We start from the raw sequence: 71050 nt of genomic DNA, 5'->3' as shown, positions 1-71050 counted from the left end.
TGGTGCATTTGGAGCTGAGCCCTGGAACCTCAAGGCCTGAGAGGAGATTGCACAAACCTTTCCAGGAGTCAAAGTCAGAGGAAAAACCCAAAATGTCTCAAAGCATTAATGGGTGCCACTGAGGTCCATCCCAAACACAGGCTCCTCATGGACTCCTTGGAGGAGAGAACTGGAGGCCAGGATGGTAAAAAAAAAAGTCTCAGAAACTCAGTGTGGAAAGGAAAATCCAAAGTACCTTAAACTCCTTGAGTATCTCAAAACATCAATGAGCCCCACTGAGTGTCAGTACAAAGCTCTCAAGGGACACGTTAAAGCAGATAATTGGGGCCATGATTGCACAAACCTCTCACAGAGTCTGGATCAAAAGGGAAACACCAAGTACCTTAAAAGAACTGAAGTACCTTGAAGCATTAATGAGCCCCACTGAGTGTTGTTCCTGACAAAGCCTCTCCAGGGACTAATTACAGCAGATAATTGGAGGCCATGATTGCACAAAGCTCTCAGAGACTCCAAGGCAAAAGCCAAAGCCAAAGTGCTTTGAAAAACCTGCAGTCCCTGGGAGCATGAAGGAGCCCCCAGGGCCATTCCTGAGCAAGGCTCCCCAGGGACTCCTTCCAGCAGATCCTTGAGGCCACTGGGATGTGGGCTAGGGGGGGATGCTGAGGGCAGGAAAAGGGGGTGACAGTGCCCAGCCTGGCTGGGGCTGTGCCAGGAGGCCCCAGCCTCAGGACAAGGTGTCTCTTCACGGCCCTTGGTGGCACGGCCCTTGGTGGCACAGATGCTGCTGTGCCCCAGGGCACCAACACTTGGCTTCTCTTTGTCCCCACCTGTCATCAGTGCCTCCAGTTCTCTGCTCTGCCTGGGGCCTGGGGACACTTTCTCAGTCGTGTCCCTCAGTGGAACCCATTAAAAGTCAAAGAAACTTTGGAGTTGGATTCTGTCTTGGAGTTCTGGAGAGGTTTCTGCAGCTCCCTCTCAGGGCCTGATGTTCAGGGCCTGAGCACAAAGCCCCAGAGGGTCATTAAAGTCCTTGTGCTGTGTCTGTGCTGCTGAGCTGGGCCGGGCTCCTGGCACAGAGGGTGATCCTGGTAACCAAGGAGAGCTTCAAAAGCACATTTCTCTGGATGAGCAGCTCTGCTCCCAGCCCAGCAGGGCTGGGGCACTGCCTGCAGCCAGCCCGGGCACAGCACAGAGGCACAGAGAGCTTCCATCAGTCAGGGCTGGGAAGGTGCTGAGAAGTGCCTGGGGCAGAATCAGTGCCAGCCCTTGGCACAGGAACCTCTGGCTGCAGGACAATGCAGCTGCAGCTCCTGGAGTGATCTCCTACAGCTGGAACATCCCAATGCCCACAGACCCTGTGAGTACATTCTCTGATCATCTCTTATGCAGAGCAGCCAGGGGTGCCCAGGGCTGTCCTGCAAAGCAGGGTCCTGCAGCTCAGGGCGCTGTGCTGGGCCAGGGACTCTGCTGCCTGCCAGGGACAGCTCTCAGCCGGCCCGGGGAGCTGCTCCCAGCGCTGGGGGACAAAATGTGGGTGGAAGGAGACAGCTGGAAAGGCTGGAAAGTGTTCTTCTTGTGTGGTGAGGATTCTGTATTGCTCAGGATTGCTCCCAGCATGACATTTACCTCCAGAACATTTCCAAGCATATTAAACAGGGAGCACAGCCAGTCATGGGCTACAAAATGGGAAAATCCTGCATTTTTAGTGTACTGATCTGTGTTGCCTGTATGGGAAATTGCACATAGATATTCATTTCTCAGTTCACCATGAGAAATATAAAAAAAATTGTCTCAGATCTGAATAAACCAGGCAGTGACAGAAACGAGCACAGGGCCCCTTAGAGGCAGCATCAGTGTTGCTTTTCCAGCCTCCTCAGGGTTGCTCTGACATTGCCATCAGAGCCTGCAGAGCCAGAGCTGCCCCTGGGCAGTGCCTGAGCTGGGAGGGGTCTGCAGGGCAGAGCTGAGCCCCCAGGGCTGGGCTGGGCTCTGGCAGCACTGGCAGGGCCCAGCCCTGGGCACAGGGGAGCAGCTGCTGGCAGGGCCAGCTCCAGGCAGCAGAGCCCTGGGCAGGCAGTGGGGGGAAGTGCCCCCAAGCTGTGCTGGGATATTTAAAGTCCTCTCCAAACCCAACTATTCCATGATTACTTTTATTACAGAACCCCATGTGCAGCCACAGCCAATGTCCAACAGCAGCTCCAACAGCCACTTCCTCCTGCTGGCACTGGCAGACGCGCGGCAGCTGCAGCTCCTGCATTTCTGCCTCTTCCTGGGCCTCTCCCTGGCTGCCCTCCTGGGCAACGGCCTCATCATCAGCGCCGTAGCCTGCGGCCACCACCTGCACTCGCCCATGTTCTTCTTCCTGCTCAACCTGGCCCTCAGCGACCTGGGCTCCATCTGCACCACTGTCCCCAAAGCCATGCACAATTCCCTCTGGGACACCAGCACCATCTCCTACATGGCATGTGCTGCACAGCTTTTTCTGATTATCTTCTTCCTTGGGACAGAGTTTTCCCTCCTGACCATCATGTGCTATGACCACTATGTGTCCATCTGCAAACTCCTGCACTACGGGACCCTCCTGGGCAGCAGAGCTTGTGCCCACATGGCAGCAGCTGCCTGGGCCAGTGCCTTTCTCAATTCGCTGCTGCACACAGCCAATACATTTTCCCTGCCCCTGTGCCATGGCACTGCCCAGGTCTTCTGTGAAATCCCCCAGATCCTCAAGCTCTCCTGCTCCAAATCCTTCTTCAGGGAACTTTGGCTCATTGTGGTTAGTGGCTGTTTAGCTTTTGGCTGTTTTGTGTTCATTGTTTTCTCCTATGTGCAGATCTTAAGGGCCGTGCTGAGGATCCCCTCTGAGCAGGGACGGCACAAAGCTTTTTCCACCTGCCTCCCTCACCTGGCTGTGGTCTCCCTGTTCCTCACGACTGCCACATTTGCTCACCTGAAGCCCCCCTCCATCTCCTCACCATCCCTAGATCTGGCCTTGTCAGTTCTGTACTCGGTGGTGCCTCCAGCCCTGAACCCCCTCATCTACAGCCTGAGGAACCAGGAGCTCAAGTTTGCAGTGAGGAGACTGATGACTGGATGCTTTCAGGAACATTAAACTGCTGGCCAATTTCTGCAAATCACTTGTAATAAAAGTTATCTTTGATGCTTCTTGTTGGTTTCATTTTGGAGGTTCTTTTTCTTTGTTTTACATTTTAATGTTGTCCACAAAGAAATGTCCTTGTTTGTGCCATTTCTCATTTTGTTTCTCTCCACCTTCCCTGTGGCCACAGACTGTGTCAATGAGGGGCTGTGCTCTTGGTGGATTTAAAGGAACTAAAGGGTCTGCCAGCAGAGTTTTCAGCAGAGATGCCCTTTTGTTGCCTTCTCTGGAGCTGCAGCAGCAATGTCTGTGTGCAGAGCGGGGGACAGAGTGGCTGGACAGCAGCCAGGCAGAAAGGGACCTGCAGGGACTGATGAACAGCAGGCTGGACATGAGCCAGCAGCGTGCCCAGGTGGCCAAGAAGGCCATTGGCTCCTGGCCTGGATCAGGAACGGTGTGGCCAGCAGGACCAGGGCAGTGATTCTTCCCCTGTGCTCGGCACTCGTTGGGCAGCATCTCGAGTGCCGTGTCCTGGCACTTGGACTTGTTAAACCTCACCTTGCTGGATTTGGGCCCTGGATCCAGCCTGTCCAGGTCCTCGTGCAGAGCCCTCCTCCCCTCCAGCAGATCAACACTCACAGGCAGCTTGTCATCTGCAAATTTCCTGATGGTGGACTCAGTCCCCTCATCCAGATCATGAATGCAGACATTTAAATCCAAGCTGGCTGGCTCTGACCCCTCGGCCATCCTGTGGGTGCCCTGTGATGGCACTCAGGGTGATCTGTTCCATAACCTTGCCAGGCACCAAGGTCAGGCTGACAGGCCTGGAGTTCCCCAGATCCTCCTTCCAGCTTTTCTTGGGGATGGGCTCACACTGGCTCCTCCAGTACTCTGGGACCTCCCTGCTGAGCCAGGACTGATGGTAAATGATGGAGAGCAGCTTGGCGAGTTCATCCACCAGCTCCCTCATCCCCCTAGGATGGATCCCATCTGATCCCATACACCTGTGAGCATCTGAGTGTCTCAGCAGGTCCCCAACTGCTCCCTCCTGGACTACAGGGGGCTGTTCTGCTCCCTGTGCCTATCTACCAGCTCAGGAGATTTCTTGTCCTGAGGACAACCTATCCTAATATTGAAAATTGATACAAACAAGGTGTTAAGTTACTCAGTCTTTTCTTTGTCTTTACTTACTATATTCTCCACTGCATCCAATAAAGATGTTCTCCTTATCCCAGATTTTGCTATTAATTTATTTACAGAAACCTTTTCAATTTTTTTTCACAGAAGTGGCCAACTTAAGCAGTAGTTGAGTTTCACCTCTCAACTTTTCTTTCTCCATGACCTAATAACATCCTTTAACACTTCCAAAGTTGCCTGACATTCTGTCCAAAGTTAATGCACCCTCTATTTTTCCTTTGAGTTCCCACAGAAGCTCCATGGGCAGTCAGGGCAGTCATTTTCCTCACCAGCTCATCTTTTGCTACACTGGCACAGGCTGCTCCTTCCCCTGTAAGATTACTTCCTTGAAATGTGTCCATCCTCCCAGGACGCCTTTGTTTTAAAGGGCTGTTTCCCTTAAAAAAATCAGTACCTTATTCGGTACTCCCCAAATCTGCATCCTAAATAGGCCAAAGTCTGCCCTTCCTAATTTCAATGTGGAAGTTTTGTTGCTACCCCTCCTTCTTTCACAAAACATTGAAATCTTGATTATTTCATGGTCACTGTGCCCCAGGCAGCCTCCGACCCCCACATCTGCCACCAGCGCTTCTCTGTTTGTGAGCAGCAGGAGACAGAGCTTTCCTTGGGAGTGGAGTGTTTCCAAAAATTCAGTAAAACAGAAAACTCCTTAACCCCAATGCAGCATTAAGAAGCAGCATTCTTTATTCAGCCGGATGCACGGGGGATAGCTCCTCCCAAAGCCGAGCGTGCTGAGTACAGGAAAGTTTCTGTTCATATTCTGTATTTTGCACACATATTCATTGATTGTCCTGGACTAAACACACATCTGATAATCATTCCCCCAGAATCATTAACGTATTTCCCCTCCCCTTTTGCATGCTCTATTCTGTTCTGGGGGTCTCTCTGGTGGTCCCTGGTGGTCGTGGACCCCAGTGTTCCAGTGGGCCTGGCTGAGCTGGCAGGACACTGAGGCTGGTGAACTTCCAGTTCCCCTTCTGACACAATGAGCATTGTGTGGTTTCCATAGGCCTGGGGTTTTGGAGAACAAGCTCCGGTGTTAACTCACCTGGTGTAGATAATTTATCATCTGGTAACATGAGGTCACAGAGTTATGTGAGGTCATCGAGCAGCTACAGCATCATAGACTGCCTCTGTGACATCCCAGAGCCTGCTGTGACATCATAGGGCAGAGGTCTGATATCCCAGAGCAGGCTGTGACATCACAGAGGGGCTGTGTGACATCCCAGGAGGGCTCTGTGACGTCACTGGGGTGGTCACTCTGCCCCAGCTCCCCCTCACAGTTTCTCCCAACAAGTCCAATGCTGTTCATGCCCAGCGGGGTCCCTTATCCCCTGGTATCCCCCCGGTCCACCTGGAGCCACAGCCCCCACCAAAGGACATTCCACAGGATCCCCCCCAGAGCCTGACATGGGGAAAAGGGGCCAGGGCTGTGTGACCAGGACATCAAGGATGTGGATTATCCAGGTCCCTGTGGCCTGGGTTGGGTTCCCCAGGGCAGGAAAGATGTCTGGCAGCTGGAGCAGGGTTAGGGAAGGGCCTCCAAGGTGGGGCTAGAGCCCTTGGGCTGTGAGCAGAGGCTGAGGGAGCTGGGCTTGTCCAGCCCAGAGCAGGGAAGGCTGAGGGGCTCCTCATCCCAGCCTGGCAGCGCCAGCAAGGAGGGGATGGAGAACACAGAGCCAGGCTCTTCACCCTAAGACAGCTTTGTGGCTGCCCCGGCTTTGGGATGGGCCCTGGGCCTGGAGCAGGAGCAGCTCTGGAGGGCCCCAAGGCCGGGGCTCTTGTGCTGGCCTGGGCAGATGGGATGGCAGCAGGGGCTGCAGAGCTCTCAGCACCTCAGCCCGAGGGGAGCAGGGCACCCAGGGAGCCTCCTTTGGCCTTGGCCAAGCCCCTTCCCCCATGGCTGGGGCTGAGTCCTGGCTGAGCTGCAGCTGCTGCTGTGCCCTGGCCAGGGGCTGAGGCCGTGGGGCCAGTGGCCAGAGCAGCCTGGGCTGAGCAGAGCTGTGGGGCCAGAGCCGGCTGGGCTGTGCTGGGGAGAGGCCCTTGGTGCTGCACAGAGCTCAGGGCAGCTGGCAGAGCTTGCAGGGAGCTGGGCTGGGCTCAGAGAGCCTGGCACAGGAACCATCAGTGTCCATCCCAGCCTGGCTGAGCGTGCAGGGCAGGACTCAGCCCAGGCCTTGTGGGGCAGGGCCAGCGCCTGTGCAAGGCATGGAAAACAGGCAAGTGTCTGAGAGAGGAGGCTGCTCTGTGCCCTTGGGGGCATGGACACAGCAGGGAGGGGGCCCAGGACATTTGTCTCCGCCCGCCTCTGTCCCCAGCCCTTGGCAGCCCTGGCTGCTGAGCCCAGCTTTGCCCTGGGCTGAGTTTGGCTGTGGCCCAGCTCCATCCTCCTGCGGGGCTCAGGGCCTGTTCCCGGCCATGGCCAGCCCTGGCCGGCCTCTCTGCTGGCCCAGAGGCCGGCAGAGCCCGGGGCAGGGCTGTCTGTGCAGCCCCACAGGTGCCACGGGCTCTGCAGGAGCTGGCAGAGGCTGCCCAGCAGGGAGGCCATGGGGCACAGAGCCCCAAGGCTGCCGTGGGCACCACGGCACAGGGGCCGTTCCCAGCCGCAATGCTCCTGTCCTGGGCTGGGCCTGCACAGGGGCTGTGGCACCATGGCCGGGCCAGCACAGGGTCACAAAGGGGCCACGCAGCCGCTGCCGGGGCTGGCAGCAAGGCCGGGCACAGACAAGGAATTGCTGAGCATGGCCTGCGCTGGCCAGGGCTGACTGTGCCAAAGGCAGAGCTCAGCTGCCCTTGGTGGCTGCAGGAACACTCAGGAGCCCAAAGAGCCTCCATGGCTGTGCTGGAGACCAAGGCTGGAGTAGGGAAATGCAGGGCTGCTGCGCCATGGGGAGGGCATTGAATTCCAGCACACACCTCAGCTCTCTGATGATCCCGGCACCATGCTGGGCCCTGTTTCAGACTGGAGCAGAGCAGATGTTGATGGCACAGGAGCCCTGCGGGGCTGGCAGGGACCTGCAGCTTGCAAGGTGCTCTGCTCTCCCTCAGCTCCACTCTGAGAGATCCAATCCCAGTTTGGCACCTCAGGGCACAAGTGGCACTGCCTGTCCATGGGCACACAGCTGATATCTGCCTGGAAAGGGGCACAGGTTTAAATTCTTGTACATTTCATAATATACAAGGACATTTTTATTATCTGGGTCACTTGAGTACTTTTAAGAAATACCAAAGTCTTCCCTCCAGGAACAGGAATTTCCTGGAAGTGTATTGATGGGAGAAGGAGAAGAAATACTGATCTTCCCCTTTACTTGAGTCACCAATATTGTTTATTACATCATCTCTCTCTTCCTTCAGGTATTTCCACCTCTTCTGTTGAAATGGCCATGTCTAAGGACATCTCTTCACTAGACCAGCTGGATCTATGTCCTTCCTGTTACTCCCAGATTTCCTCCTCCAGATGCTCTCTGGTCACACAAGGGCCTCTCAACTGACTGGTTACATGCTTTGAGCTTCAGGGAGTTGCCCAGTCTTTAAGAAGTTCAAAAATAAATATCACATTAATCAACACCTTACTTATATTAATATCTGTCACAGTATTGCCTTTTCTTATGTCTCTGTCTAAAACTGTTCCTGTATGGAAATCCCTTGGGGATGGGGGACATGTCAGATGCTGCTGGGACATCACAGAGCTGAGGGAAGAGCTGTGATGGTTATTAAACTGTTCAAATGTTCAACTTGTGTTTGTTGGCAAGAAACCTTTCTGTGCTTCTGAGTGTCACCAGTCCCTGAGCCCAAAGGACACAAACCTGATGAGTTGTGGTTCCCTGCAGGGGCCCTTGGACCTTGGCTCTGCCCAGGAGAGCTCTTCATCCACTTTCCCGCTTTTCCTCCCTCTGGGCATGGAAGGAGCTCGTGCCTTCAGTGTGTGACTCGTGTGTGCAAAGAGCAAATCTGGGCAGAATTGGGGCAGGGAGGGTTTGGGGGGACCTTGGGACCTGTGCTGGGCACAGAAGGTGTTTTCCATTGCTCTGAGACTGTCTGCTGTGCAAAGTGGATTTAATATCCAGCAGAGGAATGAGTTTTGCATTTGATGGAGCTGTGCCTTCCCTTGGCTTTGCTGACTGACAAGAAATGAACATCCCTCTAGGTCTGGGGCAGCTCCTTCTCCAAGGAAAGCAGGTGGGAGTTGGAGCCAAGGAGCTGAAACTTTGGCAAAAGGTTTAATAAGACATTCAATGAACACAAAACACTTCTCAAAGCTGTATATTGGTCCATTCAACTTCACAAACTCTAAGCCATCTGAGTTTTAAGTTGCTCAACATTTTCAAGAAGTCAGAAATAAAAGAACGAGAGACAGAAATAGAGAATGATGAAAAAGATTTGGAGAAGCACACACAGAGCTACCAACTCCTGGATTCCAGCACTGTTCAGATCGGAATTCCAAGAGGAGGTAGGGTCAAGATGTGTGCTCGCCTTGTGCTCAGCCTTAAATATCCCTTGTTCTTCCTGGGCCCTTCCCCCAGGTGGGACTTGGGGTCATTTGGTCACTCAGGAGCTGGGCTGGGGGCTCCAGAGGTGGCTGTGGAGCATTGCCTGTGCTGTGCCAGGGACTGGCAGACACTGCTGGGCTGGGATAGAAGCCCTGGGGGGATTGGGGTTCCAGGGCAGGGCAGGGCTGGGGTTCCAGGGCAGGGCAAGGCTGGACCTGCCCCTTCCTCCCCCACACACAAAATGTTTCCAGCCCACAATCTCCTCCAGTCTGTCACAACAGGCAGTGTTGGAGGTGAAATCCCAGTTGTGGCCACGGGCATCTGCAGGAAGAAGGACAGTTCTTTTCCATAGGAATGAAAGCCCCAGTTCTCAGTTTATTTCTGATTTAATTGCCTGGATTCTGTTTGGTTTTGTTGTTGCTTTGTTTCCTGTTCTGTGCCTGAAGTGTCCAGTCAAGAGCAGAGTGACTCTTGCCAAGGAACTTTGTGGTGCTGTTGCTCAATATTAAATCTGGTTTTTACTGCTCCCTTGCTGGGGATTTTTTCAGCGCTCTCAAGCCCTCGTTGGCAACAGGGTGAAGGAGCCCTGGGCCAGGCTCTGGCCCTGGGGGACACGGGGACGCTGCCGGGGGGTCCCTGTCCCCTGTCCCGCCCCCCATGGCCCTGTGTCAGGCTCGGGGGTCAATTTCGTGGAACATCCTCTGGGGGAGGCTGAGGCGCCGGGGGCGGGGGGACCCGGGGGGACAGGGGACCCCGCTGTGCACGAGCAGCGTTGGACTTCTCTGGGGGAACTGGGAGGGGGGGCTGGGGCAGAGTCACCTCCCCAGTGACCTCACACAGCCCCTGTGATGTCACACAGCCCCTGTGGTGTCACAACCCACCCTTGGATGCCACATAGCTCCCTTGTGATGTCATAGGCCCAACTCTGCGATGTCACTCTGTGATGTCACAAAGCTGTGCTGTTACAGAAGATTCTGTGATGTCAGAAATTCACCCTGTACTATGACGTCACAAAGTCATCCAGTGACATCACAGTCTGTTCCATGATGTCATAGCCTGCTCTATGATGTCACACAGCCAACTCGGTGATGTCACAACCCACACTCTGATGTCACAGAGCCACTCTCTACATGACGGCAGAGTCTGCCCTATGGCCTCACACTATGATGTCACACCCTGCTGTGTGATGTCACAAGCCCCTCAGTGATGTCACAAAACCCTCCCTGTGATGTCATACTGCCACTCAGTGATGTCACAGCACACACTTTGACCTCACTGCCCGCTCTATGATGTCATACAGCCATGCCATGATGTCACAGCCTGCTCTCTGATGTCACACTGTCCCCTCTATCATGCCATAGCTGCTTGATGACCTCACACAACACGCTCTGTGATGTCATAGCCCAGTCTGTGACCTCACACAACCCACGCTGTGCTGTCACACAGCCCCCCTCTGACATCACAGCTGCTCTGTGCCTCCGTGACACAGCCACAGAGGCGCTGCTGTGACACAGCCCCCTCTGGGACACCCCACAGCCCCTGCCAGTGCTGAGCCCCTGTGAGCTCTGACTGTGCCCTGCTCGTGTCCCTGCGATGCCCTGGCAGTGCCCCAGCCCTGCTGGGCTGTGCACAGGAGCTGCTCCTGGCCACAGCTGTCTCTCTGCAGCGCTGCCCTTGCCAGGAGCTGCCTCTGGGCCAGGAGCCCGGCCCAGCTCAGCAGCACAGACACAGCACCAGGACGTTAATGACCCTCTGGGGCTTTGGTGCTCTTTGCATCGGACCCAGACCTCAGAGTGTGCTCAAAGAACTTCTCAAGAACTCAAAGTCAGATTCAAAGCCCAGACTTTCTTTAACTTTTAATGGGTCCCACTGAGGGACACAACTCATGTGAAAGTGTCCCTGGGTTCCAGTTAGAGCAGAACACTGGAGGCAGTGATGACAGCTGGGGACAAACAAGGCAAAGGTGTCTCTGGTGCTGAGCAAACCTGGATATCACCATGGTGTCCTTGGACCTGCATTGTCACACTGACCCACGGTTCCATGAGGTTCCCCAGTGTCACCATGGTCACTGTCAGAGGCTGGATGAGATCAGTGTCCCGAGACACCTTGGGTTGAGCTGTCAATCAGTCCCACAGCTGGGACAGCGCTAACCCGGCTCTGAACGCCCGAGCAATCACAAATCCCAGCTGAGGGGAGGCCCACGAAGGCCCAGGGGCTTAAAACCAAGGAGCACAAGGTCAGCCCCTGCTATGGACTCTGCCTTCTCCTGGGGCTTGTGTCTCACCCACACTGGAACCCCAGGAGCTGGGAGCCACATGTGTATCTTTCTGTGGAGCTTCTGTCTCTCTGTCTCTCTGTCTCTTTCCTCTCCTTCTAATGCTCTTTCTATGGAACATTTTTGGGTCCCTGAACAACTGAAGTGTTTAAGGCTGAGAGGTCCAGCTTGTTCTGGTGCTTTCCATGAACTGATTGAACTCTTGATTTATGAACCAATGCACTAGATGTGGAATCCTCTACACTGAACTCAGAAACAAACGCCCTCTGTCAGAGCATTTTCATCTTCTAGATCACTTCCAAGATGCCCATGGCGATGTTGCAATGATTATCACACAGCTCTCCATTTCTGGATGCAGGCTCTGCAGATTCTTTCTCTGCATTCAGTCAGGCTTGGATTCCCTGACAATTCCTGGTAGCCCGTCATGGTTTCTTAGGGCAGAACAGTAACAATGAAAACCTTACCAATGGCACAACTGCCCAGCCCACAAGGAAAAGAAAGAACAAGCTGTCAAGTTCTTCAAACATTTGTCCTGCTGTGCTGCAAGAGTTGAGCTGCACACAAGGTGTGGAAAGCCTAGAGAAGCTGCAGTTGGTGCCACATCTTGTGACAGAAGCTGCACCTCGTTCTCCAGGAAAGGTTCCTGGAAAGAGCAAACAGGAGTGTGGAGAAGATTCTGGGAAAACTGAAACAGCTTTTAAGAAATGAAATTAAAATGGAAAGAAACAACTGAAGATGTTTTTCTCTGTTTATTTTTATGCTCCTCTTTTCCATCTTGCACTACTGCTCCATCCCCTTAATCCAAATAGATCTCATCTCTAAGATCCATGACTTGGCGAATTTTAGACACTCTAAAATACCATGAGCTACACACAGTTTGCCTTCCCCGTTTGTTTTTTTGGGGTTTTTTTTGTGTTGTTTTTTTTTTTTTTTTTTAACCATTGCTGGAGATGTAAATGCAGTGCCTGGGTCAGATACAAATTCTGCATTCAGGGAATGTGCCCCGATAGGGTTTGATCCTCAGCGGGGACAATGCATGGCAGCGACCGAGGGGATTCCTGTTCCCCTGTGTAGGAGTCCAGACTCTGAGTCTGGGCTGAACAGGGCAAAGTTCCCGTGTTTGGACAGGCTCAGGGGCTGCCCCCGGGGAGCGGGGGGCTGGGCGCGGGGGCGAGCAGGCAACGGAAAAACGGACACGGGGACAAACGGCCCCGGAGCTTCAGTTGCAGCGGCAGCAGCGGCGGCGGCAGTCGCAGCAGCGGCAGCAGCAGCGAAAGCAGCAGCGAAAGCAGCAAAACCAGTCACTTTGAGGACTCCCTCGCCCGCTGTCCCGCACCCTCTCCCGCTCTCCCTTTCCCGGTGTCCCCTCCTCTCCCAGTCCCCCTCTCCCCTTGCCGGGCCATGTCCCCAGCCCGCCCCCGGCCCCGGGCGGGGCGGCCCCGTCCCCGGCCCCGGACCCGGCCCCGGCCCCGCCCCGGTTCCCGGCCCCGTCCCCGTCCCCGTCCCGGTTCCCGGCCCCGGCCCCGTCCACGTCCCCGTCCCGGTTCCCGGCCCCGGCCCCGTCCCCGTCCCCGCCCCGGTTCCCGTCCCCGTCCCCGGCCCCGGCCCTGTCCCCGTCCCGGTTCCCGGCCCCGGCCCCGTCCCCGTCCCCGGCCGTCCCGCCGGGGTCTCGCCTCCGCCCGGCTCTGGTCGTGCTGGCGGTGGCGCTGCTGGGCGGGCATCAGTGCCTGGAGCTCGGGCGGCACCGCCGCCCTCTGGCTCCGCCTGGCCCGAGCCCGGCCCCGGCCCCGACGTGGGCTCCAGTCCCGGCCCCGGCCCCGGCTCCTCCCGGGCCCCGCGGAGGACACACGCGGTGCGGCCGCTCCCGCCGCCCCCGCTGCGGCTTCCCCGGCCCGAGCTCCGCCGCTCGGCAGCGCGGCCGTCGGCCCCGAGCCGCCGCTGTCCCGTTCCAGGGACAGAACGCCTGGGGAGGGCCGGCCCGGGGCGCTCGGGGAGCGCTCGGGGGCCGCTCCTGGCCCCGGGCCGAGCGCTGACAGCCCCGTCCCGCCCGCAGGGAAGGCGCAGGAGGAGGCCCTGCAGGAGCGGTACCGGCTGGGTTCGCTGCTGGGCAGCGGCGGCTTCGGCAGCGTCTTCGCAGCCACGCGGCTCTCGGACGGCGCCCCGGTGAGCGGCGGGGCCGGCGGCGGGCGCAGGAGGAGGGGGCGGAGGTGGAGGAGGAGGAGGAGGAGGTGGAGGAGGAGGAGGGGGATGGGGCTGCGCAGGGCAGGCGGGCGAGCTCAACTCGCTGCTCTCCCTTGCTCGCAGGTGGCCATCAAAAGGGTGCCACGGAACCGCGTCCGGCACTGGGGCGAGCTGGTGAGTGAGCGGGGCCAGCGGCAGAAGCTGGGCAGGGATGAGCCGAGGCCCGGCAGGGTGGAAGCCACCAGGACACCTCGAGGGAGAGCGGGCGTAGGGCCAGCGCAGGGCGCAGAGCATCCCGGGCTGGGTGAGGGGTTCCCGACCCCCGGCACGGCATCAGCCCCACTGATGGCATCGCGCTCCTCCCGCAGCCCGACGGCACCAGCGCACCCCTGGAGGTCGTGCTGCTGGACAAGGTCTCCACTGGCTTTCCCGGTGTCGTCCAGCTGCTGGAATGGCTTGAGCTCCCCAACGACATCGTGATGGTGCTGGAACGCCCAGAGCACTCTCAGGACCTGCACCATTTCATTCGGGAACGGGTGGTCCTGTCCGAGGAGTTGGCGCGGGATCTGTTCCGCCAGGTGCTGGAGGCCGTGCGGCACTGCACCAGCTGCGGGGTCCTGCACAGGGACATCAAGCCCAAGAACATCCTGGTTGACCTGGCCACCGGGCAGGCCAAATTGATTGACTTTGGCTGTGGCACCTACCTGCAGGACACAGCCTACACTCGCTTTGCAGGTGAGCCCACACAGGGGTGTGCTCTCAATCCCGTCATCTCATGGCCCAACACCTCACAGCCCAAGCTGGGTGTGGCAGCGGGGATTCTCCCTTTTGCTGCCCTTCATGGCACTGAGATTTCAGCTGAGCTGCTTTTGAGCAGGGCTGGGTGGGGAGCCAGCTTCCAGCCCTGCTGGCAGCCTTTGCCCACCACTCTGGGCAGGACTGAGGCTAGGGCTGGGCAGCCAGCCCAACAAAAACACCCCTGGGTGGGGTAGCAGAGAGGGGTGGCCAGAACCTGTGTCCCAGCCGGTTTGGGGTGCAGGTGAGAAAGGGCTTGGACTGCTCCACTCACCTGGTTTCTTTTGGCTTCATAATGGTTTTTGGGGCAGTGCAGGCAGGGAGGATGAGGGCATGGTTTTCCCAAGCACTGAGTGGGATTTTCCTCCTCATGGTCGGGCCTTGCCAGGGCTTCCACTGCTCTCTTCCAACCCCAGTGGCTTCTTTTCCATCCCCGAGTCTGTACACAAGTCCCAGGTGCTGGCGAGAGGGCAGCGGTCACCCCGTGTGCCACTGGGGCGGCCCCCACACACCCAGGGATGCTGGAGCCAGGCTCAGGGAGCAGCAGCGTCCCCCTGATGAACCCCATCTGTATTCCATAGGAACACGGTCATACAGCCCCCCGGAATGGACCCAGTTTGGCTGGTACTACGGCAAGCCAGCTACCATCTGGTCCCTGGGCATCCTGCTGCACCAGATGGTCTGCGGGGAGCACCCTTTCAGGAGGGGCTGGAACATCAGCTGTGACCATGAGCTCTCGCTGCCAGGACGGCTCTCTCAAGGTGGATCCTCATCTCTGGCCACGGGGGCAATACCAGTGCTGGGAGACAGCAGCAGCTCGTGAGCATCCCTCTCTGGCAGCTGCTGAGGAGGTGGCACATGTCCTGCTCTCCTGCTCTCCTCCAAAACAGGGAATTGATGGGGAAGTTTAGGCCCAGCTCTGAGCACATCCAGCATGGCCTGGGCACGGGAATAGTGGGGCAAAGCCAACAGGAGCCTTCTCCAACTGACCGGTGGTTTCTGGTTTCTCTGTCCAGAGTGCCAAGATCTGATCAGGAGGTGTTTATCCATGCTGCACTCGGACAGGCCCTCATTAGAAGAGCTGTTCCGTGATCCCTGGCTGCAGGATATTGATCTGCCCTAGAAGAAGGGAGAGAGCCACAGGCACACTTTGATGCAAGGCCCTGGTAAGTTACAGCTCCACACATGCCTTGGCAATCAGAAGCAAAGGAACGCAGACATTTTGTCCTGCCTGTGCCACTGCCCAGGGGTCATCAGATGGGAACACGCAGCCCTTGTGCTGGAGCTGAGCTGCTCTGCCCAGCACTGCTGGCCACCATCCGAACTGGTTTTGCTTGTCCTGGTTCCCTGACAGCTGGGGCCCTGGGCAGAACCCTGACAGCCTGGGCTCACCCCAGGGAAGGAGAAGAAGCCCCTGGAGAAGCTGTACCAGGTGGGGCTGTTGCTGCTGGGGACAGTGAGGACGACATCAAGGATGACAACCTCTTCCTCCACCTGGTCACCGGCAGCTGAGGATGATGGACTTTGATTCTGACACCTTCTCCAAAGCCAGGCTCCACAGGGAATTTGCAGGTGAGTCCACACGCAGGGGGATGCTCCCAGATTTGGGCATTGCACAGCCTGGCCGGGAACCAAAGGTTCCCCCATTGCTGGGGCGGATGCAGCTGATCCTTCAGTCAGCTGCCAGGCTGCTTTTGGCAGGGCTGGGGGGATGGGCTGGGGTGCTGATGAAATGGGAGTGGGCTCCTGGCCCTGCCAACAGCCCCAGCACCCACCGTGCCCCGGGCTGGGGCTGGGGCTGGGGCAGCCAGCCCGACACAAAGAAACCCCCATGGTGGGAGCAGAGGTGGGACTCCAGAACCTGTGCAGGGGCTGCTTTGCTTTGCAGGCAAGGAAGGGCTTGGGCTGCTCCACTGCCCCTCTTTGCTTTGGGATCACCGTTATTTTGGGGGGCAGTGCAGGGGGGAAGGGAGACAGCCTGGGCTTCCCTCACCTGTGGGTGGGTTTTTCCCTGGCCTGCAGGGGTTGGGCCTTCCTTAGCCCCTGACAGAGATAAGATTTTTGACCTTTTTTCTTGTTCCCCTTTTTGTCTGTAATCTATTTTCAATAATTTGTTGTGTGTTTTTCTAGAGGAAGCGTTCCAGGTGGGGTCCAGTCTGGATGGGGAAGTGCTTGGGAGCAGCTGTGGTGTGGATGGGCCGTGCCCTGGGAGAAGGATGAGGACATCGTTTGGGACCAGCTTTTCTTCCAGCGAGGGATGGCGTGAGGTGGGTCCTGTCTGCTTGGCATGGTGGGATCAGAGCTTTGGGGAGATGGCAGCGAGCACAGGAGCATCCTGCTCTGGGCAGCTGCTGAGGGCTGGATGTGCCGTGGCCGGCTGCAGGCTGGGCACATGTCCTGCCCTCCTGCTCTGCTCCCACAGGCAGCAGGGATGGGCAGCTCTGGGCACAGCTCTGGGCACGGCCAGCATGGCCTGGGCACTGCGGGCGGCTGGGACAAGGGGACAGGAGCCTTCAGCTGACGGGCGCTTTCTGGTTTCTCTCCTTGCAGCCAGGCTCTGCGCGTGCTGAGGCTGCTCTGGGCTCTGCCAGGGCTCTGCTGGAGCTCAGCACCGGGCTGCAATCAGCCAAAGAAGAAATGGGGTGACCTGCAGCACAGACCTGCTTGAGCATTTCAGCATCACAGCTCAAGTTTGCAGAGTGTACACCTCCAAGGGCAAACATGACACCACCCAAAAATTAAACTTGTTCAATAGCTTCTGAAATGAAATCAATCTGGGATGACCCCAAATGATATTTTGCAACTTGCTCAAGCTGTAGCTCAGCCCTTCTCTGAACTGTTCTCTCCCCCACCTGCCTTTTACTTCCCAACTGCTCCCTCTTGTCCCCCAGTGAGTTCCCAGCCCATGGCAGTCTCCATCACACTGTTGCCTTCCTTGGTGCCCCTCACCATGAGGAAGGCCGAGCCCCAGGCTTGGGGACTCATCCTGTCACTGGATGAGGAGCAGCAATGTCTCAGAGGTCCAGTGGGATTTTAGTGTCATTCAGAGCTGCTTTCCAGCCCTCAGCTGTCCTCACTGCTGAGTTCCCACTCCCTTTTCCTCGTCCTTGCAGCAGGATGAGCTCTGTGAATCCCCTTGAGCCTCCCCACTCTGCCCAGCCCACGCACCCACCTCAGTTATGCTGAAGCTGCAGCTTCTCTGTCTCCTGTGGCACACCAGTCCAGTCCCCTGTGCGGGGAGCCCCAGCCCCAGAGCACAGCACTCAGCTGTGCACTCCGGGCTGGAGCAGCTCCCTCCCAGCCCCAGCCCAGGGACTCCTCTGGCCCCGGGGCTTGGGGCACTGTCAGCACCCGCTGCTCCAGCCACCGCTTCTGCTGGTCCTGACAGCAGCACCCAAAGTGGGGCTGATCCCGAGGGAGCAGCAGCAGGGCCTGGATCTGATCCCTGACTCTGGGGCAGGGCTGGACAAATGACACCCAGCAGCAGCAGCAGCACATGGAGCTGACTCTCAGCACAGCCCCTGCCACTCTTGCCTCCCGTGTGCAGCGGTGTCACAGCAGCCTGAGGCACCTGGGAGCACCCTGAGCCATGCCAGGGTCAGTGCCAGGAGCATCCCCTGGCGCTGTTTAAAACCGGCTCAGCAGGAACTGGGGATGCAAACAGGATGAACCTGAGCATCTCCCACCAGCAGATACCTCAGAGCTTACACAGTAACACGGCCGTGACTCTCCCAAACTGGATTTAGGAATGGCACACCTACTGCAGCCATTGGATCATGAGCTGCCCAGATCCCTTTGGGACTCCTGCTTTTGGTGTCTCTGCTTCCTCTCCCTGCCCCAAGGAGGCTCCTCTCTTCCTCTCCCTGCCCTGACAAGACAGTCACACAAATAAAGACATGGGATTACCAGGTGCTGAGGAGCTGTAGAAGGAGCCTTCTCTAGGTCTGGCCTGTTTCCAAAACCCGCACAGTCTCCCTCAGCAAGGAACCTCCTTGTCCACCCTCTCCAAGGGTGTCAAGCTCAGGAAGGGATTCCTGACACCCTGTCCAGCTGGGAGAGCTCCCGTGTCTCCATACCAGGGGATAAAACCAAACCCAGGAACCCTGGGGGGACTGAGATTGTGGCATGGGGACATCTGTATTTATTTCCCAGTGGCAAACAAAAATGTGGAATGGTGCCAGAGCTTGTTTTGATCTACATCAGCTTTTGATAATTGTCCCTCCTCCTGACAGCGACTCCTCTGCAGCTGCACTGGGAGATCTCTGGGGCTGAGTCCACTAAGAGGAGATTTCAGTGGGGCTGAGGTGCTCGAGGGGGCCCATTTCAATGCTCTGCTGAAGTCCAAGGACATTGTGTTTCCCCGAGGAGCAACGCTCCTTTCTGGCACTCACTGCCCCGTGAGGGACATTATTCAGTTGCTGCCATTGGGTGAGTTCCAGCCACAGGGAGAGGGAGGAGGAGATGATCCCACCCATGGCTGCTGCTGGGTCCAGACTCTGGGTGAGATAAAGCCGAGACAGAGCTTCAGCATCTCCCCCAAAATCACAGAATCACAGAAGGGCTTGGCTTGGAAAAGACCTTCAAGTTCATCTCCTTCCATGCCCCCTTCCACTATCCCAGGCTGGTCAAAGCCCTGTCCAACCTGGCCTTGGACACTGCCAGGGATCCAGGGGCAGCCACAGCTTCTGTGGGCAAGCTCTGATCTCTGCCCAGGTGAGCAGGGACAAGACCCAAGGGAACGGCTGGAGCTGGGCCAGGGCAGGGCTGGGCTGGAGATCAGCAAAAGCTTCTTCCCCCAGAGGGGGCTCAGGCACTGCCCAGACTCCACAAGGAATGGGCATAGCCCAGAGGCTGTTGGAGTTCCAGGAGCCATTGGACCCCGCTCCCGGGGCTGCACAGGCTGCGATTGTTGGGGTGTCTGTGCAGGGCTGGGGGCTGGACTTGATGATCCCAATGGGTCCCTCCCAGCTCAGCCCCTTCTTAAATTCTCACCCTTTGGATCAGCCTTTGTGTCCCTTCGAGGCGCTGGCAGAGCTGCTGGGGACAGGGCAGGAGCGGGGCAGCCCCAGCGTTCCCCTGTCTGTGACACCCAGAAGTGACAGCCCCAGCGCTCCCCTGTCTGTGACACCCCAGAGTGACAGCCCCAGCGCTCCCCTGCCTGTGACACCCCAGCGGTGACAGCCCCAGCGTCCCCTGCCTGTGACACCCCAGCGGTGACAGCCCCAGCGTTCCCCTGTCTGTGATACCCCAGAGTGACAGCCCCAGTGTTCCCCTGTCTGTGACACCCCAGGGTGACAGCCCCAGCGTTCCCTTGTCTGTGGCACCCCAGTGGTGACAGCCCCAGCGTTCCCTCCCTGGAGTCGCTCCAAGGGAAGCGTCCAGAGCCGCGTCCAGTCAATGGAACTGTCCGGCCACTGACCAGCCCAGCCTGGGCTGATGTGGATTGCTCTGCAGACAGCTCGGGGAAGGTGTAAGAGGCCGTCTGAAGCCCCCACATTTGCCTACCGGTTGCCACAAGCAAAAACCCCTTCCCCCATTACAGTACCGGCTTGGAGAGAGCGGCAGTGCAGGTGCAGTTGCTGTACCGTTACGTTAGCTGTTCTGAACAAGGCCTGGCAAGGAGTTGGCAAGGAATTGGCAAGGACTTGGCATGAAGCCACCAAGGAACGGCCTACTGCATATTTGCCCACTCTCCTCCTGAATCTGAATGAACTTTTAGGGTGACCCTAATCATCTCTCACTGAAGACCTCTCATCTGCCCCGTGACCACTGTGACAGACGGACGGAGATGGAAAACCCTCCTCCCAAGGACTGAGACTGAGACCCCTCCCACAGGGAGAGGGGAAACCACTAATGACACGACCTGTTCTTCTTCAGTAATTCCAACGGACTTATTCTTCATTGTGTTCGTCCTGCCTTGGTGGTTTCAGTGGACTCACCTGTTCCCCCACAGCAATCACAAGAGACTCTCATTGTCCAGCATGTTCCCCCCTCTTTCCTCTGTGGACTATAACTGTGAGGATCTCGCCTGTGTTGGTAGCTATTCCTATCCCCCTCTTTTCTCTCTCTCTCTCTCTCTATCCTTTTATCTCCTTTCTGATCCCCACTATCGCATTTACTGTTTTGGCCCTTAATAAAGGCGCATTTGTTGTGATTAACTGATAGTCTCTTGCTGTTTGCCGTTTTGCACTTTTGGGATTGGTGAAAAGAACCATCACGACACCCCGCACAAGCAGATCGTGACAGATGGCCAGGGTGTCAGACCCAGCCAGCAGGAGTTTAGGAGGGCTAGGTCGTGTTTGACCAACCTGGTCTCCTTTCATGACCAGGTGACCCTCCTGGTGGATGCAGGACAGGCTGTGGATGTGTCTGTTTGGACTCCAGCAAGGCCTTTGGCACTGTCCCCCACAGCACACTCCTGGAAAAGCTGCAGCCCACGGCTGGGCCAGGAGCACTCTGTGCTGGGTTCAGAACTGGCTGGATGGCCGGCCCAGAGAGTGGTGGTGAGCAGTGCTGCATCCAGCTGGGGACAGTCACCAGTGGTGTCCCTCAGGGCTCTGTGCTGGGCCAGCTCTGTTCAATATTTTTATTGACCACATGGATGAGGGCATTGAGGTTTTCATTGGTAAATCTGCAGATGACACTAAGCTGGGAGCACGTGTCCATCTGTTGGAAGGCAGGAGGGCTCTGCAGGGACACCTGGAACAGTTGGATGGATGGGTAGAATCCAATAGGATGAAGTTTAATAAATCCAAGTGCCCAGTCCTGCATTTTGGCCACAATAACCCCCTGCACTGCTCTAGGCTGGGGTCGGCGTGGCTGGACAGTGCCCAGGCAGAAAGGGACCTGGGGCCACTGGTCGACAGCAGGCTGAACACGAGCCAGCAGTGTGCCCTGGTGGCCAAGAAGGCCAATGGCTCCTGGCCTGGATCAGGAATGGTGTGGCCAGCAGGAGCAGAGAGGTCATTCTTCCCCTGTACTTGGCACTGCTGTGCTTGGCATTCCTCCCCTGTACTGGCACCCTACCTCGAGTGCCGTGTCCAGTTCTGGGCTCCCCAATTTGGGAAGGACATGGAGGGGCTGGAGCGTGTCCAAAGAAGGACAACAAGGCTGGTGAGGGGTCTGGAACACAAGTCCTGTGAGGAATGCCTGAGGGAGCTGGGGTTGTTTAGCTTGGAGAAGACTCAGAGGTGACCTTATCACTCTCTACACTCTCTGAAAGGTGGTTGCAGTCAGGTGGGGGTCGGTCTCTTTCTCCTCACAGCAACTGACTGAACAAGAGGACACAGTCTTAAGCTGCACCAAGGGAAATTTAGGTCAGCTATTAGGAAAAAAGTTTTTTTATGGAAAGGGTGATAAATTACTGGACTTGTTTGTCCAGGGAGGTGGTGGAGTCACCATCATGGGATGTGTTTAAAAAAAGACTGGATGTGGCACTCGGTGCCATGGTTTAGCTGAGGTGGTGTTAGGGCATGGGTTGGACTTGATGACCTTAAAGGTCTCTTCCAACCCAGCAATTCTGTGATTCTGTCATTGTGTGACATCACAGACCAGGTTGTGGCATCATATAGTTGGCTGTGACATCTCTGGTTTATTATGCGACATCACAGAGCAGGCTGTGACATCAGAGCATGCCTGTATGACATCACAGAGCAGAGCAAGCTGTGAGGTCAAAGAGTGTGCTGTGACATTATAGAGTGGCTGTGTTCCATCACTGAAGGTGTTGTGACATCACACAGTGGGTCTGTGTGACCACAGAGGTGCTGTGTGACATGTTAAGTGAGTTCTGCCATCACAGAGCAGGCTGTGACATCACAGAGCAGGCTGTGACATCACAGAGGAGGTTGTGATGTCACAAAGTTGGCTGTGACATTACAGGCTGGCTGTGTGACATCACAGAATGGGCTGTGAGGCCACAGAGAAGACTCTGCCATCATAGAAAAGGGCTCTGTGACATCACAGAGCAGCGGTGTGATGCCACAGAGAAGGCTGAGACAATAGAGAGTGGGTTGTGACATCACAGAGCTGACTGTGAAATCACAGGGCAGGCTGTGACATCACAGCGAGGCTGCATAACATCACAAAGGTAGCTGTGCCATCATAGAGCTGGCTGTGACATCACAGGGTGGCTGTGACATCACAGCCTGGGCTGTGACATCACAGGGCAGATGTTGTGACATCACAGAGCACACTGGGACCTCAAAGAGCAGGCTGTGACATCACAGGGCACCTGTATGAAATCACAGGTGGCCTGTTACATCTCCGAGTGGGCTGTGTGACATTACAGGGCAGCTGTGTGACATCACAGGGGCTGTGTGACATCAGAGGTGGCTGTGTGACATCACAGGAGGTTGTATGACACCACAGGGGCTGTGTGGCATGGGGTTCCAGGGCAGGGCAAGGCTGGACCTGCCCCTTCCTCCCCCACACACAAAAAGTTTCCAGCCCACAATCTCCTCCAGTCTGTCACAACAGGCAGTGTGGGAGGTGAAATCCCAGCTGTGGCCATGGGCACCTGCAGGAAGAAGGACAGCTCTTTTCCAGAGGAATGAAAGCCCCAGTTCTCGGTTTATTTCTGATTTAATTGCCTGGAATTTATTTGGTTTTGTTGTTGCTTTGTTTCCTGTTCTGTGCCTGAAGTGTCCAGTCAGGAGCAGAGTGACGCTTGCCAAGGAACTTTGTGGTGCTGTTGCTCAATATTAAATCTGGTTTTTGCTGCTCCCTTGCTGGGGATTTTTTCAGCGCTCTCAAGCCCTTGTTGGCAACAGGGTGAAGGAGCCCTGGGCCAGGCTCTGGCCCTGAGGGACACGGGGACGCTGCCGGGGGGTCCCTGTCCCCTGTCCCGCCCCCCATGGCCCTGTGTCAGGCTCGGGGGTCGATCTCGTGGAACATCCTCTGGGGGAGGCTGCGGCGCCGGGGGCGGGGGTACCCGGGGGGACAGGGGACCCCGCTGTGCACGAGCAGCGTTGGACTTCTCTGGGGGAAATGGGAGGGGGGGCTGGGGCAGAGTCACCTCCCCAGTGACCTCACACAGCCCCTGTGATGTCACACAGCCCCTGTGGTGTCACAACCCACTCCTGGATGCCACATAGCTCCCTTGTGATGTCATAGGCCCAACTCTGCGATGTCACTCTGTGATGTCACAAAGCTGTGCTGTTACAGAAGATTCTGTGATGTCAGAAATTCACCCTGTACTATGACGTCACAAAGTCATCCAGTGACATCACAGTCTGTTCCATGATGTCATAGCCTGCTCTATGATGTCACACAGCCAACTCGGTGATGTCACAACCCACACTCTGATGTCACAGAGCCACTCTCTACATGACGGCAGAGTCTGCCCTATGGCCTCACACTATGATGTCACACCCTGCTGTGTGATGTCACAAGCCCCTCAGTGATGTCACAAAACCCTCCCTGTGATGTCATACTGCCACTCTGTAATGTCACAGCACACACTTTGACCTCACTGCCCGCTCTATGATGTCATACAGCCATGCCATGATGTCACAGCCTGCTCTCTGATGTCACACTGTCCCCTCTATCATGCCATAGCTGCTTGATGACCTCACACAACACGCTCTGTGATGTCATAGCCCAGTCTGTGACCTCACACAACCCACGCTGTGCTGTCACACAGCCCCTCTCTGACATCACAGCTGCTCTGTGCCTCCGTGACACAGCCACAGAGGCGCTGCTGTGACACAGCCCCCTCTGGGACACCCCACAGCCCCTGCCAGTGCTGAGCCCCTGTGAGCTCTGTCTGCGCCCTGCTCGTGTCCCTGCGATGCCCTGGCAGTGCCCCAGCCCTGCTGGGCTGTGCACAGGAGCTGCTCCTGGCCACAGCTGTCTCTCTGCAGCGCTGCCCTTGCCAGGAGCTGCCTCTGGGCCAGGAGCCTGGCCCAGCTCAGCAGCACAGACACAGCACCAGGACGTTAATGACCCTCTGGGGCTTTGGTGCTCTTTGCATCGGACCCAGACCTCAGAGTGTGCTCAAAGAACTTCTCAAGAACTCAAAGTCAGATTCAAAGCCCAGACTTTCTTTAACTTTTAATGGGTCCCACTGAGGGACACAATTCATGTGAAAGTGTCCCTGGGTTCCAGTTAGAGCAGAACACTGGAGGCAGTGATGACAGCTGGGGACAAACAAGGCAAAGGTGTCTCTGGTGCTGAGCAAACCTGGATATCACCATGGTGTCCTTGGACCTGCATTGTCACACTGACCCACGGTTCCATGAGGTTCCCCAGTGTCACCATGGTCACTGTCAGAGGCTGGATGAGATCAGTGTCCCGAGACACCTTGGGTTGAGCTGTCAATCAGTCCCACAGCTGGGACAGCGCTAACCCGGCTCTGAACGCCCGAGCAATCACAAGACCCAGCTGGGGGGAGGCCCACGAAGGCCCAGGGGCTTAAAACCAAGGAGCACAAGGTCAGCCCCTGCTATGGACTCTGCCTTCTTCTAGGGTTTGTGTCTCACCCACACTGGAACCCCAGGAGCTGGGAGCCACACGTGTGTCTTTCTGTGGAGCTTCTGTCTTTCTGTCTCTCTGTCTCTTTCCTCTCCTTCTAATGCTCTTTCTATGGAACATTTTTGGGTCCCTGAACAACTGAAGTGTTTAAGGCTGAGAGGTCCAGCTTGTTCTGGTGCTTTCCATGAACTGATTGAACTCTTGATTTATGAACCAATGCACTAGATGTGGAATCCTCTACACTGAACTCAGAAACAAACGCCCTCTGTCAGAGCATTTTCATCTTCTAGATCACTTCCAAGATGCCCATGGCGATGTTGCAATGATTATCACACAGCTCTCCATTTCTGGATGCAGGCTCTGCAGATTCTTTCTCTGCATTCAGTCAGGCTTGCATTCCCTGACAATTCCTGGTAGCCCGTCATGGTTTCTTAGGGCAGAACAGTAACAATGAAAACCTTACCAATGGCACAACTGCCCAGCCCACAAGGAAAAGAAAGAACAAGCTGTCAAGTTCTTCAAACATTTGTCCTCCTGTGCTGCAAGAGTTGAGCTGCACACAAGGTGTGGAAAGCCTAGAGAAGCTGCAGTTGGTGCCACATCTTGTGACAGAAGCTGCACCTCGTTCTCCAGGAAAGGTTCTTGGAAAGAGCAAACAGGAGTGTGGAGAAGATTCTGGGAAAACTGAAACAGCTTTTAGGAAATGAAATGAAAATGGAAAGAAACAATCCAAGATGTTTTTCTCTGTTTATTTTTATGCTCCCCTTTTCCATGTTGCACTGCTTCTCCATCCCCTTAATCCAAATAGATCTCAGCTCTAAGATCCATGACATGGCAAGTTTTAGACACTGTAAAATACCATGAGCTACACACAGTTTTTGCCTTCCCCTGGTTTACTTGGAAAGCAGTGATGGAGACTAAGTGCAGCCCTTGGGTCAGGTACAAATTCAGCATTCAGGGAATGTGCTCCCCTAGGGTTTGATCCTCAGCGGGGACAATGCACAGCAGCGCTCAAGGGGATTCCTGTTCCGCTGTGCAGGAGTCCAGACTCTGAGTCTGGGCTGAACAGGGCAAAGTTCCCGTGTTTGGACAGGCTCAGGGGCTGCCCCTGGGGAGCGGGGGGCTGGGCGCGGGGGCGAGCGGGCAACGGAAAAACGGACACGGGGACAAACGGCCCCGGAGCTTCATTTGCAGCGGCGGCTGCAGCAGCGAAAGCAGACAAAGCAGTGATTTTGTCGCATTCCTCTTGATTCTCCTCTCCCTTTCCCGCTGTCCCCTCCTCTCCCAATCTCTCTCTCCCCATTCCCGGCCGGGCCATGTCCTCAGCCCGCCCCCAGCCCCGGGCGGGTCTGCCCCGGCCCCGTCCCCGTCCCCGGCCGTCCCGCCGGGGTCTCGTCTCCGCCCGGCTCTGGTCGTGCTGGCGGTGGCGCTGCTGGGCGGGTATCAGTGCCTGGGGCTGGGGCGGCACCGCCGCCCTCTGGCTCCGCCTGGCCCGAGCCCGGCCCCGGCCCCGACGTGGGCTCCAGTCCCGGCCCCGGCCCCGGCTCCTCCCGGGCCCCGCGGAGGACACACGCGGCGCGGCCGCTCCCGCCGCCCCCGCTGCGGCTTCCCCGGCCCGAGCTCCGCCGCTGTCCCGTTCCAGGGACAGAACGCCTGGGGAGGGCCGGCCCGGGGCGCTCGGGGGGCGCTCGGGGGCCGCTCCTGGCCCCGGGCCGAGCGCTGACAGCCCCGTCCCGCCCGCAGGGAAGGCGCAGGAGGAGGCCCTGCAGGAGCGGTACCGGCTGGGTTCGCTGCTGGGCAGCGGCGGCTTCGGCAGCGTCTTCGCAGCCACGCGGCTCTCGGACGGCGCCCCGGTGAGCGGCGGGGCCGGCGGCGGGCGTAGGAGAAGGGGGCGGAGGAGGAGGAGGAGGAGGAGGAGGAGGAGGAGGGGGAAGGAGGAGGAGGTGGAGGGGGCGGAGGAGGAGGAGGATGGGGCCCGGCGGGGCGGGCGGCGCGCTCAACCCACTGCTCTCTCTTGCTCGCAGGTGGCCATCAAAAGGGTGCCACGGAACCGCGTCCGGCACTGGGGCGAGCTGGTGAGTGAGCGGGGCCAGCGGCAGAAGCCGGGCCGTGCCGGGTGGCGAGGAGCCGGGGCCCGGCAGGGTGGGAGCCGCCGGGAGCCCTGCAGGGAGAGCGGGCATGGGCTGAGCGGGGCATGCAGAGCATCCCGGGCTGGCTGAGGGGTTCCCCAACCCTGGCACGGCCTCAGCCCCACTGACGGCATTGCGCTCCTCCCGCAGCCCGACGGCACCAGCGCACCCCTGGAGGTCGTGCTGCTGGACAAGGTGTCCTCTGGCTGCACTGGTGTCATTCAGCTCCTGGAGTGGCTTGAGCTCCCTGACAGCGTCGTGCTGGTGCTGGAGCGTCCGGAGCGGTGCCAGGAGCTGTCGGGTTTCCTGGCGGAGCGGAGGTTCCTGCCGGAGGAGGAGGCGCGGGGGCTGTTCCGCCAGGTGCTGGAGGCTGTGCGGCACTGCACCAGCTGCGGGGTCCTGCACAGGGACATCAAGCCTGAGAACATCCTGCTCGACCTGGCCACCGGGCAGCTGAAACTGATTGACTTTGGCTGTGGCGCCTTCCTCCAAGACACAGCCTACACCCAGTTTGCAGGTGAGCTCTGCCGGGGGATGCTCCTGGGCATCTCATGGCCCAGCCGGGGTGCAGCCCCAGGGCTCCCCCTATTGCAGCCAGGATGGGATTAATGCTGGAGCCAAGCTGATTTGGGTGGGGGTGTGAGGGGGACCAGCTCCAGCCCTGCCGACAGCCTTCAGCACCCACTGTGGCCTGGGCTAAGGCTGGAGCTGGGGCAGCCAGCCTGACAAAAACCCCAGTGGGGGTAGCAGAGAGGGGCGTCTGACCCTGTGCCCTGGATGGTTTGGTGTGCAGGCGAGAAGGGCTTGGACTGCTCTGCTCCCATTGTTTGCCTTGACTGGTTAACATTTTTGGGGGGCCGTGCAGGCGGGGAGTAGAGCGGGCTTTCTCCACCACTGGATGAGTTTTGCTTTTGTGTGTCATGGTTGGGCCTTCCCAGGATTTCTGCTGCCCTCTTCCAACACCAGTGGCTTCTTTTCCAGCCCCAAGTCTGTACACATGTCCCAGGTGCTGGTGAGAGGGCAGCAGTCACCCTGTGTGCCACTGGGGCAGCCCCCACATGCCATGGGGTGCTGGGGTCAGGCTCTGGGAGCAGCAGCGTCCCCCTGATGAACTCTGTCTGTGTTCCACAGGAACCCTGTCCTACAGCCCACCAGAGTGGATCCACCACCAATGCTACCACGGCGAGGCAGCGACGATCTGGTCCCTGGGCCTCCTGCTGTACCACCTGGTCATGGGGAAGCACCCGTTCAGGAGGGGCCAGGAGATCATCTGGGGGCGGATCTTGTTCCCACGACGGCTCTCTCAAGGTGGGTCCTCATCTCTGGCCATGGGGGCAATACCAGTGCTGGGAGACAGCAGCAGCTCATGAGCATCCTGCTCTGGCAGCTGCTGAGGAGGTGGCACATGTCCTGCTCTCCTGCTCTCCTCCAAACACAGAATCCATGGGGAAGTTTAGGCCCAGCTCTGGGCACACCCAGCATGGCCTGGGCATGGGAACAGGGGGGCAACTTCTCCAACTGACTGGTGATTTCTGGTTTGTTTCCCCAGAGTGCCAGGATCTCATTAAGAGGTGTTTGTCCATGCAGCCCTTGGACAGGCCATCCTTAGAAGAGCTTTTCCGTGATCCATGGGTGCAGGGTGGTCTTCTGCCCTAGAAGATGGGAGAGATCCACGTGCACAGTTGGATCCAGGGGCCTGGCAGGTAACAGCTCCACACATGTCCTGGCAATCAGTGGCAAAGCCAACCAGACTGGTTTTGTCCTGCCTGTGTCACTGCCCAGGGGGCATCAGATGGGAACACGCAGCCCTTGTGCTGGAGCTGAGCTGCTCTGCCCAGCACTGGTGGCCACCATCTGAGCTGGTTTTGCTTGTCCTGGTTCCCTGACAGCTGGGGCCCTGGGCAGAACCCTGACAGCCTGGGCTCACCCCAGGGAAGGAGAAGAAGCCCCTGGAGAAGCTGTACCAGGTGGGGCTGCTGCTGCTGGGGACAGTGAGGACGACATCAAAAATGACAACCTCTTCTTCCACCTGGCCACCGGCAGCTGAGGATGATGGACTTTGATTCTGACACCTTCTCCAAAGCCAGGCTCCACAGGGAATTTGCAGGTGAGTCCACACGCAGGGGGATGCTCCCAGATTTGGGCATTGCACAGCCTGGCCGGGAACCAAAGGTTCCCCCATTGCTGGGGCAGATGTAGCTGATCCTTCAGTCGGCTGCCAGGCTGCTTTTGGCAGGGCTAGGGGGATGGGCTGGGGTGCTGATGAAATGGGAGTGGGCTCCTGGCCCTGCCAACAGCCCCCGCACCCACCATGCCCCGGGCTGGGGCTGGGGCTGGGGCAGCCAGCCCGACACAAAGAAACCCCCATGGTGGGAGCAGAGGTGGGACTCCAGAACCTGTGCAGGGGCTGCTGTGCTTTGCAGGCAAGGAAGGGCTTGGGCTGCTCCACTGCCCCTGTTTGCTTTGGGATCACCGTTATTTTGGGGGGCAGTGTAGGGGGGAAGGGAGACAGCCTGGGCTTCCCTCACCTGTGGGTGGGTTTTTCCCTGGCCTGCAGGGGTTGGGCCTTCCTTAGCCCCTGACAGAGATAAGATTTTTGACCTTTTTTCTTGTTCCCCTTTTTGTCTGTAATCTATTTTCAATAATTTGTTGTGTGTTTTTCTAGAGGAAGCGTTCCAGGTGGGGTCCAGTCTGGATGGGGAAGTGCTTGGGAGCAGCTGTGGCGTGGATGGGCCGTGCCCTTGGAGAAGGATGAGGACATCGTTTGGGACCAGCTTTTCTTCCAGCGAGGGATGGCGTGAGGTGGGTCCTGTCTGCTTGGCATGGTGGGATCAGAGCTTTGGGGAGATGGCAGCGAGCACAGGAGCATCCTGCTCTGGGCAGCTGCTGAGGGCTGGATGTGCCGTGGCCGGCTGCAGGCTGGGCACATGTCCTGCCCTCCTGCTCTGCTCCCACAGGCAGCAGGGATGGGCAGCTCTGGGCACAGCTCTGGGCACGGCCAGCATGGCCTGGGCACTGCGGGTGGCTGGGACAAGGGGACAGGAGCCTTCAGCTGACGGGCGCTTTCTGGTTTCTCTCCTTGCAGCCGGGCTCTGCGGGTGCTGAGGCTGCTCTGGGCTCTGCCAGGGCTCTGCTGGAGCTCAGCACCGGGCTGCAATCAGCCAAAGAAGAAATGGGGTGACCTGCAGCACAGACCTGCTTGAGCATTTCAGCATCACAGCTCAAGTTTGCAGAGTGTACACCTCCAAGGGCAAACATGACACCACCCAAAAATTAAACTTGTTCAATAACTTCTGAAATGAAATCAATCTGGGATGACCCCAAATCACATTTTGCAGCTTGCTCAAGCTGTAGCTCAGCCCTTCTCTGAACTGTTCTCTCCCCCACCTGCCTTTTACTTCCCAACTGCTCCCTCTTGTCCCCCAGTGAGTTCCCAGCCCATGGCAGTCTCCATCACACTGTTGCCTTCCTTGGTGCCCCTCACCATGAGGAAGGCCGAGCCCCAGGCTTGGGGACTCATCCTGTCACTGGATGAGGAGCAGCAATGTCTCAGAGGTCCAGTGGGATTTTAGTGTCATTCAGAGCTGCTCTCCAGCCCTCAGCTCTCCTCACTGCTGAGTTCCCACTCCCTTTTCCTCGTCCTTGCAGAAGGATGAGCTCAGTGAATCCCCTTGAGCCTCCCCACTCTTCCCAGCCCACGCAACCACCTCAGTTAGGCTGAAGCTGCAGCTTCTCTGTCTCCTGTGGCACACCAGTCCAGTCCCCTGTGTGGGTAGCCCCAGCCCCAGAGCACAGCACTCAGCAGTGCACTCCGGGCTGGAGCAGCTCCCTGCCAGCCCCAGCCCAGGGACCCCTCCAGCCCCGGGGCTTGGGGCACCGTCAGCACCCGCTGCTCCAGCCACCGCTTCTGCTGGCCCTGACAGCAACACCCAAAGTGGGGCTGATCCCAAGGGAGCAGCAGCAGGGCCTGGATCTGATCCCTGACTCTGGGGCAGGGCTGGACAAATGACCCCCAGCAGCAGCAGCAGCACGTGGAGCTGACTTTCAGCACAGCCCCTGCCACTCTTGCCTCCCGTGTGCAGCGGTGTCACAGCAGCCTGAGGCACCTGGGAGCCCCCAGGGCCAGCAGGGACTTGAGATGGCAGCCCTGGGCTCCTGGAGCTTGTGCAAGGAGCGGGGCTGGGGACTCCCTGTCCATGGGGAGCTTCCAGATGGAAAAGGCTGCTGTGCCCAGCCAGCTCCAAGGGCAGAGAAAGGAGGGTCTCGACCACGGGATCTGTGCCAGTCCCACAGTCCTGGGCAGCAGCCACCGAGCCCTGGGGGAGCAGAGGGCACAGCAAGAGGGACAAAAGCAGGCAAGGTCAGAGACTGGAGAGAGCCAGACCCGGCAGCAGGAACAGCTGCTCCATTGCACTCTTGGAGAAAGCTCTTGGCTGCTTCAAAGCGCTGAAAGGCGTGCAGGGCAGAGAGGAGGCCACACCAAACACTGCTCCTGTTTGCACAGCCTCCCCTCTCCGTGTCCCAGAAGGAATTGGATGGACTGTGCTCTTCTCTCCGAGTGTCTCGTTCAGCACGAGCGGCTGAGCACCAGGAGCTGAAGGAGCTGAAGCCTCAGGCCTCAAGAGCTGGGCCTGAGGAGACACTGTGAGCAAATGAATGCTGCTAACATGGACCTGGCTGAATGCAGCAGATGGAATCATGGAATCACAGAATCCTTTCTGTTGGAAAAGACCTCTGAGCTCATCCAGTCCAGCCGGTCACCCAGCAGTGTCGAGCCCAGCACTAAACCACGTCCGTGAAGTGCCAAGGCCTGGACAACAGCCCTGAGTGAGGCCCTGAGCCAAAGGTGGCCTCTGGATGAACCTTCCAACCAAAGGTTATCTTTGTATCTGCTCACTAATGAAATATGCATGGTCATTAGCGCTGTGATAGATGTATCCACTCATTAGTGAAACATGGATTGACCTTTCTGTGTTTAGAAGCCAGACAAGGCCATGAAATCTGACATCTGGCCTTGTCTGGGGCTGAATGGTCAAAGTCACCTCCCTTGGTTCCTCTTGGGCCCTGGCCAGGCTTTGGGAGGAACCCAGGAGGAGGATGAAACCAGATGTTGCCGCACCAGAAGCGCTGTCAGTTTGTTCATTCAGCGCTGTCAGAGCTGGGCCCTCTCCCAGCGAGGCTGGAGCCCCACCTGTGGCTGGAGGCACCTGCAGGAATTCCCAGTGTCCAGGAGTGGCTCTGCAGCCCTTGGCTGTGACAGCTTCCCCAGCTGCTGTGTGGATCTGGGGCATGGTAAAGCCTGAGGGTAACTGGGGCTGGATCTTTCTTAATCACTGCTGCAATCTCTGGTGCTGCTGGCTGGGTGCATTGCTGAGCTGCTCCTTTTGTGATTCTTTGCTGCTTTGAGCTACAGTCAATGACACTGAGTCCTTCAGTTGGTGTCTGTGTCTTTGGTGCTGACCCTGCCCACTGGGGAAACAAAACTGGCACAGTCTGGCCAGATCACAACAAAATGTCACTTTTTAAATGTAAATGTGAGGAATCAGTCCCATCAGAAATTCCCAGATGGGAAGCCCTTCCCTGGAGTTCCCTGCCTCTGGAGTGGGCTGAGGTCAGAGCACCCTGTGAGACGTGGGGCACTCGGTTAATAGAGGCTGAACCCCTGGATGTCTTCAAATGCATCCCAAAATTGCATATGGAAGAAGGAAAAGAACTTGTGGGTTTGGGAAGATGAGGGAGAATTTTCTTAATGGCACATTGGAAACAGCACCAACAGAAGGAAGAATTGGTTTTGGAATGCTCCCACATGGAGGGACAGAGGAAGGTTTAAATCTTGGGCTCAGGTTCATTTGTGCAAGTGAAATATAACATTATTATTATTGTCATTAATAACAGTTATATAAAAAATATAACATGATTATACATTTTTTCAGATAGAATTAAAAATTGATACTGTGAAATAAAGGCTGACAATGCCAATATGTTAGTTTTGGCTGCTGAGTGTAACACTAAATACCCTACAGAAAAGGACTGGCCAAGACCCAAATGTCACAATTGAACTTTGTGAATTGTGTATCATGAAGAAAGGAGGAAGGGATGATGTGGAAACCCAGGACACCGGGAGTATTTCTCTGTCTGCCCTGTGTTAAGTATTTATTCTCTATCTATTGATATGATTGATAACATCTTCCACTTACTACCATACTGTAAAATAAGCAATTAAGGCTCGATCAGGATTTCAGTTTCTTCCCAGAAGTAACAGTGATTTTATTTTTCACAAGCCCACAAGATTTCAGGCGAGCTATGTTCAGTGTCCTAAAGAATTCTTTTCTCCAAGGGCTATCCTTGAGGTCCAGTATTTTTTCTGGCTCCCATTAAAAAATACCAGAAGCCTTCTGCCTTGTTATTTACCTTCTTGCTTTCCACAGAGCAGTGACATTGCAGTAGGAAAGCCAGCACCAGCTGTATTCATGCTTTAAAATCTTTAGGAATTAATTGCATTTATATAAGTGCCAAGAAATTTTATTCTTAAGACTGTATTTTACTACCCTTTCTGCTGGAGCCAATCTTTGCACCCCACACGCACACACACAAGCCAAAACCCAGAAATGACTGTACTCAGCAACGTGGCTACAAACCTCATCGGGAAAACCAAGTACATTATAAACATTAATTAATTTCAGCCACATGCCCTCCTCAGTGAAGTGGGTAATTACTACCCCCATTCAGCACAAGTGGGAAAACTAAAGGAGAATGATTTGACCAGGTCAAACAAGGTGCATGGCACAGAACAGAGCGCCCATAACCCTAGCCAGCAGCCATCCTTTTCATCCTATAACCCACCTAACTAAATTCTTTCAGTCCAGTAGGCAAATTACCAGAAGTCCATATGATAAAAGCAAGGCTACAGTTTCTTCCTCAAATATAACTAATATGTCCATCTCCTCACTTGCCTACTTTAAGTATTCTCATGAATATTCACAGCAGAGTTTCCCCCTCAGAATGTTCTGGAGAAAGAAAAAAAGAGGAACGACCTACTTAAAAAAATCTATATCTAATGACCTACTGCAACCTGGAATCTTTAATTGGCTGTAAGGTGATTAACTGTGTATGCACAGCCTAAAAGGCAAAAACCAAAGTTTGTGGACTGGCCTGCAGTAAGGAGGCTTGAACTGGCAACCTGACAGAAGCTTAAGAGATTCACCTAATTTACATATATATTCGGATTTTTTGCTTTTCAGGGGGGCAGAGGGAGGGACAGGGTACATCATAAATAAGCCCAGTTTCCTTACCACAGCAATAGAAGCACTTTGTTAGCTGATTTCATCAGCAGTATAAACCTGCACCTAATTGTTTCTCTCTGCACCCTGGGCTTAAAGGAAATAAGTTAGCTGATGGGTTAATTCAGGAGAATTAACTCCCATAAACACAAAGAACAGTTGGGTTGGAAGGGACTTGAAAGATCACCTGGTTTCATACCATGCTTGCCACCCTGTTCCCTTCACAGTCTCCACTTCCCTTCAGCCTGTCTCAACTCCTTCATGGGTTAAAGTGGAGGGCACTAAAATTTTTTATAGGGCTGGGTGGAATAAAAAAAGCCCACAGTGCTCTCCAGAATCACTAGAAGAAGTCAGAGCCTGCTGTGCTGACTCTGCCACCAAGCTTTTTCCATCAGCCTCAGGAGCCCCACCTCACATCCTTTTATCACTACTTTCCATTTCCTTACCTCAGCAATTGTGTCAGATGTGAGCAAGGGATATGTGGTGGTCACACTATCTCAGCTCATCAGTCCACCACTAATGCCTTCCTGTGTAAAGACATCCCTTGGTTACATAATATATCCTTGACACCATTTCTGTTTACATTAAATTAAAATTAATCAGCCAGGCACTTGCCACAGCAATCCATGTAACTCAGCTTGGCAGCTTGATATTATCAGTGGCTCAGCAACATTAGCTTTGTAGGGTTAGGATCTCCTGGGGACTCCTTCCACGAGAGGACTGCAGGTGTTGTAGTCATAAAACATTATGCTCCCTCCTAAGCATCTGTATGACAGTCTCTTCCAAGAACAGCAGAGAAAACTGCAACGGCAGCTCAAACCTGATTTATTAGCATGGGCATCACAGGTACACAAGTCCTTAAGCTATCAACTCACCCTCCAGCAAGAAATGCTACAGTTCATTAACCCTTTCAGTAGGTGTCCCAGTGCAGGTCTGCCTACTGTCAGACATCAGACTGAGTCACATCAGGGAGGCTTTAATCAAGTTGGCCTTTTCCTTACTTATTCTGCCCCCAAGATGTTCAGTTCTTCAGACTTTTGATGCAAATTATTCCCAAGTGTTTACTAGCATTTTAGTTCCTAACTACTGTAGGAGCAACCCTGCTTTGCTGTTGTCAGATCAGTTGCCCACGCTGAGCTGCTGGGTATCAGCTGGCAAGGGCAGACCACAACATCTTCTGGTGACCTGCTTATTTACTAGAAATAAATATCTGTAAACATCCCTGAACCCATGCCAGAGTATTCAGATAAACCATTTTGGGACAAAACTAAACAAAAAAGACACCAATGCATGAAAAGAAACTCTTTAGAAACTAGGTTTTCGGTCTCTGCTGCTTTCTTAAAGATTGGCATGGTCATTTCAAAGCCTGTTAAGGATAGCATCAGAACAGTCAGGACAAACAGTGACAGTCTTTGCACCCAGACAAGTAGATTGTCCCAGCCAGAGGAAAGGCTGCCTAAAGGTACAGCTTCTGCCAGAAGAGAGAGCAGCTGTTGCACTGGAAACAGAATCAACTTCAGCATTAGATTACAACCAATGTGACAGGGTTTTGTTTTCCCTTTACATTTTCTGTTAGCCAAAGAACATTGCTGTGCTTAGGTTTCATCCCATCTAAAGGCAGGCTATTAACCAGGATGGTTTCCCAGGAAAAGGGCAAAACACACATACAAACAAACAACACTTTTTTTTCAAAAAAAGAACATTTTTCCTACTACTATTTTCAGTGCAGTGAATAACCCAAGCCAACCTATACATTAATAATTTTCCTAGAGACAGATATGCTTCACTCTTGACCTGCAATTGCTAACTTGTCTAGACACTTGTGCACATGTGTACATGCATGCAAAAACATTTATATAAATCTATACTTGTGTGTGAAAAAAGACTTGTTAAATCAATGCAAACCCCACTGACATCCCTCCTTTCCATGTTCATGGAAAAAGAAATAATTTTCCCATCTGAAACAATTCATTTCCCTGCCAGCACTGCAGTGATAATTTTTTTGTAGTTTTAAAGATAAAACTTTTTTGTTTTTCTGGTGTGGAGAGATTTAGAACAATTTGTCAAAACCTTAATTAACTTGAGAAACCATGGGAGTTGCCAGACAAAAACTATTCTTTTTAGAAAAAGCCAGGAAAATATGAATACTTTCTTCCAGCTTGGAAGTCTGCTGCTTCATTCTTTAATTAGTCATATTGCTGAAGGTTGGATTACTCATGGAATTACCTAAAAGGTGTCATAAAAAAGATTTGCAATTTTACTACTGAAGTTACACATAGGTTCTAAGATTTGAAGAACCTGACATTCATATCCATATATTATGATGCTGAGGAAAACTCGAGACAATACCTGCTACCTTTAAAAGGCTCCTATACCTGAAAAAGGAGGAAAAAAGATTGTTAAATTATGCTAAACCTAGCCAAAGAAGAAGGATGTTGAAAGTGAATTTTCAGTAAGATCTGAAGATGAGAGAAAAGGGCTAAACTCTGTGCTTATGAAGAACAAGCGGTTCACAGTCATTATTAGGCAGCAAAAAAATCCAGGGATTTCACAAAGATCTGATTCAATCACATTCAGTAGAAGTGCAGTGTTTTCACTGCTGCCTTTGCCACTCTGAGTGCACAGGTGGCTACAGGGGAACAGGCTGAGGCTGCACTCTGACCTGAGATCTGTTTAAAATCTTCCCCAGTCTTGTTATTGTTACAACTGGACCCAGCCAGCGTGTTAACTGTGCTACTGAAATAAGGGTTTAGAGAAACAGAATCAAATCAAGCATGGGATATAAATCACTCTGCTTAAAAGCAAGTGCTTTTATTCTCACTGTTAGAGTCCTAGATCAATTCAGCAGATCTTTCACACCCCCAGCAGGAATGGGCACAGCCACTTTTTGTGTGGTTTCATCGTAACACGCACAGGATTTCAGTAGATCATCCGTAAACCTGAGCTGCTGAGAAAGAACCAAATGTGTCAATGCACAGTGCAGTGCCCAGGAAAGGTCAAAACGAGGGACCAAAGGCAGTGTGGACCATCAGCCATCATGAACCATGCTGAGAACACTTTTTTTGCTTCTAGAGTACCTGCACCATGTTGGTCTTTCTTAGCCACAATAAGAAGAGATCAGAGGGATGAACATTAAAGTGCCCCCTTCTTTAGGAGTTCCAGCATTCTCGCAAGTATTTTCCTACAGCAATTATCAAGACAGCATCCTCTGCTGTCATGTTTTGTTATGGCTCTAAATCTGCATTCCACAACCAAACTGCTAGTACCAACAAGATCTCTGTGTGAGTGGCTGTGGGGGCGTGAGAGTTAAGGAATGGCAACAGAATCACCCAAAAAGAAAAGCTTTCCATTCTGCAGTCCCAACCTACCCACCACTGACTGTACCTGTTAAAAGCAATATAAACCAGTAAACTCAGTACCAGCAGACCACACTCCTGTAAAATACTAAAATAGCAATGCTGCAAGTACTAAAGACTAGAAGAGGATGTGAAACTGCCAGCAAACTGCATTTAAGCTGGAAGAGAAGAGACTTGTGTTTGTCCTTATTACTGTGAGGGAGAAAAAAATAACATATTCAATGTAGCACATCCAAAGCAACTCCATTTTATCATCTCAGGCTTCATCTTTGCAGCCAAAGAAGGATTTCTGCTGATTGATTGAAAGCATTACCTAGAGTTTGTGCTATACTTTATTTATTCATTTGCAAGGAAGGAGTCTCAGCGCTCATTAGGTATTTATTCCATTGACCCGTCTTATCAAGGCTTTTGAAGTGCTATAAAACAGGCTAATCAGGTGAGCAACATTTATATTCATGGTCAGAGTGGCTACAAATGAATTGATCAGGTCCAAGGAAGCTTTCAATGGACGAGGTTTGAGGTTTTGCAGCCCAATACTCCGAGATGCTGAGGCTCTTCTAAACGTTACCTTAGGGATAATAACTGGGAACCTCCCTGTGTGAAAATGAACTGCTCAGCAAGTTTGGTTTTCCCCAGAGAGGGTGGCAAACTTTGAAGAGCGTGATTCCAGTATCATGGAACTGGTACATCTCTAACCCACGGACGGGAGGAGCAAATTTGTGTTTACAATAATGACAGGAGAGTCACTACAGCCACTGGGCACACCTGCAAGGACAAGGGTGACCAGCTTCAGACACGTTGTGGTATTTAGAAACATGTCCATAAGAACACAGTGCAACTGCAAGAGCAGGACAGAGCAAAGGCACCGTGCATGTCCAGCTGCCAGCTGGGATGGAACACGTCCAAAAAGGCATGGCAGTACTTCACTTGGTGTTTCCTTCCAGTACCCTGCAGTGTAAGGACAGCCAGCAGAATTTTTAAATTTTTATTTACAAAATAACGGCATCATTTTTTCATCCAGTGCTGAACCAAGCCATCTTGTGCTGTGCTTCAGGAATTGTTACCTTTCAGATCAGATGTAAAGCCAAGCTAATGCCCCAATCCCAAGAAGCATTAAAGATCACTCCTACTGCATTTTTTCATTAATGGTAATCCTGATGCCCTGGCCATATTCCCACCGAGATCATTGCTATTTACCTCTGCAAATTCCTCCCTTTGTTTCTACAGGGCCTAAGCAGACAAAAATCATCCCTATGTAACAGCACCAGCATGTTTATTCTGTTCTTCCCCCAGGTTCTCTGCTTGCTGTATTGGGAACATGGTGCACTCCTGTGTCTTTTAGCAGCAGCATTACCCTGTGTCATTTCAGCAGGGGATGGTGCAATGCCACATGCAGAGTGGAAAGAGGGCTTTTGTCAACACTAGACTGAATATCCTCCAGGTGCTAAGAATTTCCTGAGTAAGCTGAAGCAAACACACATTAGTCAATGTTAAGTTCGAATCTCCCCAAGCACAAGAAGGAAAAAAACCCAAGCCTGAGACCAATGTGACTTTTACCAGAGAGAGTACAGAAGACAAATCCTTGGTGAGGAGTGAGTGGCACTCGAGTGTGCAGACACCACACTGCACCATCCAGGACTCTGGCACCAAACCCCAGCTTCAAGGTTCAGGGAGATGGTACACTTGCATCTTCCCCCCTTCAGCCTCATTTTTAATTGCAATTATTTTATGTACAGGTAGGTTGTTATTCACTAAGGCGGAATTCATCTCTTGGAAATTAAGCTAAACTTCAGGAATGAAACCTGGTCATGTGGACATGACCAGGAAATTGGTGAGGCACTCCTAGAGGGAAAAGTCTATAAAGAAACATTTAAGACATTTCCTGGCTCACCGTTTGCAAGTTGCATCACCTCCTAGCAGGAGCTCAGGCACTAGTTTTTACAGTACAGACGTTTTTTCTTCCCTACTTTTAAACACAGAAGAGGTGTTTTACTTTAAAAAGGTATTTGTCCAGAGCAAGTGTAGCAGAGATTAATCTCTCCATTCTTCAGAGCTGGCAGCACAGTCCCTCCAACAAACATGAGAGATGTGGGAACTATTTAAAGGAACGCTCAGCCAGCTGCATGCAGCACACTGCATGAAACAATATTCCAATCATTAAATACACCCCATGGAACATCCTTTCCTTGACATTACTGTTTAATGGCACAAGGTAATAGCCATCAAGTTACTGTATGAAATCCCAAAATATTCAAAACAGAGGGAAGCGACAAGGGGGTAAACCTATCAACTGTGACCTGTTAATGGGGCGTTGGCTTCTGCTCAGGTTCCAGTAATCCATGGGCACAGGGGGTTCACTTTTTACCCCTTTAAGCTGGCATAGGCCAGAGAGACCATGCCCCCCTTCGTGGGTCACCAGGCTGCAGGTGCCAAATACTTTTTATTTTCTGGGCAAGCAGCAGGTCTCGAATCTGCACATGGCATACTCAAGACTGCTCAATGCATATTAAAGTACTTTCTTTTTGCAACCTCATCTCTCCTTTAGGCAAAGCATGGACAATTTTAAGGAGCAATTTTCAGATTTTTTCTCTCACTGCTGAGCTAGCACAGCCAATGGATCATCACTCCCATTTTCCTCCTTCCATCATGGCTTGTCAGTCACAATTAGAACCATTGCTCAGCTCCTGGATTGCTGCTTATGAACAAAGGCAACTTTGAAAAACAAAAAAAAGTCAACTTCAAACCATCTGATCTCTGCTTTCATCCCTAGCCAACAGCAAACAACACTAAAACACAACAAATCCAGATGTTCATGCATTCAACAGAAATGATCAGAACATGTCACTGTCCTAATCCAAGCATTAAAACTGCAACAATCAAAATGAGGTATTAACAAGGGACAAAAGGATTTAGAGAGTACCCAGTGGCGTTCCTATCATTACCCAGAAATTATTTTTACAGTTACTGTGCTTTTTGAAAGTTTTGTAACAGATCATTAATTTGACACAGAGCAGAAACTTCCCAAAAACAGTCCTAGTTTTTGAGCGGCACTAATCCAGCTGTACAATTTGTCAAAATTTTATCCAAATTTATGAAAACAAATTCTTTACTATATTCCAGAAGATGAAAAACACTCTGCAGATGGAATGCTGGATATAATTCAGTCAGTAAAGACAGTCATGTTCATCAGAAATCAAAGGTATTAAATGAGGTTCAGCTTTGCACAGGATGTGCAGAAAAACATCACCTGCCTCATGGGAATTGTGTAGCTAACGCTCCACCCAAAAACACTTATAATTTGAACACAACATGACAACTTGCTTTTCATCACTTCCCATGAGCCTTCTGGCTGATGAGACTCTCCAGGATTTGCAGCAGAGACTGATGGTAATACCTGGCCATGGCTTAAGGTTGGCATTGGAGAGACACGTTGTAGTTTAACTTCTGTTTTAGAAAGAACATCCAAAGCTGGACTAGAGCTACTAGAACCTAACTTCTTAAACCAAAGCAGGACAAAGCTCTACTCATGGTGCTCACACTGTGTCTGTGTTTCCACAGCAGGGGCATTAAATTCAGCAGTTGGTTCTGGTGGATGTTGGGTATAAGGTCACAATTAGAGATTCAGCCCGTAGGTTGCTGTTCTCCTTCCCCTTCATCCTCACCAAAACTAGTTCATCCAGGTCTTAGACATGGTCTCCCAGTTCAGAGAAAAATTTAGGAAAGAAACTGTCAGGAAAAAAATTTCCTCCTATCCCAACAAACTGGTACTAACACCTGAGGGATATAAAACCCATGACCACACATTAATGATAACCAGCACATCTACAAATTCAAGATTGCAAATATTTACTATCTCATTTCAAAATAAGGAGAGCACCCAAACAATGCCAAGGGAAAAGGGAAAGGAAACCCTTCCACAAGCTCCCTGAGAGCAATTGGTGTCACAAGGACTAAAATGTTGGGAAAACTTCTGTGTTGATGGGAAAACAACATCAGAGGTCAGAGATGCTCTGTATGCATGTCACTACCTGCAACACCATTTCAGTGCAGCTGACATGTCTACAGAAAGGATTTCCAGCTGCCGATGTTTACTGAGCTGAAAAAGGTCAAAGAAATAGAAGTGACCTTTTCATGTGAGCCTGCTGGGTAAACATGAGGCATTGCTAGGCTTGAAAATGGATTAAAGGGGGCAGAAGGGGAGAAAAGCTCTTGAAAGAGCCTCCATGGATAACATCCAGCAGTGCTTCCCTGCTCCATCTAGTGAGATCTCAGCAGTCATATGGGCTTCACTTTGTTGCATTTTCAGAGTAGGGGCTTTTGGCCAAGTGTCACATCTGACAGCATATAAAGACTGGAAAGCTCTCCTGCTCAGTCACCTAGGAAGGCAGACCCAAATGAGGCTGCAGGTGCACCCTGTGCTTTACTGCTATCACCACTTGAGAGACACAGAAACAATTGCATGAAATCTTGATTTCCCCATGGTCCTTCATCTAGGGAAAAGGCAGCACTTTGTCTCTTTAGGCCAGGGACAGAAGCTGCCTTAGCTTTGCATAGCCAGGATTTCAGCAGTGGTCTCCTCTCACACCCCAGCTCTTCAGCAGTAAGAGCTAGCCAGGCCCTGGCTCTCACTTCAACACACAGCACCACCTTATCTCTTCTGTCACTGCTACTAAGACCTCTTTAAAAAGTGTCAATAGAACAGGATTGCAAAGAGCTCTATTTACCAGACACACTGAACATGCATGATCCAACATCAGCATGCTGCTTCAGCAGCATGCACTGGAAACACTGAGCAACTCCAAAAAGCTCAAATTGCATGAAGGCAAGCTTAGTCCAACCCTCCGTATTTTCAAAAAAAAATCTCAGACCAAGAGCTGAAACCATAGTGAAATTTGTAGAAGTACAACTACTCAACTTGCTCTGGTCATATCAGCACGAAACTGCTCTTGTGAAGTCATAAATAAAAATGGACAGCAGCCAACAATATGAAAGCTTCATAATTCCTTGGTTTTTAATATAGCAAAGTATTGTCTCAAAAAGCATATTTGTCCTAACTGTAGCATTCTTCCATATCACGTTAAAATTCAACATTTTGGTGACTTAAAAGCCTGCTGAGGCAAGTGACTATCACCATGTGAAATGGACATGAAAAGAAACAAGCAGGAAAAGAAATACAGCCTGACCAGTAACACATTTAGAACAGTCCTGCCATTTGAAGAGAACGTGTCATTTCACAAGACAGAGCAGTATTTCCCTTTGTGTGCATTCTTTTTTTAATTTTACTTTTGTCCTAGAACATTCAAGTGCATCTTTAATGTATTATTCAAACAGAAGCCATGATTAATTAATCAAAACTCCGTTGTATAGGGAGAAGAAAACTGGGCTCTTGTGCAACACCCGGCCAGATGCTCCAACTTAAAGGGAATCATAAGGGAGGATGTGTCAGCAAAAGTGCTTAATTATGCAGTAAAAAACGATTGAATTTCAGAGACAGCTTTTAGGGTTTTCGCAGCATCTCTTTTCAGTGCTTCTCTTGACCATATATAAACCGTGTGCCCCTGTGCATATCCCATCTACCAGAGATACTGCAAAGAGTCTTGATCCAATCTCACGGAAACCGGCTCACACAGAACCACGAGCAGCTGGATTCAAAACTGACCAATGTCTCTAAATTATGCTGCTTTAAATGACAAGTGTCCCTTGTGAGAAGCTCAGTACTTCTTAGGTAAGGAAGATGGTCTGTGTACCAAACCAGGAATCAAATCTGCAGTTAAGAAGGCTCTTCTCTGCTTTTGGCTTTGTTGAGCTGTATAAGCCTGCTCAGTTCTTGGTGCTTCTCTTTTCTTTCCCACACTGCATCTTCTTAAAGCTGAGTATTCAGCCCGCAAAAAAAAAGGAATTTAGAATTGTTTCAAATGCTTTAAATCATCCTAATATATTATCCTAATCCCATCTAGGTCGGGTTTGAGCAGGGCTGTTTCAAAAAGGGAACAAATTTCTTTTCAGGTTTGTCATGGGCAGGAGAGGAATCAAAACCTGCAGTACCTACAAAGAAAATGCAAACTGAGTATTAAGAGAAAAGTTCCTGACAGCAATAGCAATGATGTGTGAGAACAGGTTCCTGAAATTTTCTATTCTCAGTAGGCCAGACCTTCTGAAGCATAGGCTGGATACATTTCTGTCCAAAATAGTTCAGGTTGAGTTGCTCTTGCCACAGGGAAGAAATCAGCAGTATAAGCTCTCATGATGTCTTCCAGCTCTACTTTTCTACAATTCCACATTTTTTTAATATCAGAAATTTAAAAGTTTCAAATCAGCATATCTTTATCAAAGGACTGAGCTCTTATCTGTTTCCATTCATCAAAATATTTGTATTTGTCCTAATTCAACTATACATAAGAAATAGGTTCATCTTTTTTTTTTTTTTTTTAGTGTTTTGCACAACATAACCTTTTTTCCTCTGGTTAATACACCAAATCAGAAGCTACAGGAAAACAACAGCCCAAATAACTGATTTTTTCCCCTGTCATTTAAAGCACAAAGTAAGGTTTTAAGAGATTAAAAATAATGTAACAAAAACATGGAATGAAACAACTATTCACTACTCATCAGTCCTGGAGCTCAAGGACCACCAATTTTGTTTCCAACCAGTGTTATTTCTCTTGAGAATAACTATCTGAAGCCCATAAGACAGAAAAAAAAAACAGACCAAAACAAAAAAACCCACCCAAAAAAACATAAAACAACACAAAAAAATACCCCCCAAAAAAACAAACCGAAAACAAGACCAGCTAGATGTAGATGGACGGTGCACATGCATACAAAATCTCAAGGCAGAAAATGTGTCGTTTTGAAGATTCATATTTACTCACAATTCTTTATTGTCCCCTCAACTCCATATTTCTTTCCCTCTCCTTCTGCATCCTTCTCAAGGTCACACTTTTCCACTTTCACAATCACATGCATTATCAAACTGCAATGTCGTGACATGGTAAGGATGCAGACAGCAATGGCAGCAGACTCAAGAAGAGTTATCCACGAGGAAGAGTCCACCATAGCAATTCTTCCTCAGCCACACAGTCAAACTTTCTGATTTGACTACCTAAACAGGCAATATGGGTTTTGCTTTTCCCAAGAAAACATATACCAGTATGCAGAACACAACCACCAAAAATTTAATGCCAAATTAATTACTCAAAAATATGCAATATGAGCAAAGACAAGTGCTTGCTGGATACTTCTCCTAGGTGAGAAGTAACTGGCAGATGCACCTGTCCATCCTGAATTTAAAGAAACCGCTCTGCTTAGGTCCCTTAGAACAATCAGTCTGTAAAAAAACTGAAGCCAATTACTCGTTGTTTGTTCTTTTTCTGAAAGCTGACAATTGCTAGGGGCAAAGCTCCATGATACACAGGTATCTGAACCCACTCTGCTTCAATTAGCCATTATGTCCAAATGGCCTCAGGTGAAACCAAGGGGCCTGAGGAGGCCCCTGGAAGGCAGGTAGCCCTTCTGCACAACTCTTGAGCTAATTAGCCCTTTCAAGAAACAGGAATAATTAGTGTAATTTGAGTCCCTTGCTACAAAGGGCACATTCCCTGCAGGTCCCTCTGCCTGGTGCTGCAGCAGGCAGACCTTGAAAGCTGGACAGCTGTGCTTCTGCCAGAGCTGTGTCTATAACATATTGATGCTAGCAAATCCTTCTCAAAAATTGATTCCCATGCTTACTTCTACTCCTTCTCCATTTTGTTGTTAAAGATTAATTTTTTCAGACCTATGTCCCTGGGGCTGTGGCTAGTTTCATTTTTAGCACTTACATTCACATGGATGATACAAAATGGGTTGTTAATGGGTATACTATGGTGCAAAATGGGTTAGTTACATCATCTTTCTTTGATCAGTAATAGTTAATACTAGTTATGACAAAAGATAACCTACAGGTTTCCCTATCACCTGATTTTTTTTTCATCTCACTGAATCAGAAATAACTGGGGAGCAGGTGCCAGCAAGACTGGTCCTGTCATTGGTTGGGAACACTAATGTATCTTAATCCAGCTGGCCTAAACTCTTCCATTTTTTAGAAGTTGGGCATCTCCCTTCAATATCTCCCCTGAACTCCCCTAGAGATACAAGTCCAATCAAGTGTGTGTATGATTGTGCCCTTTCTTCCAAGCATCCTCTCTGCTGCCCAAAACATTGTGCACCATTAGCATCAGAGTCCAGACAACCCTCAAACTAATAAGGACAGTCCCAAGAAGCAGCTTGAGCTGATTTCCTTTGCCCTAGTCACTATGTACAGCTCTTTTTACATTTGCTCCACCATTCTGTGAGGTGTATGACCAGGAGGTATCTGTCTCACTCCACTTTGTGAGCAGCTCAGGAAGGAAAAAAAAAACAACTCACCAACATGTTTTCCCATTTCCAATAGAGCAGAGCAGTTAAAAAGAATCAGCAATTAGCCATTATAAACCCAAGCCTTGCTTTCCACATTTGCACATCAAATGTGGTGATGAAGATGGTCAGAGTAACAAGAAGACAGAGTGGCAGTGCTACAGATGCCCTGAGGAATTCAGTCCATGTTTGGCATCCTCTAAGGGAGATGAAAAAAAATCAACTCTTGCTTTTTTCTTCACTGGCAATGGAACAAAGCTATTTAATTTTAGAACAAGAGCCATCTCATGTCTTTCTTCTAAGGACAAGCAAAGGAAGGTTGGAAAGCCACAAATCCACAGGCAAAGCCATGGCTGTGTCACTGCTCATCACCAAGGAGTGGGGACAGGTGACAGGTCTGGAGTTGAATCCACCTCCACCATGCCAGATATATCCCCAGCGTGATGGCACTCTCAGGCTTGCTCCCTTGGCCAACATGATCCTAAAACTGCCAGAACAGGCAGCCAGGGGGGAGCTTTGCTCTGGTGCACCGTTGACTTACTGCACACACATCAGTCAGTGAGGAATGACTTTGCACTTGAGTTCAGATTCCTGTTGAAACTCCTGCTTTGGACACAAACCCATGTAACTGTCTCCAGATGCAAGGGTCACAGCTGTACAGTCATGCTGCCAGATGTCTACCATGGCCAGTTACCAACCACTGATTGATTCTCTTAATTCAAGTGCCAGATCCCTCCTATTACAGCTCCTCTCCCCCTTGATGCCTTGCATCACAGCCAGCAGACTATCCTTCATCCTGAGGATCTAGGGTGCTCTTTGCCAGCTGCATCCAATCTTGCATCTATTCTTCATCTCCATTGCCACTACCAAATTACTGTGAGATAGCTCTTCATGCAGATGAAGGCTGAATGTTAATTAATAGTGTTAATATCTGCCAGTGTGTTTCCTTATCATCTCCACCAAGCTCTTTTACCAAGACATAATCAGGCTGTTTTACTTCTATCCTGGCTCTGATCCTCTGTCTGCATCTCTTGTTACCAGCCAGTCCTTCTACATCAGGTAAGTCCAAAATCTCCAATAGAACAAAACCAACATTCTTTCTCAAAAAGATCATGTTTCTCTCTTTGCATGAAATCAATCCAGCTATCTGCATCTAAAAGAGTGAAATGTTCTTTTTCTTCTAGAGTGACTTTTTAGCCAGTCCTGGATCTTAAACCACTATTAAAACCTATTATTTGGATTGTACTGCCCCAATGCACAAACCTCACCTTCTCCCACATTTCCCCCTGCCTGCTCTTTCATTTCTCTAGGCCATGTCCCAAAAACTTAGCTTTCTAACACAATCATATTATTCTTCTCCAACAGCAACTTCCATTTGCTGCCCCATCCCTGTATTTTCCAATCAACATCTCAGCACACAGTTTTCCAGCCTTATCCCCTCCCAGTTTTACTAGGTCTTCTCTCATTCTCCACATTGCCCCACAAAGAGAAAAGCTTCCTACCTGGTTAGAGCACATTTCTACCCCAGTACTGGTTCTTCAGTGGTAGAAAACATTTCAGACCACAGCAGATTTTCTTTCAATTGAGATAGCTCAACATCAGCTTCTCAAAGCTTACCAACAACCAAGGCTCAGCTTCTCTGCTGCAAGAAACTCAGCAGACTACTTAAAGCTTCACAAACTTCTGCAAAAGACCCTCAGCTCTCTACACATCCCTCATATCCTTTCCTGGTCATTAATCACTCCTTCCACCTGAGAGGGCAGGAAATTGCAGACAGATGGGTCCCTTTCAAGGGCCTCTTGACACCCTGAGAGCTTCCCTCATCTTCCTTCAAATTGCCTTCTTCTGCTTCTCCCCATACCCTAAAATCAATGCTCATCTCCTGTGTTTGTGCCCATCTGTATCTTCTTCATCCTTTTTTTTTTTTCTTCCTTTCAAAAGTTAATTGTCTAAATCACAAAAACCTTTACTTGGCTGAATGGAGTGATCGCATAATCAATGGATCTGTAAACCCCGTGTTTCTGCTGCTCCTTATCGCCTGTTCACACCTTTAAAACAGCAGCAAACATCCACCCTACCTCCTCCCTGAGCGGGGCCGCTGCAATCCCGTTATCTGACTCCTACATAAAGCACTCCAGAGCATTCCTTGAGACACCTTCTGCCTCCCAGGTCATGGCTGAAACAGTTCTTTAAACCAGGAATCAAACACTTCTCTTTAAAGCATTTCAGTGCTTGATAGAGAAACATCGTACATCGATTGCAATTAACAGGGAGGAGACATCTCCTTGCTCCACACGAAAACGTTGTCAGCCATTAACATCTTCAGGAGGCTCTGCTCGAGTGGAAATAGTGCACCTTGTGATCTCGGCTATCAATCTGCTCAGCAGGGGAAGGGGTCAGAGTGGTGAAAAAACAGCTATTTGGGCCTTCAAAACAGTTTCTCTTGCAAGTCATTCTCCCCTTGAGTTTCTGTTCTAGTTAACAAATGGTGAAGCTGCCACACTTTTGAATTTCCACAGAGCTATCCTCAGTAAAAGCTAAGACCGTTTCAGGAACAAAAAGCAGTATCTGATATTCAAGTTCCCTTCACCGTACCTTTACAGCAGCCAATGAAGATCATCTTATGGCAAAATATTGCCAAGATTAATTTTAAAACCACTTTCCTAGCTACATTCTCCATCTAAATGTGTCAGAAGCCAGCATTTCTGTTCTGAGGAATTCAGACAGGCTTGGTTTCAGTCCCAAGAGGGAAAGACAAGATCATTAAATTTCCCATGAGTATCAGTAAATATTTTTCACCTGATAGTCAATAACACTAAAGCATTTCCTCTCTATAATGTCAGAACATTAAACATTAATTTCAAACATATAGAGAGATGTCACTTTGGACACTTCAATGATTATCAGTGATAAAATCCCCATAATTGGTTCTGAAAGGAAAACATTTGTGCCTTTGAGGCACACTTGCCTCCCTGCAGCACCTTCAGTACCCCAAGAACCTCAGCAAAAATCCTACGGTAATGCCCTCCATGCAACTGAGGAGACTCAGCAAAGAGGAGAGACATGGAACCCAAATCTCTCCAGGACAGAAAAATACCACTTTGAACAGACAGGGCCCAGGAATACACAGGGCCCATTACCAGAAGTGAGGGTCAAAGAGGACAGAGGAACAAGGAACTTTTACACTTCTTGTTCTACATTTGGTATAGAATATGTGTCCACCATGTTGTCATTATCTTGGTGCCAAAGCAAGTCAGTTGGCAAGGTTTCTCATCACAGCCTTTGACACTGTCAGAATGCAGACAATTTTGGTTGATATTTTAGTGTAGAAAATGTCACTGAAAATGACATATCTCCAAGAAACTTTCTGATTTTGACTAACTGTATTTTCTAACAGAAAATTCTTCTGACAACTTTCTTCCCCCTGACAACTTTCTTTCCCCAAGTGGCTCTAATATTAGTATTTCATGACTTATGTGTCTCAGTGGTGTTTTCAGTTTACTGACGTCATCTGTCCTGTGTAAACTCAACACAGAGGGTGAATATTTATGTGTCATCCATCTTCTTCTGTCCTTATTGCACTACTGCATTCATTCCCCATCCTTCATTATACCATGTATTGCTACAATGAAATATTTTCATCTCCTAGCAGCTGCTACTGCATCATGTATTTCTGGATCATCCGAGTAGCTTGTTAGCAGGAAAATTTACTAATGAGTTAAAATTTAATTTGTCTTGTGTCATCCCAGTTCAGACATCAACTACACAATACCATATATTTAAGCAGAAACCCAAAATTACAGACATCTCTTCTCTTCTTTGAACTCTCTCCAGCAACAATCTCCACATATGTCCTTAATTTAACAAAATGATCTCTATATGAAGGATTAAATGCAGGTTTCCTGAATGACATTTTGTAATGAGATGCTGATTCTTTTGTACAATATTCTCTGCTCCTCATAAAATTTCTCAAAGGATTTCTTTCCCCTACTTGCTCATAAAGGTTTGTTTCACACCAAAATTCACCTTGCCAAATGCAGGATTTCTCAGAAATTACTCTTTCTGTCTGGCCTTTCAATACCTCAGTGTCAAAAAGGAATAGAGATGGATTCTTCTTCTGCTTGCCTCAAAGCAGTTCTTGGCTTAGATCAATACTGATTTATGTGAGTGGAAAAGGCACAGACTCCACATTTCTCCTCAACTACTTCATCCCGAGAGAGTGCCAGGTGCAATGGAGATAGGAGATATGGGAAGGATAGAGAAAGGCAGGCAATGAAATTTTCTGAACTTCCCCCCTTCTTCCATCTAAATCTCCACCTGTTTCCTCAAGCCCCTGCTCCCCCCTCACCCCATATCAGGGGCACCTCAGCACGGCTGCCCTGAGCATGTGCCCCGCATGGCAGCACAGGGGAGTCCAGAGGCAGCTCCAACAGCCAGTGTGCACTCACAAGAGAACACTCCTCCACTGAGGGACACGATGGGAGGTTAAATTAAGTTCTTACACACCCTCTGAAAGGAAGAAATTACATTTTAGGACACATCCTAAAATATCCTGCTCCTTCTGAAAGTACTTTTCTTTCATGTTCCCCAAGGAGAGAAAGTACAGTACTGAGTAAAAGTGTTATTGTGTTACCAGCACTGAGAATTAGGGATTAAGGGGTCTTACATTAACTGTTGTTTGATTTAAGATATAGCCAAAAAAAATTCCAAGTGGCTCAAAAATCATTTTACTGCATCAACTTTTATATGCATTGAAAATTCCAAAATACTTACTTTATCACCCAGTGCTGCCATTTGAATTGGAATCAAGGTCCATTTTCATTTAACACAGAAATGTCAATTAGAGCTGAGGGAGTCATTGATTTTTTTTGTTTGCTGGCCAGGTAGAAAAAAATAATTGAGGAAAAAAAGCACCTTGTGTCAGTCTTAATTTTTTTCCTCCTTGGAAATGCAAACCTGAATGCAGCTTTGCATCTGGATGAACAGGATCCAGTACACACAGCTTTTAAGATAACAGCAGTTACCTAAACAGTTTGAGATGCTGTGCAATTCCCATAAAAACAGTTTGAGATGCTGTGCAATTCCCATACCTGGACATCAGGCAGGACACGTTTCCCACAGGAGGCCCTTACTCTGTGAAGCAGCAGCCAGAAGTAATGCCATCTCAGGTGTCCAGCACACTGAATCAAGGTTTTTGTATCACGGGATCATTTTAAAATGTAGAATATAAGAATCAGAAATCCGTTCCAAAAATGTTGCCTGATTCAAAACAAAAAATGTTGCATTTAAACTTTCATGATTTGGGCTTGTTGAGGGCTATTTCTCAGGAGCCTTGGAATCAAAGGAAAATCAATATGAACCTACAAAATGCTCTGGCCAAGCTACAATAGCATTTTCCAGAGAAAGAAGTCTTTAATGGGGCAGTTTCATTCCCCTCGCTGGAGCTCTGCACAATGCGAGCGTTGTATTCACTCAACTGTGGTATGAAAGGCCCAGAGGGTGTGAGATTGTCCAAGGCCAATGCTGGCTTGCAGCCCTTCATACGTAAAGCTGTGTCACAACTCAATAGGTCTCTAACCCCTCCAGAATGAATTAAGGACTTCTGATCTCCTTGCTTCTCCCTCTGGACTGACTTCACTGTGGTTGCCACATTAGGGAAATACAGACATCTTATCTGAAGTCAGGAGGAAAGGGAGAAATCCATTTTCTATTACAAAGTACCGTATTAGGAAGATGGAAAGCTATAAACTGTCACCCTGATTTTTTAAGATTTTCTAAAGCCTTCTGAGTTTTCATCCTTGTAGAGAACTTTCTCACGCAACTTTCTGTAAACAACCTATTGTTTTACATTCTTTCATAGAGGCGGAGAAATTTGCTGTACTGGTAGTTTGTCCAGTGTCGTTGGAGAGTTGGCATGTTCTCCCTCCAATCCACTGGCACCTTTTGAGAACTATAAATGATTGGAGCCAGAGGAAATAAATTAGTCTCTTCATGGTGACCAAAGATGTGGTGCGTCATTTTTTTTCCCGGTGTCCTCTGGTGACATCTGGGAGCCGCCGGAGCGTACTACAGCTTAGATCGGGTCAGAGTGTGCTCACCCCCCCTCCTCTTTGGCGTTTTGCCTGCTGTGTTAGTGATGGAAACCTCTATGGGTTTCGGGATGGAATCTCTGATGTTGGATCTCTGGAGGGATGTCCTGGAGAGGAAACGTGATTCCGTCTCCTGGAGTGATTTTGAAAGGCTGTTCTTGTGGGCGAGGCAGCAGGGGTTCTTTTCCGACCCTAGGGAGGCGCTGTCCCGAGAGATGTGGTCTCAAGTGAGCTGAGCCCAGGGGCTGTTGGCCAAGGCCAAAGCCCAGCGAGCATTTCTCAGCTGGCAGGGCGGCCGGAGAAGGTGGAGGCAGGGGAATAATTCACGCCCTCAGTGTGCTCCCAGTCGCTCCCAGTATTTCCATGTCCGTGCCCCAAGTGCTGCTCCCAGCCCTGATCCCTGGGGATGGGAATGTCCCGCTCCCTTGCCGGGGCAGGGTCACACCTGAGCCAAGTGTGCAGGGCAGGCCCTTGCCCTGACCCCCAGCACTGTCCCAGCTGCAGGATCTGCTTCCCACCGGCCTCTTCCTCCTGCGGCCCCGAGCCCAGCTTGGTGCTGAACAAAGGGGCTGGGCTGGGGCCATCCCCCGGCGGGGGCTGCACACCCTCCTGCCCCCTCCCCAAATTCCCTCTGGGGGAGCAGGAGCTGGGGCTGGAGCCCTGTGGGGAGGGACAAGGGGGTGACAATGGGATGGGGGGTGTCACACACGCTCTGGGGGGACACACACGGCCCCGGGGACCCCCCCATATCTTCTGCAGAGCCAGGACGATGAACCCCAACATGGAGCCACTGAGCTCTGGCAGTATCTTGGGGGGTGGGGTCTGGTGGCAGCTTTGGGAGTCTGGGGGAGTCACAACCACCCAAAAACACCCTCCCAGCCCAACAGCCACTCCCAGACTCCTCCAACCACCCCACAGCTCCCAGCCAGGACCCCCCCCCCCCCCAACTACTCCCTGCAAGATAAATGACCCCAAGAACCACCAAAACCCGTTTCCATCTCCCCCAGGACCCACCCAAATTCTCTGCAAGCCACACAGCCCTGTCAGGGACCCAAATCTCCCTCATAGACCCTGCCAAGCGCCCTCCCAGCACCACAAATGCCCACAGGATTGACAGAAGCCCTTCCCAGTCCCCCCAGGAGCCCCTAAACTCCCACCTCCCATGGCACTGACCAGGAGAGGTTGGTGGACAGGAACATTTACAGCCAGGATCAGCTCGGGCACTTCAGCAGTGATTTGGGCACTTTGGGGGAACATCCCGGATAGGGAGACCCAGGCCAGGGACTGGGACAGACAATTAGAATTCTTGGAGAACAGGCGGGCTCAGGTGGACACCTTTTGCCGGCACACCTATGAGATTGTGGACATGTCCCCTGCCTTTGATAGCTTCAGAACACCCAAATCCTCCCAAATATTCTATTGAACCAACCCCAAATTCACCCCCAAATCCTGGTAAATGGTGCAGCTTTAGATCTCTTTGCTCAATTTCTTTATTTTCACCCCAGTTTTGGTTGTTTAGACAGGGTGAGGAAAGAAATTATTGAAATGGAAAAGACCTCCAAGATCATGCAGCACTGCTTGATGCCACCAGAAGAAATAACTGGACAGAGCGGGTGAGATTTTTTGGGGTGTGAAGTCAAGAGATCACTTCCTCCCAATGAATCTCCAGTTTAGATCAGAGTCCTGATGGATGTTCCTGCCCCTGTGTTCATCCAGGTGCCTATGGGGATCCAGGAGGATGTGGAGACCACCTTCCAGGTGTCTTCTCAGCAGGGATCACTGGGAATGTGGGTCACCAGGGCTCTGACCAAAGTGGGTCCTCCCATGAGGGATGGAGTTGGAGCAGGGCACAAAGCTCTTCCCACAGCTGAGGCATTTGCAGGATTTCCCTTACCGGTGCCTCCGTTGGTGTTGGGTCAAGGTAGAGCTCCTGGAGAAGCTCTTCCCACACTGGGGACACTCGTAGGGCCTCTCCCCAGTGTGGATGCGCTGGTGGGTGACGAGGTGGGACTTTTGTTTGAAGCCCTTCCCACAGTTGGGGCAGCGGAAAGGCCTCTCCTCGTTTGAATCCGCTGGTGCCTGAGGAGACTGGAGCTGGTCTGAAACCTCTTCTGACACTCGGGACACTCGTAGGGCCTCTCCCCAGTGTGTATGCCTTGGTGGGTGACGAGGGCAGAGCTGCAGCTGAAGCCCTTCCCACACTCCCCACACTCCTAGGGCCATTCCCTGGTGTGGATCATCTGGTGCTGGATCAGCTGGGAGCTCTGCCTGAAGCTCTTCCCACACTCCAAGCACTTGTAGGGCTTCTCCCCATGGTGAACCTGCTCATGGCCCACCAGCTCCGAGCTCTGGCTGAAGCTCTGTCCGCCTTCCTGGCACAGGATGCCAGGGCTTTTTGGGCTCCCAGGGTCCCTTCTCTCCTCCTTCTCTGCTTTGGGCTGCAGGGGCTCCAAGGAGTACCCCCTGCCCCTCTCCAGGCTGTTGAGGGTCCCGCCAATGACGGCGCTCCCCCCTCTCTGAGCTCCCAACTTTGGGCTCCTGGGGGACACAGGGCTCTGCTCCTCCAGGCTGCCTCTGCTGTCAGCTGCCACCGGTGTCCCCCAGTGTCCCCCCAAGGGGCCTTTTCCGCTTGGCTTTGCAGTTCTTCATTCTCCAAACATCCCCCCAAAAAACCCAACCCAGGGACCCCCCCAGGATATCTGGGCCGAGCTCCCTATCCCTGGTCACCCATGGGATGAGGGGGTGATGGTCCCAGGGGGCCTGCGAATTCAGGGAGGGCTCCACCTCATGGTTCCTTTTTCTTTCCCTGATCCTCATTTGTCCCTCCTCTTCCTCTTCGTCCCATGCCTCCTCTTCCCTCCCTCCTCCTCCTTCCCCAGGAGCAGCGACACCCTCAGTGCCCCGTTCCCGCAGCCCTGGCAGCCCGCGGCAGGAGCGGGGATGGAGCCGGGACAGGTCGGGATGGGCAGCGCGGGGCTCTCGGCTGCTCCCACCCGCTGGGGATGGGGGGAACCCGGCCCAGGCAAAAGGAGAGGCAAACTGGGAAAACTGGGGGCTGCACATCCAAACTGGGCCTTGCTGGGGACCCTGCCAGGGGACTGCCAGCCCTTGGGGCTCCTCTCGGGAGATCCGGGAGGGGGGAACGCAGAGAGGGCTGGGGGATCCCAGGAATGGCAGCACTGGGAGTGACTTTTTTATACTGGGATCATACTGGGATCATACTGGGATCATACTGAGAGCAGCTGGGCCCATGCTGGGGCAGACTGTGGTCACACCGAGGGAGACTGGGATCATATTGGGATCATACTGGGATCACACTGGGACAGAGTAGGAGCCTGCAGCGGGCAATTGAGACCATGCTGGCGCAAATAGGATACACTGGGAGTGACTGGGATCATTCTGAGTTTGACTGGGAGCAACTGTGAGCAACTGGGATCATGCTATGAGCAAGTGGGAGGAACTGGGAGTCACTGGGTGCATGCTGGGGGTGACTGGAAACAACTGGGCTTATACTGGGATCAATTGGGATCATGCTGGAGGTGACAGGGATCATATTGGCAGTGAGTGCAACTACACTGAGGCTGACTGGGAGTGGTTGTGAACAAATGGGATCATGCTGGAAGGAACTGGGAGTGACTGGGAGTATGCTGGAAGGAACACTGGGAGAGACTGGGAGAGACTGGAACAAAAGTGAGGGTGAAAGGGAGCAACTGGAACCATGTGGGGCACAACTGGTTCATACTGGCAGGGACTGGGAGCACACTGGGCTCATCTCTGGACCATACTGAAAGGACTGTACTAATACTGGGAGTGTCTGAGAGTGACTGGGAACACACCAGGCACATCATCCCCCATACTGGGTGTGATAGGGAGCAACTGGGAACACACTGGATGAAAGTGGGAGCAACAAGGACTGTGCTCGTGCAAATTGTATCATAACGGGGAATGACTGTCAGTAACTGGCTCCTGCTGGGAGCAGCCCCTGGCGGCCCCGGGAGCCCCGCACCCCTTTCCCGGCCATGCCGCCCCTCCAGCCCCAGCACCCCCCATTGCCGGGGTGCCGGCACTGCCAGGGGTCCCCCCCTCTCGGGGTCCCCGCTGGGGCTTCTGGGGCTCTTCTCTCTCTGGGCTCCCGCTCAGGGCAGCCGCGGCTCACCCGGGGCTCCCCAAAACCGGTGTCCCCCCGACAGGGCTCTGCTGCCCTCACCGCCCAACGGGACCCCCGGAAAACACCTCCCGGGGATCCACCGATGTCCCCCCGAGGGCCAGCTGCAGCTCGGCTTTGGAGCCCTACCAGCTCCAAACATCCCTCCCAAAAACCCCAAACCCAGGGAGCCCCGGGATATTTGGGCCGAGCTCCCCCTCCCCGGGCACCTGCGGGATGGGGGCGATGCTCCCGGGGTGCTGCGAGCTCAGGCAGCGCCAGGGCCACGCGATTCCTTCTCTCCTCTCCTCCGGCTGCTCCCTGCTGCCGCTGCGCCTCTTCCTCCCTCCCTCCTCCTCCTCCCCTGTTCCCGAAGCCCCCGCAGCCGTGGGAGGGGCGGGGATGGAGCCGGGACAGGTCGCAACGCAGAAAGGGCTGGGGGGGATGCCAGGAGTGGCAGTGCCTGGGCTGTACTGGGATCATACTGGGAGCGGCTCCTGGGTGACCGAGTTCTACTGGGATCATACTGGGATCGTACTGGGAGTGAGGAGGAGCAGCGCGATGGCTCCAGCGCTGGGGCTGGGGGCGCTCCTGGGGCCCCGGGGGGGCAGCGAGAGGTGAGGGGGACCCCCGGCACCGGGACTCTTTGGTCGCCCATTCCGGAGCACCGAGGGGCCCCTGAACCCCCATTCCCGGGCGCCGCCATTCCCCGCACCCCCATTCCCGGCCGCGATTCCACACCGCACCCCCTTATCCGGCACCGGCAACCCCCACACCCCTTTCCCGGCCATGCCGCCCCTCCAGCCCCCAGAGCGCACTTTTCCTTCACCCAGAGACCCGCTGGACCCCTATTCCTGCCTTTCCCGGCGCCCAGACCCTCCTTTCCTCAACACCGAGGACATCCGGGACCCCTATTCCCAGCCAGCCCAGGTTTTCCCACCTTTTGCAGGGAATGTGGACACCGGGGACCCTTAGAGTCCCCTTTCCTGACGATAGTGACACAATTAAGCTCGCCCAAATGCCTCCTGGATCTCCCCTAAGCCCCCAGTGGGCATTCCTGGGAGTTCCCCTGTGTTCCCCCTTTCCCAGGACTTTGGGGGTTCCCCCGACCTGTCCGTGCACCCCCAGATTTCTTCCACAGCCCCCTGTGATCGTGAGGGGTGGGGGCCGAGTGCTGGCGCCCCCCTGCCTGCAGCAGATCCAGCGGGGAGGGGAGTTTGGGGGGGTAGCTGAGCATTTGGGGTCCTTTGGGTTTTGGGATGACCCCCAGGCCCCCCAGGATCTCCCTGAACATGCTGACGCTGCCCGTGCGCAGTGAGAAGGTTCATACCCGGCACGGGGTCCCAGCTCATTCACCGGCATCGCCCAGGAACCCCCAAACCCTCCCGGGAACCCCCAAACCCCCCGGGACACCCCGACCTCCCCGGGACACGAAAACCATCCCTGGGCCCTCCAAAAACTCCCCAAGACCGCAAAATCCCCACACAGACACCCCCCAAACCCTCCCAGGGCATCAAAATTCCCACAAGACCTCCCAGCACGCCCCAGACCCCCCTGAGAAGGTTCATACCTGGCAGGGGGTCCCCATCTCTGTAACCGGCAGGTACCCCAAACCAGCCTTGGGTTCCCACTGGGATTGCCCAATCCCCCCCTTTGGGAATCCCTAAAACCCCCCTGGGATCCCCCCAAAAATCCACCAGGACCCAAAAAACCCTGGAGACAGACAAAACCCCCCCAGGAATTCATCATGAAATTTATACCCAGCACGGGCTCCCCATCACCATCATCGGCATCACCCGGGTACCCCCAGATCCTCTCGGGACTCCCAAACCCTCCTGGGACCCCCAAACCTTCTCAGGTACACCTAAATCCTCCCAGGACTCCCAACCCTCCCCGGGCTCCGCTGCCAGAATCAGCAGGAGTGGTGTTGGCCTCTTCAGGGGAGTTAGCGTGAAACCCGACCAGAGTGGGGGCCCTTAAACCCCAAAAATCCACCCTGGGGGGCAAAACATCCCCTACAGCGGCTTGGAGTGAGTCCCCCAGAAAAATGTCACTTTAAGCCGTCATGATCACCCCTGAAAAGGGGCTTGTGGGGCTGTGGCCCCACAAACACCTGAAAATGGGGAGGAAAAAAACACCCTTGGAGGGGTGAGGTCCCCCCAAACATCCCTAAAAAGAGAAAAACTCCTCTTCAGAGGGGCCTGAAGACCCTTCAGGGCCCTCGAGGAGGGACAAGATCCCCTCCTCTGCTGGGGCCTCTCCGAGCCGGGAGCTCTCCCGTTGGCAGCTGCCCTCGGGGGAGCCCCGAACGACGGCGTCTCCTGGGCTGAGCCCCCCTCAGCCGGGGCTGTGGAGGGAACTGGGGAGGCTGGGACGGGGCCTGGGGGTCCTGGGGTGACCTGGGGGAGCCTCAGTGGGTCCCACCTCCCCCTGTGCCCCCTCTCCCACCCCCTTCCCATTGTTCCCCCCAAATCTCCGCTCTCCCAGCTGGGTTTGGGGGTGCTGCTCCCAACACCCTGACCCACAGCGTGTCAGGTCGTGTTCTGACTCTGTCAGCAGTTTGGGTTTTTTTGTTTGTTTGTATTATTGCAGTTATCTTTTAAATTTTCCTAGCAAAGAACTGTTATACCTATTCCCATATCTTTGCCTGAGAGCCTTTTAATTTCAAAATTATAATAATTTGGAGGGAGGGGGTTTACATTTTCCATTTCCAGGAAGGCTCCTGCCTTCCTTAGCAGACACCTGTCTTTTCAAACCAAGAAAGATTTTGGTGCCCAACCTGCAGCACGAGGGCATCGAGAGGAAAAGGGAATAACAGTTCTTGAGGAACCTAATTTTTGTGTGCTGCTCTAGAAACCTCGTTAAGCGACACCATGTGGTCCAGCTTACCCTGGTTTGGGTAGCAGCACATGGTTGTGGCTGTGCCAGCTCCCCCACCGAACTCCAGCCCTGGGAACCTGGAGCAAGCGGAAACCACAACTTTGCAAATGCTACCTGTGCCTGAAGCAAATGGAAAGAGAACTGGGGTGTGAAAAATAAAGTTTGTTTCTTTTCAGAAAAACAGCAATGAAAACACAGAACACATTTACATTGTAAGAATATTTGTAACAACAACTATCTATAGAACGTATATACCTAAGAACATATGTTATGGTTTGACGCTGGCGCGATGCCAGCACTCCCATGAAAATGCACTTTTTAAAATAATTGCTGTGAGATGTGATCAGGAACAGAGCAGAGCAGGCTCAAGCTTAATAACAAAGAAAAGAACTTTATTAAACTACTACTACTATAAAAACACAGACACTCAATCCTGGACGAAGACCTTCCAAAACACTCTTCCTCCTCCCAACTAATTCCCACCTAATTTCCAAATGGAACCACAGTGAGACACCACCCGGGATCCTGATCAAGTTGCCACCCTTCAGATATTCAAATACTCAGTCTTTCAAGGGAGACAGGAGTCTCTCCTGTGCCACAGACCCCCCAGGAAACACAATTGCCACCCTTGTGTTTCCATGTCACACATGGCAACTGCCCAGAGAAAATCTGCCGTGGTGAAACTCTCCTCTCCATGTCACAGTGCTCTCACCACCGTGCATGGACAGACTGCTCATAGGGCTCCTTTAAGAATGCTTTGCCATGGACCAAAAGAGACAACAGTTCAGTTTCTCATCTTGGGACTACAGTCCCCCCCATTTTCCCCTGGGGCTGAGGGTCCAAGAACAGAGGTCTTCTTCTCCTCTTCTTCTTCCTTGAAGATAGAAGGCGTCTCCACACTTTCTCCTCCAAATCTCCTCTGTTCTCTCTAATCCTCTGCTGGTAATCACTAATACAATCTCTTGGCTCACCAAACCACCCCCCCTAAGTGCAGCTTCTGTCAGGAGAATTTGGTTCAGTCTATGGCTAACAAGAAAAGTCCAGCCACAAGCCACTCCATCATCTCCTTCCAACTCAAGAATTTCTTCTTCCATCATCTCGGATCCCAGACTGTCTCTCTTCTACTTCAAATCAAGGAGGACTAATATTTTACAAAGCCTTCATTTCTCAGGAAAGGGTTAAAAGCTCAGACTCCCTGGACGGCTGATATCTCTGCCCAGCAGCCGATTCCCAAGGCCAAGGCTGGGCACCTTCCCCCACCCCTCCTTCTCCGCGCCGACAAAGTTACAGGTGCCGTCTGGACTCTCTGTCTCTTCCCTCTTGGCGGGGGGAACGACAAAGGCATCTCTGCTTCTCTCCACCCTTCTGTCCACAGGAGCTGGCTCGGTTCCAGTCCTTCTACCCCTCAGCTCACCTCGACCAGGCCACATGGCTTCCCCTCCCCCACCCAGCCCCATGGCTGGGCAGGGGAGATCTGCACTGCACCCTGACCGGAACCAAAGAGAGCGAGCTCTTGGGAGTTCCTGCTTTTAACCCCCTGTCTTCTCAGAGGCGTATCCACACCTTTAGTGGCCACTTTAGGTGCCAATATCCAAACTTGACTACTGATTGGTTTGACCCAACTTCCTGAAAGAATTCACTTCCATGTCAAACCACAACAGCATATCCAACAAAAGTCAATGAAACATATTTACAGAAGACAAAAAGAAGCCCTGAAACCTATGGCCTAAAGACAACAACAAACTCTACAACGTATGTACAAAAGGGTGGCGTCTCTGTCCGGGATCTCCATCGGTCCTTGAGGAAAAGCAAGAGGCACAGTCACTCCAATCAGGCAGAGAGGGCTCTTCCATGTGCCCCCAGGCTGGCCCAGCAAGCGCAGCACAGGCTGGGGATGGCCACCAGAACCCAATGCACCGGGTCCCACATCCCTGAGCAGGGACCACCCAGCCCAGTCCCAGCCTGGCAGCAGGGGACCCGCTCTGCCTGTGGGGACCACATGCCTGTCCTGCTGCTGGTATTGCTCTTCATCCCAAGATCATGGCCTCTTCCTCATCTTTCTCATCAATGTCCATGTCCTCAAGGTACTCTTCCATTTCCACGTCCATCTCCTCTTCCACATCTACCTCCATCTCTTCCTCTCCAGTCTCTTCTTCATCCACTTCCATATCCTCCTCCGTATCCATCTGCATGTCCACCTCCATCTCTTCCTCTCCACTCTCTTCTCCATCCACTTCCATCTCCTCCTCTGTATCCATCTGCATGTCCACCTCCATCTCTTCCTCTCCACTCTCTTCTCCATCCACTTCCATCTCCTCCTCTGTATCAGCCTGCATGTCCACCTCCATCTCGTCCTCTCTCTCGGTGACAGCCTGCAGAGGTAGCAACACCTCAGAGTGGGGTCCCTGTCCCACCCCATCCCCACAGAACTCCAGCCCAGCCGGGCAGCCGGGGGGTGTCCACCTCCATGGAATGGCACCGTACCTTCCTCAGGACAAATGTGAGCATCCTGCAGGGACGGATGACAAAATCCAGGCAACAGAGAGCTTTCAGGACTGATGGGAGTATCAGGGCGCAGGTGACGAGAAGGGTGACAGGGAGCATGGTGAAGGGTGAGCTGGCACGAGGGCTGGCACAGGGTGGGCTGACACAAGGGCCAGTGGTTGTGTTGTGCTCTTTGCTGGACGCTGGAAGTTCCATCTGGAACATCACACCTGTGACATCACAGTGGATCTAAAGAGCATCTTGTCCCAAGCTGAGCAATCTTCCCCAGCCCATGCTGCTCACAGCCCTGTTGCCAAGGATGGGGCATCCACAGCCTGGGCCAGTGCCTCAGCAGCCTCCGTGTAAAAGAGCAGCTCCCTCAGATCCAACTTCAATCAGCCTCCTGCAGTTGAAAGCCATCCCCCCTTGTCCTGTTGCCACGGGCTCGGCTGAACACTGTCCCCGTCTTTCCTGTGGGACCCTTCCAGTCCTGCAGAGCTGCAGGGAGGCCTCCCCAGTGTCTCCTCTTTCCAGGCTGAGCATCCCCAGCCCCACTTGGACGGCAGTCAGGTAGATCAGGGGGAGTCAAGGCTGAAGTCAAACAGCATCAGGAACTGAGAGGTGGAAGCTTTAGGCCCAGGTTTGCCTCTGTAATAACAGTGGAGGGGAAGATGGTGGGACACTGGCTCTGTTCTAACCGGTGAATATTTTCTTTTTTTTTTTTTTTTCCCTTCTTTTCTGTCATGCTGATGCAGGTGTTGCTGTTTGCAAGGAAGCTTGGCACAATATCCATTGTCTTCTCCATTTGTGAAACACTGAGCAGAGTCTGGGCAGGCTGATGATGCAGAGCAAAACCTGCAAATACACCGGTGATCCTGAGCCTGGAGGGTGCAGCTAAACCCGGCCAAAAATAATTTCTGGAAAGTCAAGCCTGGTTTACATTTTCTTGAGTTTGGCTATTCCTGAACCGGGGGAGAGGGCTTTCTGGGGAGGGGGTACCACAGGGGTTCCCCTCCCCCATTTTTGGGAGGTTTCCCATGGTGCCCCCTCCCCAAAAAGCTCCGCGGGCCCCCTGAGGTGGCTCCTGTTCCACCGGCTGGTGCCCCCTGATCCAGGACGGCCCCCGGTGAGTCTGGGGGCTCTGGGGGGATTTTGGGGGGATTTTGGTGGCATGTATGGGCTTTGGGGAATTTTGTTGGGAGATTAGGGGGAATTATTGGATTTTGGAGAGAATTACTGGGTTTGTGGGGTTATGGGGGTTTTGTGGGTTTTGAGGATTTTGGATTTTAGGGATTTTTTTAGGGTTTTGGGGTGGTTATTTTTTGGGGGGTTTATTGAAATTTTTGGGCAGTTTTTTTTTTGTTTTTGTTTTTGTTTTTTTTTTTTGGTGGGTTCCATTGGGATTTTGTGGGATTCTTTGGTGTTTAGGAGTTTTTAATTGGGATTTTTGGGGGATTTTGGGGGGTTTTACTGGAATTTTGGGGGGCTTTGGAGTTGTCCCAGGGTGTGGGGAAGAGCTGAGAGGCACCAAAGTCTCCTTTAAACCCCTGAAAGTCCCAATAAACCCCATGAAATCGCAATTAAATTTCACAAATTCCCATTAGAACACTCTCGAATCCCAATAAAAGCTCAAAAAATCCCAATTAAACCCCACAAATCCCCGCCAATAATGTCTCCAAAACCACAACAAGCCCCACAAAATACTCACGAGACCAAAGAAATCTCGACAACAACCTAAAAAAAACCTACAAAACCCCCCCAAATCCCCACTAAAATAACTAAAAAACCCAATTCCCCAAAGAATCCCACTAAATGCCCCAACAATTCCAATAAAATGCCTCCAAATCCCCTAAAAATCCCAATAAAACCCAGAAATAATTCCAGAGGATCCCACAAAATCCCCACAAAATCCCAGTAAAACCTTCCAAAATTCTAAAGAAAACACAAAAAATTTCAATTAACCCCCAAATACCCCCAGGAAAACAACTTCTCACTCAAAGCACCAATAAAACCCCTCAAAATCCAAACTCCCCAAAATCCCCCAACTGCCTCCACACCCAATAATTCTCCCCAAAAACCCCAACAATTCCCCATAAACTCCCAACACAATTCCCCAAAGCCCAAAAAAGCCCCAGATACCCAAACCCCTCCCGAGCCCTCCCTGGTCCCTCCCGGTCCCGCCCAGGCCCGTCCGGGGCCGCGGCCAAAACTGCCCGGAGCGGACGCAGAGGTCCCGGAGCGACCCCGGAGCCGATCCCGGGCTCGGCCTCGGGCTCGGCCCCTTTGGAGGATTTTGGGCCGAACCGGGCAGGTTTAGGGTGGGCTTCAGATCCCTTGCGGGGATCCCGAGCCTTTTTGGGTGGATTTTCAGCCCCTGTGGCTGATTTGAGGCCGAATCTGGTGGGGTTTAGGGGGGATTTCAGACCCCTTTGGGTGATTTTAGGCCCATGTGGGTGGGGCTGGGGCCCATTTGGGTGAGTTTAGGAAAAACTGGGCCCATATGGGTGAATCCTAATCCTGTGTGGGTGATTTTAGGTCCCTTTTTTGGGTATTTTGGGTGCATTTAAGTAGGGTTTTTTGCTGCTTTGGGCAATTTTAGGTTGAACCAAGCCTTTTTAGGGTGATTTTAGGTCTTCTTGTGTTGGTGTCAGGGACATTTTGGTGATTTTAGATACCTTTGGATGATTTTAGACTGGACCAGATACTTTCAGGGTGGATTTTAGTCACATTTGAAAGATTTACAGGTGATGTTAAGCCATTTCTTGAGGGCTATAAAACACTTGGGGCAGTTTTAAGCCCCTTGGGTTGGATTTTAGAGCCCTCTGGATACTTTTAATCCCATTTGGTTGGTGTCAGGCTGAACCATGTGGATGTAGGCTGCATTTGATGCCCTTTTGGGTGATTTTGGGTCAAACCGGGCTTTTTTAGGACAGCGCGTCCCCTTGGCCCCGCTCCTTTCCCCTCACGGTTCCGCCCTTTCCTCGCCCCCTTTCCCCTCACGGTTCAGGATCCTGGAGCGGGGGAGGAGGAGGAGGGAGGGAGGAAGAGGCGCAGCGGCAGCAGGGAGCAGCCGGAGGAGAGGAGAGAAGGAATCGCGTGGCCCTGGCGCTGCCTGAGCTCGCAGCACCCCGGGAGCATCGCCCCCATCCCGCAGGTGCCCAGGGAGGGGGAGCTCGGCCCAAATATCCTGGGGGTGCCTGGGTTTGGGTTTTTTTTTGGGTGGGATGTTTGGAGCTGGTAGGGCTCCAAAGCCGAGCCACAGCTGGCCCTCGGGGGGACATCGGTGGATCCCCGGGAGGTGTTTTCTGGGGGACCCGGTGGGCGGTGAGGGCAGCAGAGCCCCGGTGGGGGGACACCGGTTTTGGGGAGCCCCGGGAGAGCCGCGGCTGCCCTGAGCGGGAGCCCAGAGAGAGGAGAGCCCCAGAAGCCCCAGCGGGGACCCCGAGAGGGGGGGACCCCTGGCAGTGCCGGCACCCCGGCAATGGGGGGTGCTGGGGCTGGAGGGGTGGCATGGCCGGGAAAGGGGTGCGGGGCTCCCGGGGCCGCCAGGGGCTGCTCCCAGCAGGAGCCCAGTTGCTGACAGTCATTCCCCGTTATGATACAATTTGCCCCCAGCACTGTTCCCGTTGTTCCCAGTGCCATCCAGTGTTTTCCCAGTTCTCCCAGCTGCCCCTAGAATAGTCCCAGTCACTCCCAGTAAGATCCCAGTATGAGTCCAGTATGATCCCAGTCTCTCCCAGCAGGGCCCCAGTCACTCACCCTTGTCCCCAGTTGCCCCCAGCGTGGTCCCAGTTGCCCCCAGCACATTCCCAGTGGCTCCATATATGTCCCAGTCCTAGTGCAATGATGGGGAATACCAAATGCACTTGAGGTATCACGTACGGTTAACACAAAAGCTGTGGCTATGTTTGTGATGGGGTCATAGGTAAAGTTCACTAGGTTCCACCGGGATTGGAATTCCTTTTCAAAATCAGCGGCACTGTCCCAAACTATTTTCCGAATCTCAGTAGGAAAAGTGCCTTCTTCACCTTCTCTTATAATCGAGGCAGCAACCGACTGCATCCCTAATTGAGCCTGGATACAGCTGAGAGCTAAAGAAACGTTCTTTTGTGTGGCACCGAGTGCATCAATTACCAATTTGTGATCATTTACGCTTGCTTCCTCCCAACTTGGTAATATGTTTGATAGCAAGCCCTGATGTCTTCCCAAGGCCAAGAAGGACGACTGCAGTGGTTGTTGGAATTTGGTCAAATCTAGTGGTGGCAGCCAATGTGTTCATTAATACTTCTGAATCAATGCTATTTAGAATTCCCAATCCTGTTCCCACAGCACCGGTTATGTCTCTTAGCATCCGTCTTTTAGAAGGGTTCCGCTGTCGCAACCAGGTCGTCCAACCCTGAAAAGAAGTTTACAAAAAAGGTGAACAAGCTGGCTGAATTTCTGAGACATTTTTTTGCATCAGCAATTTTACTTGTTTGAGAGACCACGCTGGATTAAAGAATATTTGTTGTTGACCTGTTTTCCTGATTATGTATGATCCAATTCCAAAAATTTTCAGGCCAAGCGTAACTGGTGGTTGGGTGGTAGGTGTCACAACATTAACATCAAGTTCTCCCCAGGATTTAAATCAATACTTTAAACTTAAAAAAAAAAAAAAAAAAAAAAGCCATTCAGTATTTTTAGACCAAAGCCAAAATTCTTCTAGAGTTTGTGTTAATGTGAAATTGTGCCAGTCCTGTACGCTTGGGTGCGTACAAACCTTTTTGTGCTTCAAAAGATCCTTTCACTTTTTTTCTGCATGCTACCACAATTATTTCAGACCACTAAGCTGGTTTCTGGCCATGGGGTTGTGGCAGGATGCAGAAAAGTATCACCAGTTTTATCATGGTTTAGGTGGTCTGCATGTCCCTCTGAGTTCTTCCATAAAAGTAAACACAACAGAATCCTGCCCCCGAGAGGCAGAAAAGTTAGAATGATGGAATTATCCAGCATGTATTGATCCGATGCTCTTTCCCTAGAGCACCAGAGGCTTCCCATGCATATTTATTCAGAGGGGGTGTTAGCACAAGTGGTACTAGCCCTAGAGTAAGGGAGGTCCAGCAGAACAGGTTGGCCAGGGTAATGTGCTGGATTGTTAGGATCATTTGGTGCACAGCAGAGGAGTCAGAGTAGATACAGACAAGAGAGGTATTCTGTGCCACACGCTGGGAAACACTCCAAACTGCTATCAGCTCCCCAGCCTGAGCACTGCTTTCTCCCCCAGTAATAACTAGTTCACCAGAGGAAATGTGGGGGGCTGCTGCCCTGTATCTCCACACCTTCCCCTCTCGTTTGGCAGAGGCATCAGTGAACCAAGAATTTGCTGATTGTTCAGGGGAGAAAGGAGGGGCTACTTTGATTCCAGAGGCAGGTTTGTCATTGCTGCTATCCAAGCTCTCAGTTGCATCATCAGGAGCACACAGCAGCCTGGAGGGTGGGGAATGCTGGATCTGTACCACTGTGTGCTCATCCTTCACCTTAATGTGGAGCTGCCCCCAAAGTGGCCATGTATCATTTTTACAGTTCTCCTATTGGCTACATCTTGGAGCAGCTGCTATATGTGGCTTTTCATGGTGATCCTGTGGGAAGCAGCCATTTGCCTGCTGTGATATCCTCACAACTAATACTAACTCCTCATTCTCTTTGGTTTTATTAGGTTTTTTTATCTATTTGTTTGATTGGTTTGCGTGGGTTTGTTTGATTGGGTTTTTGTCTGTTTTGGTTTGAGCTTTATGTTTGCTTTTTTATGAATGACTGGTGAAGTTGGCATAGCCAAACTCAAGAAAATGTAAACCAGGCTTGACTTTCCAGAAATTATTTTTGGCCGGGTTAAGCTGCATCCTCCAGTCTCAGGATCACCGGTGTATTTGCAGGTTTTGCTCTGCATCATCAGCCTGCCCAGACTCTGCTCGGTGTTTCACAAATGGAGAAGACAATGGATATTGTGCCAAGCTTCCTTGCAAACAGCAACACCTGCATCAGCATGACAGAAAAGAAGAAAAAAAAAAAAAGAAAATATTCATCGGTTAGAACAGAGCCAGTGTCCCACCATCTTCCCTCCACTGTTATTATAGAGGAAACACTGGGCCTAAAGCTTCCACCTCTCAGTTCCTGATGCTGTTTGACTTCAGCCTTGACTCCCCCTGATCTACCTGACTGCCGTCCAAGTGGGGCTGGGGATGCTCAGCCTGGAAAGAGGAGACACTGGGGAGGCCTCCCTGCAGCTCTGCAGGACTGGAAGGGTCCCACAGGAAAGACGGGGACAGTGTTCAGCCGAGCCCGTGGCAACAGGACAAGGGGGGATGGCTTTCAACTGCAGGAGGCTGATTGAAGTTGAATCTGAGGAAGCTGCTCTTTTACACTGAGGCTGCTGAGGCACTGGCCCAGGCTGTGGATGCCCCATCCTTGGCAACAGGGCTGTGAGCAGCATGGGCTGGGGAAGATTGCTCAGCTCGGAACAAGATGCTCTTTAGATCCACTGTGATGTCACAGATGTGATGTTCCAGATGGAACTTCCAGCGTCCAGCAAAGAGCACAACACAACCACTGGCCCTTGTGTCAGCCCACCCTGTGCCAGCCCTCGTGCCAGCTCACCCTTCACCATGCTCCCTGTCACCCTTCTCGTCACCTGCACCCTGATACTCCCATCAGTCCTGAAAGCTCTCTGTTGCCTGGATTTTGTCATCCGTCCCTGCAGGATGCTCACATTTGTCCTGAGGAAGGTACGGTGCCATTCCATGGAGGTGGACACCCCCCGGCTGCCCGGCTGGGCTGGAGTTCTGTGGGGATGGGGTGGGACAGGGACCCCACTCTGAGGTGTTGCTATCTCTGCAGGCTGTCACCGAGAGAGAGGACGAGATGGAGGTGGACATGCAGGCTGATAGAGAGGAGAAGATGGAAGTGGATGGAGAAGAGAGTGGAGATGATGCAATGGAAGTAGACATGGAGATGGATACAGAGGAGAAGATGGAAGTGGATGGAGAAGAGAGTGGAGAGGAAGAGATGGAGGTGGACATGCAGATGGATACGGAGGAGGATATGGAAGTGGATGAAGAAGAGACTGGAGAGGAAGAGATGGAGGTAGATGTGGAAGAGGAGATGGACGTGGAAATGGAAGAGTACCTTGAGGACATGGACATTGATGAGAAAGATGAGGAAGAGGCCATGATCTTGGGATGAAGAGCAATACCAGCAGCAGGACAGGCATGTGGTCCCCACAGGCAGAGCGGGTCCCCTGCTGCCAGGCTGGGACTGGGCTGGGTGGTCCCTGCTCAGGGATGTGGGACCCGGTGCATTGGGTTCTGGTGGCCATCCCCAGCCTGTGCTGCGCTTGCTGGGCCAGCCTGGGGGCACATGGAAGAGCCCTCTCTGCCTGATTGGAGTGACTGTGCCTCTTGCTTTTCCTCAAGGACCGATGGAGATCCCGGACAGAGACGCCACCCTTTTGTACATACGTTGTAGAGTTTGTTGTTGTCTTTAGGCCATAGGTTTCAGGGCTTCTTTTTGTCTTCTGTAAATATGTTTCATTGACTTTTGTTGGATATGCTGTTGTGGTTTGACATGGAAGTGAATTCTTTCAGGAAGTTGGGTCAAACCAATCAGTAGTCAAGTTTGGATATTGGCACCTAAAGTGGCCACTAAAGGTGTGGATACGCCTCTGAGAAGACAGGGGGTTAAAAGCAGGAACTCCCAAGAGCTCGCTCTCTTTGGTTCCGGTCAGGGTGCAGTGCAGATCTCCCCTGCCCAGCCATGGGGCTGGGTGGGGGAGGGGAAGCCATGTGGTCTGGTCGAGGTGAGCCGAGGGGGCTGAAGGATTGGAACCGAGCCAGCTCCTGTGGACAGAAGGGTGGAGAGAAGCAGAGATGTCTTTGTCGTTCCCTTGCCAAGAGGGAAGAGACAGAGAGTCCAGACGGCACCTGTAACTTTGCCGGCGCGGAGGAGAAGGAGGGGTGGGGGAATGCACCCAGCCTTGGCCTTGGGAATCGGCTGCTGGGCAGAGATATCAGCCGTCCAGGGAGTCTGAGCTTTTAACCCTTTCCTGAGAAATGAAGGCTTTGTAAAATATTACTCCTCCTTGATTTGAAGTAGAAGAGAGACAGTCTGGGATCCGAGATGATGGAAGAAGAAATTCTTGAGTTGGAAGGAGATGATGGAGTGGCTTGTGGCTGGACTTTTCTTGTTAGCCATAGACTGAACCAAATTCTCCTGACAGAAGCTGCACTTAGGGGGGTGGTTTGGTGAGCCAAGAGACTTGTATTAGTGATTACCAGCAGAGGATTAGAGAGAACAGAGGAGAGTTGGAGGAGAAAGTGTGGAGAAGCCCTCTATCTTCAAGGAAGAAGAAGAGGAGAAGAAGACCTCTGTTCTTGGACCCTCAGCCCCAGGGGAAAATGGGGGGGACTGTAGTCCCGCAATGAGAAACTGAACTGTTGTCTCTTTTGGTCCATGGCAAAGCATCCTTAAAGGAGCCCTATGAGCAGTCTGTCCATGCACGGTGGTGAGAGCACTGTGACATGGAGAGGAGAGTGTCACCACGGCAGATTTTCTCTGGGCAGTTGCCATGTGTGACATGGAAACACAAGGGTGGCAATTGTGTTTCCTGGGGGGTCTGTGGCACAGGAGAGACTCCTGTCTCCCTTGAAAGATTGAGTATTTGAATATCTGAAGGGTGGCAACTTGATCAGGATCCCGGGTGGTATCTCACTGTGGTTCCATTTGGAAATTAGGTGGGAATTAGTTGGGAGGAGGAAGAGTGTTTTGGAAGGTCTTCGTCCAGGATTGAGTGTCTGTGTTTTTATAGTAGTAGTAGTTTAATAAAGTTCTTTTCTTTGTTATTAAGCTTGAGCCTGCTCTGCTCTGTTCCTGATCACATCTCACAGCAATTATTTTAAAAAGTGCATTTTCATGGGAGTGCTGGCATCGCGCCAGCATCAAACCATAACATATGTTCTTAGGTATATACGTTCTATAGATAGTTGTTGTTACAAATATTCTTACAATGTAAATGTGTTCTGTGTTTTCATTGCTGTTTTTCTGAAAAGAAACAAGCTTTATTTTTCACACCCCAGTTCTCTTTCCATTTGCATTAGGCACAGGATCCCGAGAGGATCTGGGGGTACCCGGGTGATGCCGATGATGGTGATGGGGATCCCGTGCTGGGTATAAATTTCATGATGAATTCCTGGGGAGGGTTTTGTCTATATCCAGGGTTTTTGCGGTCCCGGTGGATTTTTGGGGGTTCCCAGGGGGGTTTTCAGGATTCCCAAAGGGGGCGATCGGGCGATCCCAGGGGGAACCCAAGGCTGGTTTGGGGTACCTGCCGGTGACAGAGATGGGGACCCTCTGCCATGTAAGAACCTTCTCAGGGGCATCTGGGGGTGCTGGGAGCTCTTGTGGGAATTTTGATGTCCTGGGATGGTTTGGGGGGTGTCTGTGTGGGGTTTTTGTGGTCCTGGGGAGTTTTTGGAGGGCCCAGGGATGATTTTGGGGTCCCGGGGAGGTCGGGGTGTCCAGGGGGGTTTGGGGGTTCCCGGGAGGGTTTGGGGGTTCATGGGCAATGCTGATGACAGAGCTGGGACCCCGTGCCGGGTATGAACCTTCTCACTGCGCACGGGCAGCGTCAGCGTGTTCAGGGAGATCCTGGGGGGCCCGGAGGTCACCCCAAAACCCAGGGGACCCCAAATCCTCAGGGACCCCCCCAAACTCCCCTCCCCGCTGGATCTGCTGCAGGCAGGGGGGCGCCAGCACTCGGCCCCC

The 71050-nt window shown here is 52.3% G+C and overlaps 1 protein-coding gene across 1 annotated transcript; it reads left to right on the top strand.

The window, feature by feature from the left end:
• Nucleotides 1-13582: 13582 nt before the first annotated feature.
• On the top strand, nt 13583-28245 carry LOC137467300 (serine/threonine-protein kinase pim-1-like; the record flags this gene model as incomplete). The annotated part of the gene is made up of 7 exons (XM_068178796.1): nt 13583-13972; nt 14614-14828; nt 26284-26355; nt 26527-26577; nt 26782-27148; nt 27763-27939; nt 28181-28245. Coding segments are annotated over exons 1-7 (1203 nt in total), but the record flags the coding sequence as incomplete, so codon positions are not given.
• Between the last annotated feature and the right edge of the window lie 42805 nt (nt 28246-71050).

This window comes from Anomalospiza imberbis, unplaced genomic scaffold (assembly GCF_031753505.1).
Source record: "Anomalospiza imberbis isolate Cuckoo-Finch-1a 21T00152 unplaced genomic scaffold, ASM3175350v1 scaffold_58, whole genome shotgun sequence".
NCBI classification, from domain to species: Eukaryota; Metazoa; Chordata; class Aves; order Passeriformes; family Viduidae; genus Anomalospiza; species Anomalospiza imberbis.
This window is presented reverse-complemented; position numbering and strand designations above follow the sequence as displayed.